The following is a 72,089-nucleotide window of genomic DNA, read 5'->3' as shown; positions in this document are numbered from 1 at the left end:
ATAAGAAAAGAGCTCCAAACCCGCAAAGGTATTATGTTTTTTTTTTGTTCTGGGCTTTGAGCTGTTTGGATACTGAGAATAAGTTTTTCATTTTTTTTTATTATTTTGTTTCTGGGTTGCCTTCAACTAAGAGATTTAGGGAATGGGTTTAGCGTGAATTTAAATTCTGGGATATCCCTTGAGGAAAATCTTGGTCAGATTCTGTTATCTGTTGTCATCAACCATTGAATTGGTTTTGGAGTTTTCGTTTGATCAAAGAGATAGAGTGTTTTTATTGGGTGAAACTTTTATCGGTGAGATTTTTAGTTAGGCTATGTTTTGGGTTTTGGCAAATTTCTAGCGTGTTTATGCATGTGGTTTTTATTATAGACTTGGAAGAAAATGGGATTGAGGGTGAGGGGAAAACGGCAGAGAAAGCATGGAAGAGAGATTTGGGATTAGGGATAGGAAAACAGATGAAAAGAATATGATAGAGGAATGGGTTCAGTTCATTTTCACTATTTTTTTTTACTGATTTGGGATTTTGTTTGGGTTTGAGGCCATCATTGGCGTTAAGACGTTTATTGTCAGACCGTGTGTGTTTTTTGCTAACTTTTATTGGTAATTTTTATGTTGTTCTTACGATTTTGTGTGGTAGGGTTTCTAAATTTTATCGTTGATCATTTGGTTTTTTTTGTGTGTTGGTTTGTTTGTTTTGCAGGTTGTGTTTGTGCTGGGACAACATTTTCCACCTTCTGTTTGCACTGGGATGACTGCATTTTAAAGCTGTTGTGGGTGAGATTTACGTATGGAATCATTCCATTTTTTTTCCCAAATATGTGTATTTAGTTCTCTTTAATTTTAAGTTATAAAAATTTAATTTTTATTTGAGTAATATTTTATTAGTTTATGTTATGTGTTGTGATCAGGAATTCTGTTGGATTGGGGAATTTTTGTTTGATGAGAGAGATGAGGAGTTTTTTTGGTTTGAATTTTTTATTGGACCAATTTGCAATTGGATTGCATTATGCCTTTTTGCATCAATCTTATGCAAGCACTTCATTGTTTTAAATACTATTTGAAGAGAGCTGGGTTGCAGGTTGGATATAAAATGTTAAGGTGAGATAAAATCGAGATACCAAGGGTGGAAGAATGATTTAGAATTGGGGGACGAAAACAGAGGGATAGGGTTGACCTCATTTAGATTATTTTTTTTAATTGATTCAGGACTTACATGTATCATCATCCTACATACTAAAACTCAGTTTTGAGTACTATTGATGACCAGTGGCTGGACCCATTTGTCCATCGCTTTCTCCTCTGTTTCCCTTGCTGTTTTCACATTTGTACAGTCGAATGGTTGTTTTGCCCCTCGCTTTTTTTTTTTATATTTTTTGTCTTTTATGTTTTTCTGTGTTGGCACAAGGTTACACCAGTATTAAACAACTACAGGTCCTCCAAAGGTCAGCTTATTACCATATTTCATCAAGTTCGGTATAAATAGATCTTTATTTTTTACTACAGTTAAATACATGGACATGCCTCCACAAATACAGATTAGTTCTTGGTTTTGTGTTCAGTAAAGTTGACATAGAAAATCTTCCCATTGTCTACCAAAATCCTCCACACATGAAAACATAAATTCTTAATCAAAGCTTATTACCATAACTGTATCTGTTGTTTTTTATTAAATTAACGCACTGTTTTCAATTTTATATCCAACACAAAAGAAAATGCTCTTACACAATGTGGTTACTTACATTTTATAACTTATCTACCACATGTTAATCTGAGTTATATAAACAGGAAAACAACAGTTATCAATCAGACTTGGAGCCCCATGTTTGGTAAACGCATTTAACTAGCCTTACTTTTAATACCGAAATCCAAGTTTTATTCTCTTAAATCTGCCTGTGTTTCCAGACCTTGCAAACGTATTTGAAGTGTTGTTGCCACAACTTCTGCTGTATCCCAATCCCTCTGACCCTTTAAACGGAGAGGCTGCAGCTTTAATGATGCGTTTCCGAGCTACTTATGAACAAGGAGTTAAAGGTATTGATTGCTTTTTAGGTTCGTGTCTCCCTGTCATCATGCATCTGTTTTCTGTAGTTTTTCACTTAAGTTTCGACTTCAGTGTATTCATGTCGCGATTAGTGCTAATTTGAACATGGATTCTTCAACTGCAATCTTTTGAGTAGTGTTAAGCCTTTTGTTACATTATAGTGCTACTCTTACTCCTGCAGATGTCAACTTAAATGTGTTTTGAGAACCTTGCATTCTGTTATGTTTTGAGAAGTAAACTTAAGTAGACAAAAACAGAATGGTTATCAAATGGGACCTTAATTTCTGCATAAAAATGAGTTATAATGTGCATTATCGAATACTAAGTTGTGTATTTTCTTTAATTGTTTCCTCGAGAGCATTCCAATGGATCACTAAACATGATTATGCAAGCAAACATCGTTTTGTATTCTTTTTTCTGTTTCTCAAACATTTTAAATTTGAATTTCATATATCTTTACAAAAAAAGATAAAATATGTATATACAAAGCTAAAGAAAATATTGGCAGCCCTTCAAATAGATTCATAAGCTTTATTCAGCTATTTCACTTCAGTTTCTTTTACAAATGTGTAATCATTTTAAGTTAATAATTATTATTTTTTATCTTAGAATTCTTTTACTCTGTTCTATATATTTATAAATATATGAATTTCAATAATGAATGTATGAACTTCACCAAAAAACTCAAGTACAGATCCCTAAAGCTCTTTGTCCCTGAACATTTACTTTCCACAAGAAGGTTCATCTCTCTCTCTCTCTCTCTCTCACATCTTTTTAAATGCATAAATGTTTTCTAAGCTGAAATACACTTCTCAGACAGATGTGATTATTGGGTTGGATTTTTCTTATTAACCTTCGTAAAATAGTGGCTTTAATTTTTCAGGCAAAAGTTTTTATGCAACCTCATTACTTGCAGAATTTGGTTTGGTCAACCTTTAATGCCTTATCGTCGGAATAAGTTAAAGGTAAGGGTCACCAAATCATACTATTTTCGTTGCTATTTATTTCCTTGCTGAACACGATGAAGCGAACTCTCTTCATTTGCATTCTTGCATTTAAATTTGCATGTCGGTTTATGGTAAATAATATTCAATTTTCGTTGTCTTCGATTCTACTGAGTTGCAGTTTTATCATCTATTTATAAAACCCATTTAGACTCACAATTTTTTTGTGTGGTAAAACTTAAACTGAAGCATTATGTATATCCAAGATTGAAGAAGAAATTTAAGTTAAAATTAGATGGACACCCAATACTAGGGGTGATGTTGCCAAGGTTGTAACCATATCAGTAGTCGATTTTATAAATAAAGTGAAATACAAGACTAACCCAACAGGTATCATAAAATTATGTTGAACTACTTTTTTCTCTCTCTTGGTACTCAAGATATCATTCCTCACTTGGCCAAAAACGATAGATTATCCCTCATGATGTGCTTTCCATGTTTGAATATTTTGTTAATTCAGTTTCAAGTGTTTTCTTTTTGTGTATAAGAATATCTTAGTAACTCATTGTTTTTTCTTTCCTCTAGGTGGTACAATAGTTCTATCCGATGATGGTCGCTATTTTTCAAAGGATGCTGTGGAAATTCAAGATTGAAAACCGCTGGCTTTCCATCTTTTTAAACAAGTTACCTTTGTAAGGTATCAAAACTACAATTTTTCTATAGCAAATAAAATTCTTTCCTTCACTATGATAATTTTGTTTAGATTAATTAATGTTACATTGATACTAACTCAAATTTATACACTGCTAGAAAGTCAATTTGTAATCCCGCAGCAACGCGCGGGCATTACTAGCTAGTCTGTATATTAAAACTCAGTCGGGTGGGTACTGTGGATGACCAGTAGGCGGACGATTTTGCCCCTACCTTTTTCCTCCGGTTGTTCTTCTCTTTGGTTTTTGGGGCAGCGAAATGCCATTTTTGCCCATTGCTTCCACACGTTTGTCATCAATGGATCCTCTATTTGAGGGGATGTAGTCAAACTAATATTTTAAAAGATTTTAATAGTGATATATTTGATAGGATTTAAGAGGATTAAAGACTCCTACAAAATTCATATGGATTTTTAAAGAATTTGAATGGATTGTGGTGGATTGTAGTGGAAGGATTTGAAATCCTAAGGGGTGTGGTTGGATTCTTTTTAGTCTTGATTATATATACTTTTAGCTTTCAAATCCCATAAAATCCACAATTTATTGAAATCATCCAAAATCTTAATTTTTTTAATACTCTTAGATTTGGATGGATTTTAAAATCTTTTAATTGAATACACCTAGATTTTAAATGATTCTAAAATCTTTTAATTGACTACATTTAAATTTGAATGGATTCTAAAAGGGAAATTTTATTTAAACCCATTTAACTTATTTTTACACCCAACTTACTCTTTGCACCCATTTGATTTTGAGTTAATTAGAATTAGATGCCTCATTTTAGATTTTTCTAAATTAAACATCTGTTACTTTTCAACTTTTGATTTAAGTGCTTTTAATTTTAATTAAACTTTATATTCCAGGTATATTCTTAATTTAAGTATTTTATAAATTCTTTTAAATCCATTTCTATGTAAAAAAAATGCACTCAATAATATTCATTAATTTATTGTTATTTTTATGGAATCTCATCCCTTCCTCAATTTAAGGATTCAATTATATCTACTGGGGTTCAAGATTAATTGGATGAAATATAGTTTTTCCAATTTCCAACTCAACATATAAAAAAACAAGAGTTCGTTTATAATTAAAATTGAGATGTAGACTAGACTGCCTAATTTCATGCAACTGAAAATAAATTTGAATTTTTTAACAACTACTTATAGTAGAAACTTGAACTAAGAGTTTTCACATTTTTATTTTTATTTAAAATGAGTCCTTATTCCAATAATTAATTATTTAGAGTTGAAAAAATATTTTTAGTACAATGTTTTAATGTGAAAAGTTATCTTTTTTTTGGGTTACACAACTTACACATAACGTACCATAAGTTTTGTACGTACCAAAATAAGGATAATACAACGTACTAATAACTTGGTACGTACTAAATAAAGAATTGCATAACGTACCAAAAGCAATATTTTATAACGTACCAAAATACTAATGCATACCCAGATTAAATTTATATAACGTACCAATAACGTACAAAATGATTGGTACGTTATATTTAATATATCTGTTTGGTACGTTATATTTAATATATGTGCATGTTATATTTCATAATTGTATGTTAATAGGATGTTTATGTGTTTTTAGAATTTAAAACAACAAATTATTTGAATAAGAAAAATTCATTTTGAACGAATTATGATAAGATAAGATAGGAAGTTTGTGGTGATTTTAGAATATTTGTGATATTATTTTCTGAACTAGTTGGTTAATTAAATACAATAAAAATCATAATTTTTAATTAAAAATTAGTAGAAGTCAAAAGTTTAAAAGTTATAGATGTTTGATTAAAAAATTCAAATTTGAGGCATCTATATCAAAATGCCCCTTTGATTTTTAACTAAATTATTAATATCTCTTTAAATCCAAATTTAATACCTAATATACTCCCATAAACCCAATTCAATATGTGAATTTATTTTTACACCTAATTCAATAGGATGACCTTTGCAGACCGCTAGGGGAGTTCTTGCTATTGCTGATGGTGTTTCTGGGTATGGAACTTATGTTGGCTTGCTTATATACCCTATGACGTTTTACGATTCGAAAAAGAACAAGAAATCCAGGGAAATTTGGTTTAAGAAACTCCAAGTAGTGGACACATAATTCATCTGTTGATTTCGGAAGTTCTGATCTTCTCATTTTTTTGGCTTGGCAGTTGGGCTGAACAGGATGTGGATCCTTCATTGTTCCCCAAAGAAGTGATGGCCAACGCCTCAAATCTTGTGGGAGATGAGGATGTAGTTTCTCTCAAAACCAAGTACCACCTTCACTATTGTTAAGTAGAATTTCGAGCTTGTGTAAATTTCGTGTTTGCTATGAAACCCAAGGCACGTCCCATATAGCTAGGGGTGGTTCGGTATGGGATCTCATACCGAAATCCTAATTCCGATTCCCAAACCGAAATTTTAGGGAATCCCAATTTCAATACCGATCCCAAACCAAATTTTCGGAAATCCCAATTTTCGGGAATCCTGAAATAGTTTCGGAATTTCGGAACAAATCGGGAATCTCGAAATGGTTTTGGGCTTTTGACTAAATTTGACATATCATGCTTTTGGGCTAAAATTCAACATTTTATATTGAAAATTTGGGCTTTTGGGCAGGTTGCCAATCTGCGGCCCAATCTGTTGTTAGACTAAAATATGCAATATGTGCAATCTGTGCAATCTGTTGCGGCCCAATCTATGCAATTTGAAATCTGAATCTATGCACAATAGTCAATAGCTATGCAATCTGAAATCGGAATCTGTGCACAATAGTCAGTAGCTATGTGATCTGATCTACCTATTTAATTTCTACCAATAGCATATGTGATCTACCTATTCAATTTCTACTACACATGCATGCAATAAAAATAAATTAAGTAACAAATCCAAAAGCAAAAAAAAAAAAAATAGTTACAAGCTAAGGTTTTAAAATAAATAAAGTAACAAACTCAAAAGCAAAAAAATTAGTTACGAGCCAAAGTTTCAAAATAATTAAGTTACAAACCAAAAGCAAAAAAGCAAAGCTTAACGTTTATGAAGATTGTTGGCCTCTTCGGCCCTTTGATCTTGTTGATGCTTATGGTTGCTCCCTTCTTGTTGGTACTTGTACTCTTCCAATCACAACCACAACCACAGTTCAGCATATATCCAAATTCCAATCAATAAAGCACAATAGCACATATCCAATTCAAATGCAATAACATTAACATATTCAATATGTGCAAAGTAAGAGAAAACAATTAAAGAGAATTAAAGAGAATTCATATATATTCATAAAGAGGAAACACAATTAAAGAGTCATATGACTCATATCTATTCATAAAGAGAATTCATATTTATTCATATCTAACTAATGTCCATACCACATAAACAACACAAACATGTGAATGCAAAATGAAGATATAGTACTAACCTTAAAAAGCCTCAATTCAAACCAAGGACCGAATACACTTGAGTTGTTATTACAGTGGGTGCAGTACACTCGGATCTGATCCAAAAGAACAGATAATGTTATGCAAATGCTTGAGGATCTAATCAGCTAGTCATTAGAAGTTTCAGAGAGAAAGAAAAGAGCAAAAACAAGTTCTCAATGCTTGCTAAATCGAAAAAGAAGTTTTAGAGAATCTCCAATATGAAACCATTTTTCAAATATGTAATAGTTAACAATCTGTATATGGACAACAAAAGAAAATTGATATATCATGGTAACATTTTAGACTAACTTTTTAATCAACTTCCCTGCAATCAATATGTTTTTAATCCATATTCCGAGTCCAATACTAATCAACACCATTTACAACCCACGGCCCTCATCCCCTCATCCCCTCACCCAAAAGAAATATAAAACAAACAAAGAAAGAAGCGAAATGCCTCGGTCTGTTCGAATGCATATGACCCAGATTTCATATATTTAACACAAACAAGGGAACAACAACAACAGCTTGTACCACAGTCCATTAACTTTCTTTCCAATATAAGCCCATAACTAAACAAAACCTTAACAAACTGTGCCTTGACGTGCAAGCAATTTCCATTTTATAACCCCATCCATTCCAATAAATTTAAATTACAGAATCACACACAGTTAAATATGCTAAGAATAATTATAAAAACTTATTAATTAATCGAGCTTCCATTTTTATAAAATTATGGAACTGGTGCAGCATATATGAATAACCCTAAATCAACTGCAGTGACAAAATTTACGAAAAGAATGAATAGGATACCTGAGTACCTCACTAAAATCCATTTGAAAAATTTACGAAAAGAACGAATGGGGTACCTCAGTACCTCGCCAAAATTTACGAAAAAAGCTCTGATTGCAAAAGGTATTTTAGAAAACATTTAAATCAGGCTCCCTCCCCCCTTTAACCTCTCATATTCCCTATGCAACCTCTCGATTCAAAATCCCTAATTCCAAAAGCCCTAATTCAGAAACCCTAATTTCAGAAATTCCTAATTCAGAAACCCAAATTCAAATTTTCTAATCGAATTTGGAATCAAACAATTTGTATGAACTTTGGTTGAGTTTATTGCAGGAATTTCTTACCTTTTGCAGTGAGGAGAAGTGCGGAATGAGACCGAAAGCTCGATTTAGGAGCCGAATTCGGATGGTAAGGACAGTGGGTAAAGGCGATTCAGGTGAGGAGGGATGACTGAGAGGAATGAGGACTGGTGTGGGCAGATTTGGGATTCAGGCGACGGATGTGGGAGGAGAGACAAATCGGTGAGGAGATACTGAGGTGAGGTTTTAGGTCTGAGGTTGAGAGACCGAGAGAGAGAGAGCGAGAGAGAGTCAGACACGGGTTGGGATTGATAACTTTGATTTACATGCAACGGTTGAGATTAAATCTCAACATAATCCAACGGCTATTAAAATTCTAATTATATATTTAAAAATTAAATAATATATATATATATATATTTTTTTTTGGTTTGGTTTGGGAATACCGAAATCCAAAAAACGTGAGACCGATTTCCGTACCCAAATTTCGGGATAGGTTTGGTATTGGGTACCAAAATTTTCAGGAATTTCGGTTTGAGAATTTTTCGGTTCGGTTTCGGGAATCTTTCAGTTCGGTTTGGTATTTTTGGGATTTGTTTTCAGCCCTACATATAGCAGGTGAACAACAATCCTCATATTCTGATAGGAAAGGTACATGCTTATACCTCCTTGATAGGTTCTGCTACGGTGTAAGTTCATCATTTCGTTTAAGAAATCTTCGCTGTATTTTGCCATATTTGTTCAAGAGATTCTTACTTTAGCTTTCCTTTATCTAAGTAGAATTATAACCAAAATACTCATCTTCTAAACTCTAAAAAATTGAAATCGAACGAACAAAAAATTCATAAATTGAGTCATACCTTGATTGGAGGATTCAAAACTTCAAAATCACCATCCATCAATAGAAAATTTTATTTTTCTCTATGAGGGCTTTTAGGGTTTTAGTCAGAATGAACGTAGGATAAACAAACGATGACCGTATGGTTTAATTATAGTGTTTGGGTTTATTGATAAATTTGAGTTTTATTATTAATTTCATTTTGTACTTAATAGTAATTATGCAATAGAGTAAAACAGACAATTAACATTCAAAATTTTAAGTTGGGTATAAAAAGAGATTGCATGGATTTAAATAAAATTTCCCATTCTAAAATCCTTTAAAATCTTTTAATTGACTACAGTAGTATTTTAAAGTCCTCTCAAATTGGACTGTGTTCTCGATTTTTCTTTTGCTTTTTGTTGCTTTTTCACATCATTCTCACAAATCTCTCTTCTGCTGTTCTCAGGCTTACTAACTCTCGCCTTCGATTCCAACAAGTGCGATCAATCTCGCCCCTCAATTCCCTTCATAATCCTCATTTTCCACATCTTTGCGCTCATTCGCCTGAACGAAAACCCGGATCGATTTCTTCCTCTGAAATTAAACCCTAATTTTGCCCCCAAACGAATTGGAACACAGTCAAATTCGATTTCTAATTCAAGTTGTATTGATTCTAAGGATATAATCTAGTGTTTCCAGGTGAGTTTTGCATGTTTATGAGTGTGTATGATTTGGGTTGATAAATTTCCTTCACTGTCAACCTCTATCTGCTTATTTCATCATTTTTAGTTGGGAATTGAAATATTGAATTGGATAATTGGAAGATTTGGGTTTCTTTGAACTTCGTAGTCTCAATAGCGTTTTCGGTTTAAGTTTGTTAATTGGTTAGGTAAAATGGGGGACCTGTTCTTCAAAGACTTCTTTGAATTGGTGATGTGATGTATAGTATACGGTAATCAGGATTTATGGGTTTCTGGGTAATCAGGGTTTATGGGTTTCTGGGTGCTGTGATACATAGTTAGGGTAATCAGTAGTGTTGATGCACAAAATCAGTGAGGACTTTGGTACAACAGAAAGTGTTAAGTTTGTGACATTCGCTAAATTGCTTCGGTCACTAGTGTGGATAAGTATGTAAATGGATGGAGACAGGGAAGCAAACACAAGATGTACGTGGTTCACCCAGATTGGCTACGTCCACGGAGTAGAGGAGTTCTCATTAATTGTGAAGGTTTTACACAAGTACATAGGTTCAAGCTCTCCTTTAGTGAGTACAAGTGAATGATACAAATGACATTAGGAAATATTGTGAGAGAATGATATCTATTTATAGAAGAGAGTTTCTAGTTTCATTCTGACATTGACACGTGTCGTGTTGTGATTGGCTTCTGATATTGACACGTGTCGTGCTATGATTGGTTTCTTATGTCAACACGTGTTGCGCTGTGATTGGCCTCCTAGTTGGAGGGAAATTCTTCTGGGTCCTTCACTGTATAACGTTGGCCGGTGCTCAGTAGTTTTGGGATTGGTCAAGTATGGTACAAACAATACTCCCTTAAGTTCCTGAGTGAGGGAAGCTTCTCGGTTGGGGACTTGCAAGATCCAAGCCATTAAGTAATCACGAAACTTCTAAGTACCAAAGTGTGGTATCATTTTCACTTGCCTTATCTATCTCATACGTAGCTGTGGCATTTTCTCTGGAAGTACTTTTCCTCCATCCAGGGGTGGTATCTTTAATCGATGAAGATGCACAAGGTAATGTATCAATTTCACTTGAAGCTTACTTATAGTTTTGGGCTTAGTCAAGTGCGATACAAAACCCTATAGTAGGAGTCCCCCAAGTCGCCGAGCTAGGAGATTTGCCGAAAGAGGTAACAGACAAGGTAAGCAATCAGACTTCCAAGCAAGCAACCTGGATCAGAGGGTCGACTTCGGCTTCCGGTTGATTGTTCTCCTTTTCCTTGTGTCGTAAACAGCAACAAGGATAAGGAGAAGCAAATGGAGAAGAGATGATATGAGATACTTTTGCTTTTGAAGAAGTAACTTTCCACAGGCTTATTCTTGAACTGGGGTGGAGGGTTTTCTGGTTCCCTCTAGAGTATAAGGTCGACTCAAAAATTTGAGGGTCAAAACAAGTCCATCAAATCTAGAGTACGTTCGACCTTGATGATATGGGATACTTTTGCTGTTGACAAAGTAATGGATGTATGGGCATGTGTTCTGTTACGCTTGTCTCCACATGCTTCCTTGTATCCTTCTCACTTGCCCTATCTGTTCCTTAGGCAGATGTGGTATCTTCTCTAGAAGCATAAGATGTTGAAGATGAGTACTCGAGAGCAATGCCAGGTAAGTAATCAGGCAAAGGGTTCCAGGCAGTCAGTTCCTGACTAGAAGCTTGATTCCAAGTGCTGACTGATTGTTCTCTTTCTCCTTGTCTTGTAGGTAAGAATAAGGCCAAAGGAAAAGACAGGGAAAAAGCTTGATATGGGATACTCATGCTTTTAACCCTGATGATATGAGATACTCTTGTTCTGGTGTGGCTTGTTTGCAGAGGTATTATCGGGAGGAAAAGAAGCTGAGTATTTGCAGGTTTGCCTGGATGTGGAGGATAGAGGTCGACATATATAGGAGTCTCCCTAACAACAAGTAGTAGTGTTATTCCTTTACCTTTCTTGGTCGTAGCAATGTAGTGGGAGCTGCAAGCTTCACATGTTTTAACTTTGTCAGAGCACTTTGAAAAAATGGTATGTGGTATCTGGAAAGCTGATGTTGCGTGTGAAGATTGCAAACAAGCTTTATCCAAGGAAATCTGGCTATCAAAGTTAAGAGAGTGATGCCTCTTCGATTTTCGAACAAGCAATCCTGTCGGGGATCTGGCTCTCGAGATTCGGAGAGCGGTGCCTCTTCGATTTTTGAGAAAGCAATCCTGTTGGCAATCTGGCTCTTGAGATTTGGAGAGCGGTGCCTCTTTGATTTTTGAGAAAGTAATCCTGTTGGGAGTCTGGCTCTCGAGATTCGGAGGGTGGTGCCTCTTCGATTTTTGAGCTAGTAATAATGTTATTCATTTACCCTTCTTGGTCATAGCAATGTAGTGGGAGCTGCAAGCTTCACATGTTTTAACTTTGTCAGAGCGCTTTGAAAAAGTGGTATGTGGTATCTGGAAAGCTGATGTTGTGTGTGAAGATTGCAGACAAGCTTTATCGAAGGAAATCTAGCTCTTGAAGTTCGGAGAGCGGTGCCTCTTCGATTTTCGAACAAGAAATCCTGTCGAGGATCTGGGTCTCGAGATTTAGAGAACGGTGCATCTTCGATTTTTGAGAAAGCAATCATATTAGGAGTCTGACTCTTGAAATTCGGATAGCAGTGTCTCTTCGATTTTTGAGAAAGTAATCATGTTGGGAGTCTGGCTCTCGAGATTCAGAGAGTGGTTCCTCTTCGATTTTTGAGCAAGCAATCTTGTTGGGAGTGTTTTCTCGAATGTGAGTAAGGGTTGGGCATTTTTGCCAGTCCGCTTTTCCATAGAGCACATAGGTTGACACACATTGGGACTTTCTAGTTATCAAGCAGTGGGGCTGTTCCTTTACCCTTGTGGGTAATAGTAGGGTAGCTGGACCTTCAAAATTTATGTGTCTAAACTTTGTCAGAAATCTTTGGCAAAGTTATTTGTGGTACCCGAGGAGCTGATGTTACTTGTGGAAAGTGGTGCCTCTTCGAAATCCGGAGAGTGGTGCCTCTTCGATTTTTGAACCAACGGTCATGTTGCCTGTTCTTTTATAAAGGCACCAATTGTGTACAAGGAGTACATTCAGAGAGTTATTGCTTGTAGAAATTTTCCCCTTACTTCAGAGATTTATTGCACTTCATTTCTTCTTCATCATTTCTGAGAATGTCTGGCCCATCCGACCGTCGTTTTGACTTGAACTTTAGTGAAGAGGCAGCCATGCCTTCTCAAGACAACATATGGCGTCCCATTATTTTTATCCCCTACTGGTCCTCTTACCGTTGAGGACTCTATGATGAAGAATGATATGACCGCTGTGGTGGTGGCCAAGAACCTTCTCACTCCTAAAGATAACAAACTACTTTCCAAACGGTCTGATGAGTTGGCTGTTAAGGATTCTCTGGCTCTCAATGTTCAGTGTGCAGGTTCTGTGTCTAATATGGTCCAACGCCTATTTGCTCGAACTCGCCAAGTTGAATCATTGGCGGCTAAAGTGATGAGTCTCAAATAGGAGATCAGAGGGCTCAAGCATGAGAATAAACAGTTGCACAGGCTCGCACATGACTATGCTACAAACATGAAGAGGAAGCTTGACCAGCTGCAGGAATCTGATGGTCAGATTTTGCTTGATCTTCAGAGGTTTGTGGGTTTATTCCAAAGGCATTTATTGCCTTCGTCTTCTGGGGCTATACCGCGTAATGAAGTTCCGAATGATCAACCTTCGGTGCCTCCTCTTTCTGAGGTTCTGCCCAGTACTGAGGCTCCGAATGATCACCCTCCAGTGCCTACTCTTTCTGGGGCTCTGCCAACTGCTGAGACTTCTCATGAGCAACCTTTGTGAAAGCTCCCTCTTGTTTGTTTATTTTGATTCATGTATATGTACATATTTATAACTTATCGGAGATATCAATAAACAAGTTTTGTTTCATTTCAACGTATTGTGTTAAATACACCAAGGCCTTCTTCACTAAGTTCTTTGAATTTTTTCTTTTGTTGAAGCTTGTATGTTGAAGCGTTGAGAGTGAAGCATGTATGTTGAGGTTTTGTGAGTGAAGCATGTAGGTTGAGGTAGTGCTCCCTTAATTTCCCGAGTGAGGAAAACTTCTCGTTTGGAGACTTGAAAAATCCAAATCACTGAGTGGTCGTGAGACTTCTGAGTATCAAGGTGCAGTAGCATATGGTAGGAGTCCTCCCAAGTTTCCGGTCGAGGGAGTTGACGAATGAGGCACTTCCTTTCTAAGTGATAGCCCAAAACTCCTTCTTCATATATATTTGTTATGAAAGTTGTTAGGCCCAAAGAAGATGAGGCCTAGGCAATTTCTTTTTTCGAAATTTTTTTTCGAATTCTTTTTTTTTTGAATTTTTGAATTTTTGAATTTTTGAATTTTTGAATTTCCAAATTTTTGAATTTTCGAATTTTCGAATTTTTGAATTTTCGAATTTCCAAAAAATATATATTTTGAAGCTTTGTAGGTGAAGCTTTGAGGTTAAAGCTTTGTAGGTGAAGCTTTGAGGTTGAAGCTTTGTTGGGCACCATGAATTGATTTTGCTTCACACTATCTTGATCAAGATAGTGTGAAGCTTTTGTAGGTGAAGCTTTTGTGTTGAAGCTTGGTAGGTGAAGCTTTTGTGGGTGAAACCTTTGTGGGTGAAGCTTTTGTGGGTCAAGCTTTTGTAGGTGAAGCTTTTGTGGGTGAAGCTTTTGTGGGTCAAGTTTTTGTGGGTCAAGCTTTTGTAGGTGAATCTTTTGTGGGTGAAGCTTTTGTGTTGAAACTTTTGTGGGTGAAGCTTTTGTATTGAAGCTTTTGTAGGTGAAGCTTTGGAGTTGAAGCTTTGTAGGTGAAGCTTTGGAGTTGAAGCTTTGTAGGTGAAGCTTTGAGGTTGAAACTTTGTTGGGCACCATGAATTTATTTTTTGCTTCACACTATCTTGATCAAGATAGTGTGAAGCTTTTGTAGGTGAAGCTTTTGTGGGTCAAGCTTTGGAGTTGAAGCTTTTGTTGGGTACAATGAATTGATTTTGCTTCACACTATCTTGATCAAGATAGTGTGAAGCTTTTGAGAATTTGTAGTTGTCCTCCATTGATGAAGCTTTTGTTGGTGAAGCTTTTATGGGTGGAGCTTTTGTTGGGTACCATGAATTGATTTTGCTTCACACTATCTTGATCAAGATAGTGTGAAGCTTTTGAGAATTTGTAGTTGTCCTTCATTGATGAAGCTTTGGAGTTGAAGCTTTTGTTGAATTTCCCTTTCTTTTTTTTTTTTTTTTTTTTTTTTTTTTTTTTTGGGAAACTAGAAATTTGAAAATGTGGGAAAGACAATATATACAAATTTTGCTTCCACACTGTTGAGCAAGAGATTGTGATGCAAGCCACACCTTGTAGTAGTCAAAGGTTTAGATGAACCATATAAATTGAATTTGCTTCGAACAGTCTTGAATTTGCTTCGAAGGTTTGAGAATTGTAGTTGCCCTCCATTGATGAAGTTTTTGTTGGCACCATAAATTGGTTTTGCTTCACACTGTCTTGATCAAGAGTGTGTGAAGCTTTTGAGAATTGTGGTTGAACTCCTTTGATGAAGCTTTTGTTGGTACCATAAATTGATTTTGCTTCACACTGTCTTGATCAAGAGTGTGTGAAGCTTTTGAGAATTGTGGTTGCCCTCCATTAATGAAGCTCTTGTTGTCACCATAAATTGATTTTGCTTCACACTGTCTTGATCAAGAGTGTGTGAAGCTTTTGAGAATTGTGGTTGCCCTCCATTGATGAAGCTTTTGTTGGCACCATAAATTGATTTTGCTTCACACTGTCTTGATCAAGAGTGTGTGAAGCTTTTGAGAATTGTGGTTACCCTCTATTGATGAAGCTCTTGTTGGCACCATAAATTGGTTTTGTTTCACACTGTCTTGATCAAAAGTGTGTGAAGCTTTTGAGAATTGTGGTTACCCTCCATTGATGAAGCTCTTGTTGGCACCATAAATTGATTTTGCTTCACACTGTCTTGATCAAGAGTGTGTGAAGCTTTATACAAGTTGTAGTGTTTGCATTGTTAGAGTGGGGAAATGTTTGAAGCAGATGCAAGAGGGCTGAATAGCTTGATCTTCGTATGTCATGCACTGAAGTTGTTGTTGGCTTGCAATAAGGCTTTGTTTGTGACTATAACTGTTGTTGGGCATAAGTGCTCCCCTAGTTGAGTTGTCAAGCTTGAGGGTTTTTGATTATTTGTGAATGCTAGGAGTTCACATGTACAAGTTGTACCACTCATCTTCTAGTAGGTGGAATGAATGGTGAGTTGCTTTCATCACTTGGCTGGTGGTACAAAGGTGAGTTCCTTCTTCCCCTGGTTGGTGGCATGAATAGCAAGTTGCCAAATGATATTAGAGTACGGGTTGTACATTTCATCACCTGGTTGGTGGCATAAAGATGGGTTTCTTCTTCACCTGGTTAGTGGCTTGAGTGGCAAGTTGCCAAATGATATTAGAGTACGGGTTGTACATTTCATCACCTGGTTGGTGGCATGAAGGAGAGTACGGGGTGTACATTTCATCACCTAGTTGGTGGCATAAAGATGAGTTCCTTCTTCACCTGGTTGGTGGCATGAGTGGCAAGTTGCCAAATGATATTAGAGTACGGGTTGTACATTTCATCACCTGGTTAGTGGCATGAAGGAGAGTACGAGTTGTACATTTCATCACCTGGTTAGTTGCATGAATGGCAAGTTGCCAAATGATATTAGAGTACGGGTTGTACATTTCATCACCTGGTTGGTGGCATGAAGGAGAGTACGGGTTGTACATTTCATCACCTGGTTGGTGGCATGAAGATGAGTTCTTTTTTCACCTGGTTGGTGGCATGAGTGGCAAGGTGTCTAGGCACATTGTAGTAAATGTCGAATGACACAAAATATGTTGAACCCTTTCAAAGCACAGTTGGCTTATGTATGAATGTGTTGGAATGTATGATTGGACGAATATACTGTGAAGCTGTTCGTTTATTTGTATAGTCTTGTTGACATATACTTAGACTTTGTTTCATGTTGAAGCTTTGAACCCGAGTGTTTCATTGCTAGAAATGTAAAAGGATTAGGATCAAGTTGTCTAAATCACCTCTTTATTGAATTCATGCCAAATAGTCTTCGTTACATAGAATGCCGAACGACTGAAGGTTAACACTTGTACAATATGAGTTTACTTGTAATAATACTTCAAGTGATCAGCGTTCCATGGATGGCCAAGGATCTTGCCATCGGAGCTTCTAAGCTTGTAAGAGCCAGGGCGACTGATGCCAATAACTTCAAACGGTCCATCCCAGTTTGGACTAAGTGTTCCTTCACTCGGGACTCTGTCGCAGAGTAATCTTTTCTTCAATACCCAGTCCCCCACTTTGAAAGAACGAGGTTTGACCCTTGAGTCATAGTAGTTAGAGATGCGCTGCTTGTAGGCGACATTCCTCAAGTGAGCCTGGTTTCTGTGTTCCTCGACTAGATCTAAGTTGAGGGTAAGTTGTTTGTCATTTTCGTTTTGCATGTAGTTCTGGACTCAGAACGTTGCTTGCTCAAGCTCAACTAGGACAACTGCTTCTGTACCAAACGTAAGTGAGAATGGGGTTTCTCCTGTTGATGTTCGATACGAAGTGCGATATGACCAAAGAACTTGGGGTACAAATTCTGGCCAACAACCTTTAGCCTTGTCCAAGCTGGTTTTCAAAGTTCACTTGATTATTTTGTTGATGGCTTCAACTTGTCCATTAGACTGGGGATGAGCTAGGGAGGCAAAACATAAGTTGATGTTGAACTTAGAGCAAAACATCCTGAACTTATTGTTGTCGAACTGTCGCCCATTGTTAGTGACTATCGCATTGGGAATGCCGAATCTGTAAAGGATGTTCTTCCATACAAAGTCTTCTATTTTTGCCTCAGTAATGGTTGTCAAGGGTTCTACTTCGGCCCACTTTGTGAAGTAGTCAACTGCAACGATTGCATAGCGAACCTTGCCCATCCCTGCAAGCATTGGGCCGATCAAATCAAGTCCCCATTCGGCGAAGGGCCAAGGGCTGATCATAGGAGTGAGCGGCTCTGGAGGGGAGTGAGGAATAGTTGCGTAGTGTTGACACTTATCACATGAGCGGGATATTCTGCTGACATCTTAGTGGAGTGTTAGTCAGTAATATCTTTGGTGAAAAGCCTTGTGTGTTAGGGATCGAGATCCAGCATGATCTCCGCAGACTCCTTCATGTATTTCTCGAAGGACAGTTTCCGCCTCTGCGGGCGTAAGGCATCTTAGGTATGGTAGGTTAAAACCCCGCTTGTAGAGTTGGTCATTAATGATCAAGTAACAGGTAGCCTTGTATCGAATCTGCTTAGCTTGGACTTTGTCATTTGGAAGGGTGTCATGAGCAAAGAATCTATAAATCGAGGTAATCCAACTATCTCCTTGTTGTAAGTTGCACATTTCCGCAGCCATGATGCTTGGTGCTGCCAACAATTCAACCTGAATTTTTCTCCCAATCTTGTCTTCTACCACTGAGGCGAGGCGAACCAAAGCATCTGCATGACGGTTTGCCGCTCGAGGAATTTAGGTGATCTGGTAGTGGAAGTGCTTGAGCAACAATTGTGTTTGTGCCAGATATGCTGCCATGGAGCTATCCTTAGCGTCAAAGTTGTTGGTGACCTGGTTAACCACTAATTGGGAGTCACTGAAGATATCAATTCGTTTAACCCCAAGGTGTTTAGCCAAACGTAAGCCTACTAGGAGGGCTTCATATTCGGCCTCATTGTTCGACGCCTTGAATTTGAAACGAAGAGCATACTCAATCGCCACTTTGTTAGAGGCCGTAAAGACTAGTCCTGCTCCACAACCCTGTTGGTTGGACGAGCCATCAACATATAGACTCCATGCTGAGGCTGTTGGTTCTATTTTCTGAGCTTCTAAGGGTAATGAAACCACTTCTTTAGGCGTAGAAATAATGTCAACAGGATATGCGAAGTTGACGATGAAGTCTGCCACTGCTTGGCCCTTCTCAGCTGGCTTTGGTTGGTAGGAGATGTTAAACTCACCCAATGCTATCGCCTATTTGATCATTCGCCCGGAAGTGTCAGGACTTTGGAGTATCTGTCGAAGAGGATGATTGGTAAGCACGATGATGGAGTGTGCTTGGTAAGCAGACATGACCAATGCTAGAGCCAATTTCTCAATGTTGGAGTATCGTGTCTCCGCATCTTGTAAGGCCTTACTAGCGTAGTAGACATGTCGTTCGACATTACCATCCTTTCGAATGAGAACGTAACTTACTGCTTAAGCCGATACCGACAGATAGATAATGAGAGTGTCACCAACCTCAGGTTTGGAGAGCAAATGCGCTTTACTCATGTAGTCTTTGAGGTTCTTGAATGCCTTAGCATATTCATCAGTCCATGTAATGTACTTCTTACTTCCCTTAAGTGATTTGAAGAAAAGAGCACATCTGTCGATGGCCTTAGAGATGAACCTAGTTAAGGCTGCCACCTTGCCAGTAAGGCTCTGGATGTCTTTTGAAGTTACCGGTTCCTTCATGTCGAGGATTGTTTTGATCTTCTCAGGATTAGCCTCAATGCCTCGTTGGCTTATCATGGAGCCTAAGAATTTTCCAGAGCCTACGTCGAGGCACATTTGTTGGGGTTCAACCTCATTCGATACTTCTTCAGAATGGTGAAAGTTTCAGATAGGTTGGTGATATGTTGGTCAGCATGTTTGCTCTTAGCTAGCATATCATCAACCTAAACTTCTATGCTCTTCCCAATCTGTTCGGTGAACATTGAATTAACCAGTCTCTGATAAGTCGCTCCTGCATTCTTTAGGTCGAAGGGCATGACTTTATAGCAATATAGTCCCCTGTCAATAGTGAAGGCTGTGTGTTCTTGGTCCTGAGGGTTCATGAGGATTTGGTTGTATCCTGAGTAAGCATCCATGAAGCTCAGGAGTTCACACCCTGCCGTAAAGTCTATAAGTCTGTCTATGAGAGGAAGAGGAAAACTATCCTTCAGGCATCCTTTGTTTAGGTCAGTGTAATCGACACACATTCTCCACAAGACCTTTTGGAGCAGGAGACTTTCCTTGGTCGGATTCTTCTTAACAAGGACAACATTTGCTACCCACGTTGGATAATTGACTTCGCGGATGAAGCTTATGCCTTTGAGTTTTTCAACTTCTGCCTTCATTGCCTCGTACCGTTCAGCGTCATAAGATCTTCGCTTCTGTCTCACTGGCTTGGTCTTGGGGTCAATACTTAAGCGATGACAGATTATATCGGGAGAGATGCCTGGCATGTCCTCGTATGACCAGGCGAAGATCTCAGTGTTCTCTTGTAAAAAAGAGATCAATGTCAACCGAATGGGTGGTGACAAAGTGGTACCAATCTTCACCATGCAATCCGGATAATCTTTTGAGATAGAGACCTTCTCCAACTCTTCAGCGGGTTGTGCTTGCTGGGTGAAAGAGTCATCTCGAGGATCGTCGGGTTGACTGTTGCCACCGTGAAGATCTAAGTTGGCTTCGTTTGGGCTGGTCTTTATGACTTGGTCATGTATAGAAAGGGTTTCCTTGGGCACAGGCAGGTGTTGTTGCTTGACCGAAGTGTTGTAACATGATCGTGCACTAAGTTGATCTCCTTTGATGTAACCATTGCCATAGGGGGTTGAAAATTTCATCAACAACATATGTGTGGATACCATGGCCTTGAGATCATTGATGCATGTGCGTCTGAAGATGACATTGTATTCCGTTGGGCAATCAACCACCAAGAACTTAGTGGTAATGGTAGCTGTGTAAGGGCCTGTACCAATGGTGAAAGGTAAGTGTATGTTCCCCAAAGGTTGCACGATATCACCGGAGAAGCTTATCAGATGGCAAATCGAACGGTCGAGCAAGTGTTCAGCTACATTAAGTGCCCTGAAAGTTTCAGCAAACATGATATTGATCGAAGCCCCCGTGTCTACCAGGATTCGTCGTACTTCAAAATTGACTATGTAAGCTTCCACGATCAGTGGGTCGTTGTGAGGGTAGATGATACCTCTTTCTTCCTCAGGGTAGAAACATATTGGATCCCAGTTAGGCTTTTGATACTTACCTCCCCTGATGTCTTCCACGTGAAACACTTGGTGGCCAGACCTTAAAGCTCGTTCACTATTTTTCATGGCCCTGTTGGAAGATTTAGATATGGGCGTGCCACCACTTATGGAATATATCACATTTACCTGGCGTTGGTTACGGTTACCCCTTAGAGGGTGAAGGAGGAATTGATCAATTTTTCCTTCACGTGCCAAAGCTTCAATATGATCATGAAGGGTGATACACTTCTCGTCGTCATGGCCGTTATGCTCGTGGTAGCAGCAAAACGTGCCCGTGTTCTTCATGGGCTTGTAATCCAGGTGCCTCGGCTTTGGCTTCGGTATCAAGTGTGTTATGCTGGGGTAAATGGTCACGCATGTGCCGTTCAAATGTGTGTATGCCTCATACCTCAGGGTAGGGACTGTCCTGACACGTGCTTGACCCATTGTGTTGACTGCCTGAGATCGGGGATTATCATGGCGATACCCTTGGTTATCGCGGTAGTGTCCCTTACTCTTTTTACTAAAATGAGACTGGTAAAGATGGAAATCTTTCCTTTTGCCCTGAGATTGATATGTCTGTTGACTTGGCAAAGTATTAAGTAAGGCAGGGGGAGGCACCGCTGCCGTTTGGAAGGTCGAGGTCTTCTCTTTTGGTTGGATCTGGCTTCCATTCCCTACTTGCTGATAAGGGGTGGTTGTGGGAGGTTTCCCTTGATATGTCCTTGCCTCGGTGGAGGCATGGTTGTAAGCCTGTGCCATCACCTCAGAGTAAGTCTTCCAAATGTTGGCATTGATCATGTACTTGAAGAAACAATCACGTAGGCCTACCGTGAAGGCCTTGAGGGCGGTCTTGTCATCTGCCTTAGCGTAACGAGAATACTCATGGCTGAAACGACCAACATACTCTCGTAGTGACTCGTCCTGCTTCTGGCGAATAGTGTACAAGTTATCTGCAGAATGCAAGCGATCGGTCTGGAAGATGTGTTGAGAGACAAACAGTTTCCTCAGTTCCTCAAATGATTCTACTGTCTCAGGTGGAAGACGGCAATACCAATTTAGAGCTCCGCCAGGGAGGGTGGAGGGGAAAAGAAGACATCGCTCTTCGTCGGTGTGCATCCGATATGCCATGGTGGACTCAAAGAGGTTAAGGTGTTCAATTGGGTCCTCCATTCTAGTATAGAGTTGTAAACCAAGCTTTTGTTTTGTCTTTGCTTGAAGGGAGTGTCGAGGATCCTCCTTGTGAGAGGGCCAGGCCTGGGTTGGTTCCAGTCAGGTATCTCGGCCTAACGTTCGGCCTTTAACTTGTTTACTTCCTCAATGAGCTGTAGGACAATGAGGTATTGAGTGGAGTCATGTACCACTGAGATTTTCTTTTGTCAGTCTCTATCGCCTCTTAGAAGTAGGAAATTTTGAGCAAGGGCGTGTGATTTTTCCTTGGACTCGCCGTATTGACTTCTAGGGCGAGTCTGTCGGAATACCCCGAGTCCCCTGTACCTTCATGTTCCTCTAGGACATGTCGTTCCTTCCCTAGATTGGCAGCTGGCCTAGGTCATGGGAAGGGACCAAGTCTTTCAGAAACCCTTGGGTCATTGATCTTCCAGCATATGTGGAGGGGATTCTCTCGACGTTGCTTTAGAAAGTCTCGACAGTCACGATAAATGGTTTTCGATCTTTCCAACCCTTCTGCAATGAGGTGTCTTCCTCCACTTCTCCTGCTTCGGGTCGAAGCAGCTGGGTTGAGAGAAGTCTCATGTTGATCAGTGTTTTGATGATTAGCTCGCTCCTCATCAGGGATACCCATGTCGAAGGCAGGTGACCCTCCGTGTTGGGGGGCACCCAGATGATGGTTGATGTCCGCAGGAGCAACAAGCTCGCGTGTTTGAGTACGCATAGTTTCATGGAACGTCTCAAAGAGCTGCTTATACTGCTCCTGGAGGACCTCATTCTTCATTGCTATCTTGTTATTTGAGCTTCTAGCTCATCGACTTTAGCTTGAAGAGCAACCCTCTTTCATTCCTTCTTTCGTTGCTTCGCACTAGGTGCAAGAGGGGTATCATTCTGTGTGTTGTGGCTTCCTTCGCTCCCCATGTTGGAGAGGGATGCCTGGTCAAAAGAAAGTGTACGAATGGTGGAAACCAGCTTGACAAAGCTGAAGAGAGTGGGAATAAGTGTCGTTCCCACAGACGACGCCAAATGTTGATGCATAAAATCAGTGAGGACTTTGGTACAACAGAAAGTGTTAAGTTTGTGACCTTCGCTAAATTGCTTCAGTCACTAGTGTGGATAAGTATGTAAATGAATGGAGACAGGGAAGCAAACACAAGATGTACGTGGTTCACCCAGATTGGCTACGTCCACGGAGTAGAAAAGTTCTCATTGATTGTGAAGGGTTTACACAAGTACATAAGTTCAAGCTCTCATTTAGTCAGTACAAGTGAATGATTTAGTACAAATGACATTAGAAAATATTGTGAGAGAATGATCTCTATTTATAGAAAAGAGTTTCTAGTTTCATTATGACATTGACACGTGTTGTGTTGTGATTGGCTTCTTATATTGACACGTGTCGTGCTATGATTGGTTTCTGATGTCGACATGTATCGCGCTGTGATTGGCCTCCTGGTTAGAGGGAAACTCTTCTGGGTCCTTGACGGTATAACGTTGACCGGTGCTCAGTAGTTTCGGGATTGGTCAAGTATGGTACAAACAAGTAGTAATATATGTGAAATGGGTTTCTGGGTTTCCATCAAAATATAAAACTGAAGTAGAACACCAGGAATACAAGTAAAGGAATGTTCTTGACTGAATGAAGTTTTGTTTTGGGCTGAGATTACAAGTGGAAAGCAAATGGCTTTCAACCATTTAGGGTTTTATGAACTGACCTAAGGAGTAAAGCTAAATAGTTAAGTTGTCATGCAATTTTTGTTTTTGGGTTCCTTCAAATTTATTAGTATTTTTGTATGAAATATGCTCTTTTCGGCCGGCGGCCATTGTTGTTCCATGTTAAGAACCAAAGGAACGCAACTGTCACTTTTGGACTTCATGTCCCTCCTCTACACCCCATCCCTCTCCTTTGGCTGTTCTTTTCCAAACCCAAAACTCCGTCTCTCCTCAATTTTCCTCTCTGCCTCCTTTCCCCATAAATCATCCCCACCTCATCCTTTGCTCTGATCTGTAGACTTTCGACCGAATATGGTTGCCAACCTTATTTCCCTTCCTCACTGTCCCCCCTAATACGGCTTGCCGGATTTCCATCGAGGCCAAGTGTACTGGGACTTCGGTTAAAGTAAGGGTATTTTACATACCCCCTTAGCCTCAGCTTCTATCCATGTGTTACTATGTTTGTACATATTTTCTGGGATTCGTGAATGGAATTTGGATCTGGTGATTATCTTTTGGTTTTGCATCTTTAGTGTAGAAATATGGATGTGGTGTGCTTCTTGGTGTGGGTTTTGTACTTTTGTGCTGCGATGTTTTGTTCGTTTTCACCACTCGATCATTTTCTCTAGTGTTGCTACTTTGGTAACCGCTGGCAAGACTTTCATGGCGGTGGTGGCGGACGTTGTTTTCTATGGTCGAAAATTAGGATTTGGGTTCCCGTTTTAGTTTATTGATTTGGGCTGGGCTTTTATGTATTGTTTCCCCCAATGTATTTGAGTTATTTTGCATTCCTTTGAGTTGGCTTGTAACCTACTATCAAATTAATGCATTTATCTTTTCAAACCAAAAAAATAAAAAATGAAAACATAATCCAAGCTTCCAAATACTCATCAATAGTAATGTGTGTGTTTTTATTTTTTGGTTAATAAAGTTTATATTAGCACCTCACGTAATATTAAGTACACCCACAAGACATTTTATTATTAAATGAGGTGTTTATTCTAATATGCAATTACTATTTAAGCTGTATATGAATTAAAAAAAACAAATTAGTTTGTAAATACACCCAACTATTTATCTACATGTATTCTAAGATTGGTTTTCTCCAAGCTCTTAACACAGATGATGAAAACAAAAAAAAAAGAAGTTATTTTTGTCGAATGAAATATGAAATCAATGTTTTAGAGGTTGCGATGTCGTCTTAAAGTATATGGTGTTGGAACATATAAAACTTGCGATAAGCGAAAAATGAATGACCCAGACTCAAACGAAATATCACCAGTGTCCGCAATAGGGAGGGTCACACCATTACTAACAACCTTGTCATTAGAACCATACCCAATGATGAGTAGCACCGGTATCCGAATACCATGATGGATCAGAAGAAGAAGCAATATGCATACCAGCAAAAGCATGAGAAATATCATCACCTGAACGAGTAGCTTGAGGACACAACGCAACAATGTGGCCAAATTGGTTGCAGGCCCAACACTGAGCTATACGGTTGACAAGGGTTGGTCCAAGGATACCAGGGCGTTGTTGCACATCACCACGCTAACCATATCGCTCAGCACCACCAGACTGATTAGAGCGTCCACCACCATTACTGCGAGGAGCCCGAACCAGAAGCACTATTAGACAAACCAACAACAGAATTACGGCCAGAAAGTAGTAGGAGTTGAAGCAACAGCCTGATTCATAGCGTGCTTGGATTCAAAGACCATGAGCCGAGTAATCAAATCATTAAACGGCGACGGAGGTGGAAAGTTGGTGAGCATAAACACCCAATTCTTACCGCCAAAAGGCCTCATCTCTAGTCAAATATATACGTACACATTTTGCCATAATATATCTCCTTGTAGTTTTAAGAAAAATATTTTGCTGATCATGTTCACGTACATAGGAGTTTCTGAGATGCGAATTATGAGCCGGAGTTATTTTTATTTATACAAACATCTAGACATAGCTCAAATAAATAATAATCAAGCATAACACTATTTTGCTGATCATCTTCACATACATAGTTGTTTACTTAAAGATCTCCATCACGCAAAGGCTGGCGACAAAACATTCATATTTAATGCCACTAAATCCAGCACCAGTTGCCAAAGTCATGAACTCTTCTCGGCTCCGCTCCTTTCCTCCCCTTTTTTGACTCAGCATAAGCACATCAAGTAGAGAGGTGCTCTTCACGGCGGTGCTAGTCTCTGGCATCACTGGAAGAAGTGCTTCCACAATAATCACTTTTCCATCGTCTGGAATAGCATTGTAACAATTTTCCAACAGCTTTAGGCAGTGTTGGTCACTCCAATTGTGAAGTACCCACTACAAATTTATCGAAAGATACATTGTAACCATTGTTCGTATGACCTCAAACTGAATAGGAAAACAAAATTAATGCTCGGGAAAATGAAAATTAACCTTCAACAAAATGGCATCCCCAGATGGAACACTTGTAAACATGTCTCCTCCAACATGTTCCACCCCTGCAAAAATAAATTAATTCCTATTTTAAGTTGCATGGCTTGTGCATGATAAAATAAGAAGAAAATTAATTCCCGCATGTCGTTTGCTTCTTTTGTATATCTTTGTATATTTATGTCTTTTGATTCTCTGTATGATTTATTTAACCTGAAGTTAAAACATAAGTGTGTAGGGAAAGGAAAATAGTGAGTGTGCGAACATCATGTTCCAACTAACTATTACAAATCAAATTAACTAAAGTGATCTTTACCAGGATATGAAGTGGCATCTTTTATGACATGAGGCAAGTCGTAATTGATACCCTTAATATGGGGATGCTTAGAAGTGATTAGACTAATAGTGACTCCCAAACCACCACCAACATCAACAAGTTGGGTAATTTTCTCAAAACCCTCGTAGACATGAAGAATCTTCTTGGTGACAATAGTGGTGAGGTTAAACATTGCTGTGTTGAAAACTTGACTAAACCTGGAGTCTAAACCTAGGTACTCATAAGACTGCTTGCCATGGACCCTGTGAAATGGAATTCCTCCTTCAACAACTGCATCCTTCAGTTGGGACCTATCAATGTCAATGTGTATCACCCAAGTTAGAGTTAAAAAGATAAATTACTATTTTTTTTTTTTTTGAAACAAGATAATTACTATTAATTAGGCTAATTAGAAAATAAAAGCTAGAGAGACAATTTCTTTTCTACAATGACTGATGTGGCAATTTCTAATTTTCTGTGAATAAATAACTTGTAAGTGATTCCATAATGAAACAAATGAAAAATTGCCAAATCAGTTTATAGTGAGTCGTGCATAATAGAAAAGTTATTTTCAAGTTATATTGGTTTCTTTTTCATAGTAATTTGAAAAAATTGGAGCAATTTTGGCACAATTTGAGCTTTGGTTCCTGAACTAATTTTTTTTTGAGTATTGCTTTCTGAACTTAGTGGGAAAAGGCTTTGTTGTTGTTGTTGTTGTTATTGCTTTCTGAACTTGTCATAATATGAAGCAATAGTTCTTTTGAATAACATTCTTGGTAATTTCGTTTTAGAATAAAAGGTTCAAAGAGGCCAAAAAGGGACGAAGTTTGAATGGAGTCATTAAAAAAAAATTATTGTTTTCCATTGTAACAAGTTTAGAGACTAATATTTAGGGATATTTAATTTAAAGACCAAAGTTCCAATTGAACTAAAATTCAGAACTATTGCTCTAATTATCTCTAATAATTCTACTAAAACAAAATATAGATGAATAAAAAGAGAAAAGGGTCAAGACAATGGTTAATTAGTAGGGGCAAGAGAGTAGTACTAAACAGACCAGGAGTCTAGGACGACCTTGTCTTGCGACAATGCCATCATGGGACCTAAAGAAATACCATCCTCATCAGTCACAAAGTAGTTGGACACAGGACCAATGCTGTAGACCCTCTGAGAATCAGACCCATCTTCTTCATTAGCAACGACAGAGCAGCTGAGAATAGAGTAACTGGCTAGGAGCCTTAGAATACGATCCAACATCATCGGTGCCTCAGAATTCCTGGTGCCGCTGCCGATATGGGCTGCAATCTCTGACGAAGACAGCTTGGCACCAGGACCGGCTTTCGCTATGATGTCGAAAACGCCTAGATCGATTGCTGATTTCATAGACATGGACAACACAGAAGAAAACACCAGCTGCATGGCACAGCCGAAGTTTTCCTCTTCTTCCAGCTGCAGGGCCATTGGACTGTCTATATTTGTATTGTGATACTTAATGCCACCTGAATGTGTTTACTTATCTTCTCTATATATAAAGCCAGAACTTCCTTTTGGTCAATTCCTGCTTTATATTTTAAGTCCTGAAACAAATTTTAGCTTGCGGCACTGATATTTGAATCTATTTTATACGCCCGTCTATTTTACATGACTCGATCGAACTTTCACCTAAATGTACAAGTGCAATTCTACTAGAAGTCTGCATAACTCTATCATCTATGTGGGGTCTGTCGAAACATTCAAACTCAACAAATGTTATAGAATTCCATATTCAATACATGATAATGTATTGAAAGCGGGAGAATTGTCACGAGAATCAATTAAAATTAGTGACTAATTAAGACATTTTTGTTGTTGCTCTACCCTTCAAAGTACTACACTATGGCGGAGGGACGAAGAGACAAGGATTGGCCTAGGGCGCCTATACTGACCTTTTCTTTTCAAACCTCCTCCAATTATCATGCTTCATACATTTACAGTCATGCTCTTATTTGTCAACAATGCAACAAATTTAAAAATATTGTTTCCTAATTCCAAATGCCAACTTCCAAGTTTGATTACATCCCACCACTATTATTATATTTATATGACATCAAATTAATCATCTTTGACATTTGATAAACAACCTTAGCTTTGTTTTTTCTTTAGTAGAACGAATATATTTTACACTAAGGGGAGGGGGAAGTTAGGTTAAGCCATGTAATGACAACCTAGTTTGGTATTGAATTCGTCATCCACAAGATTCGAACCTAAAACCTCTCACTATAAACAACCTTAACATTAAACCTTCACTCATAAATTTTTTTTAAAAAAATCTACATTAAACCTTCACGGTGCAACCCAGAAGCAGGACTCCAAGTTAGGCTTGGCAATTCTAGACACGACCCGATAACCCGACACGACACGACACGAAATTAACAGGTATTCGGGTCAACACGATAAAGAATCGGGTTGTTATCGGGTAACCCGATAAGCACCTGTTAAGATAACGGGTTCGTTCGGGTATACACGTGAGTAACACGATACATGATAAGCAAAATATTAATTTTATAATTTTATAACCCTAAAAAATACTATAATAATTATATATATTAATTTAACAATTTTATACCCCTAAAAACTATAATAATTATATATATATATATATTAAATTAAATATTAAAAATTTGTGACCATTGGATCGGCTTAAGTATACATACCATTCAATTTTTTAAGTGTTATATGTACAAAATCAATAAATTTAAATCTACTTAATATATATATATATATATATATATATATCATTGAACTTGATGGGACACGAATTCTATGAAACTAATTTCAACGATCCAACAAACTTGTTTGTATATGCTTCGAGATTGCATCGGTAAAAAATCGTAAAAAACAAACATTTAGCGATTAAATAATGGAACAAAACTTTTCGACAGTTATCAACGAAAAATCATGATTTAATGGTTATTTTAACTCTGATTTCGATTATTTTTTACAGCTATACTCCTCGACCCTATATGAATACATTGAATGAATTCGATCTTCAATTTAAAATATTTACACTAGTGGATACCACAAAATCTTATGTTATACTTAATGAAAGTATAAATAAACTCTAAGTGTTAGTGAATCTATCGTTTTGATGGGATACACATTCTACGAAACTAATTTCAACGATCGAACCATCAAACTTGTTTGTATATGCTTTAAGATGGCATATGCCAAAAATTAAAAAAAAAACAAACATTTAGAGGTCAAGTAACTGAACAAAACTTTTCTACGGTTATCAACGACAAATCACGATTTAACAGTTATTTTAACTATGATTTTGATGATTTTTACAGCTATACTCCTTGACCCTATATGAATACAATGAATGAATTCGATCTTCCATTTAAAATATTTACACTAGTGGATACCACAAAATCTTATGTTCTACTTAATGAAAGTATGAATAAACTCTTAAGTGTTAGTGAATCTATTGTTTTAATGGGATATGCATTCTACGAAACTAATTTCAACGATCCAACCGTCAAACATGTTTGTATATACTTCGAGATTGCATACGCCAAAAATTGCAAAAAAAAAAAAACAAACAAACATTCAGAGATCAAGTAACAAGACAATACTTTTTTACGGCTATCAATGAAAAATCATGATTTAACGGTTATTTTAACTCCGATTTTGATGATTTTTTACAACTACACTACTTGACCATATAGGAATATAATGAATGAACTCGATCTTCAATTTAAAATATTTACACTAGTGGATACCACAAAATCTTATGTTATACTTAATGAAAGTATACATAAACTCTAAGTGTTAGTGAATCTATCGTTTTGATGGGATACACATTCTACGAAACTAATTTCAACGATCCAACCGTTAAACTTGTTTGTATATGCTTAAAGATGACATATGCCAAAAATTGAAAAAAACAAACATTCAGAAGTCAAGTAACTGGACAAAACTTTTCTACGGTTATCAACGAAAAATCACGATTTAACGGTTATTTAAACTCCGATTTTGATGATTTTTACAGCTACACTCCTTGACCCTATATGAATACAATGAATGAATTCGATCTTCCATTTAAAATATTTACACTAGTGGATACCACAAAATCTTATGTTATACTTAATGAAAGTATGAATAAACTCTTAAGTGTTAGTGAATCTATTGTTTTGATGGGATATGCATTCTACGAAACTAGTTTCAACGATCCAACCGTCAAACATATTTGTATATACTTCGAGATCGCATACGCCAAAAATTGCAAAAAAAGAAAAAAAAACAAACATTCAGAGATCAAGTAACGAGACAATACTTTTTTACGGCTATCAATGAAAAATCATGATTTAGCGGTTATTTTAACTCCGATTTTGATGATTTTTTACAACTACACTACTTGACCATATAGGAATATAATGAATGAACTCGATCTTCAATTTAAAATATTTACACTAGTGGATACCACAAAATCTTATGTTATACTTAATGAAAGTATGAATAGACTCTTAAGTGTTAGTGAATCTATTGTTTTGATGGGATACGCATTCTTCGAACCTAAGACCTCTCACTTACAAGTAAAGAGGAATACTTCCAGACCGTAATAATGAATGACTATAAACAACCTTAACATTAAACATTCACTCATAAATTAAAAATATATATCTACATTAAACCTTCACTTATAAATTTTAAAAAACATCTACTTTGATCTTTCTCTTTCACGGTGCAACCCAGAAGCAGTGACACATCCTGACCAAGGTCAAGGCATGCTGGCCGTTACGTGAGGGTGACGTAGCATTGTGCACAGTGCGGAAGCGATAAAGATAGCAACTATACAAATAATTTAAAACCAGATTACTAGAGTGCATTACTAAACAGAAAGTGATAGGAGTAAGTTACAACAGTAAACACTCCTAATCAGAGCATAAAGTATAAGTGCAGTCCAGTAGGACAAGTATTAGTTATACAGTACCAGGAATGTCCTACTATTATTTTGATAAGTCAGAACAGCCGACAATCCCGAGCCACCAACAGTAAACTTACTTAGAACCTGGAGAGGCGCAAAACAGAAAACGTGAGTGGGTAAAAACAATTATTTTACAAAATCATTTCATTTATCAATATACTAACCCCCCACTGTAAAACATGTATAATTTTCCCAGAATCAAGATATAAGTATATACATATATATATATATGATCATATCAATTCAATTCATGCTTCACATAACCATATTCATATGTATGCCATGCCAAACTAAAACAAAGTAAACAATCCAGGTAAGAATGATTTCATAGAAACATGATATGTTAGCCGGAACCTCTGAGGTAGTTTGTACGGCTGAATTCATAACTCAAAAGTTAATCTGGCCGGAGTCACTACAATGACCTATACGGCAATATACTGCACATAAGTCGGAACCACTAAGAAGGGTCTGTACGATAAGATTGGGTGAAATATCATTATGCTCAACTCTTTTCTCTCATAATAGTCGGGCGATGAATCGCTAGTCACCTACGAGTCGAAACCATAAATAAGGTTTGTATGACAAGGCTGTGCACTTAAGTTGGATCCAATATGAGCATATAATGCGGGAGGTGATGTAATTAAACAGGCTTGTACCTCATATCTCTGGCTAATTCACAATCACCGTAGGTGCAGCTTTATGAGCTCAACATTACTTAATCACATATCACATCATCGATGATTCACACAGCCAAACATAACTTACCTGAACTCACATGTGCCTCCACAGCCTCATATATATATATATATATATATATATATATATATATATATATATGCAACCATGCAATGCATATTCAAAATATAGAAGCATTTGGCATATTATTTCAAAGCATACTTTCCTTAAAATGCATTTCTGGGAAATATATCAAGTATATAAATATATACTGAAAACAAAAGCCCACTCACTGGTATGTCGAAGGGTCGTAGCCCCCGAGTCGCCCATGGATACGCTCGTCCTCGGGATAAGTCTCACCTATATGCGAATTAACTATAAAAATGTTATTTGAAAGCACATAAGCAAAACTAGCTAATAACTTCTCATACATTGCTCAATTTTGGTATTTAAATATACCAACATGACCTACACAACCTCACGAACGTCGTGATATTTTTAGATAAATTTTTCTATGGCTCACGCGCCGGGGAGGACACGGCTTCACTGCGGCCCACGCGCATCATCTTCAACCTCCAGTCGCCGGAACTGTGTCACCAGCACTGGATTCTGGGCAGACTTGCGACTGCCCATTTCTCACTTGTTTTTGCACCATTTTTCACGTATTTTATACCAAAATGAAGCTCTTAACTTGTAGAACACAATCATACCAATTTAAAGCTCTAAAAGTCACGGGATCTCACCGGAGAATTCTAAGAAAATCGGCCAAACTTCGTCCACACGATCTCAACATCCAAAACCTTCAAATGAAGCACTCCGAGCTTCCTTGGGACCTCACTAAGCTTGCTATGAGCTTGGATTGTCCTAAAACATAACCATTTAAAAGTTCATGAATAGTGCTCAACTCGGAGCTTGAATTTTCAACGTGATATCGAACAAGTTCTTACCTGAAATGGGTACCTTTGAACTCGTATGGTCTTCACGAACACAATTGTACTAATTTTGGCCACGATCCGTGAAGTTTCAATGGTCTTGGGTGCTTGTCCATACCATTTCGAAGGATAGAGAATGAAACCGAGAGAGAGAAAAGAGAGAGCAAGGGAGAGTAAGAGAGAGATAGGATGTGTGGTCCAGATTTTAGGGTCACCAATCAAAACAACTCATTTTCCTTACTTCCAATTGGTTCCAAAATAATAGGGACTTAACACATTGGTCCCCAACCACACATAGTCCCACAATGCCACAAATGCTCAAGGGAATTTTAGTCTTTTCACATCAACGATAACAAAATAATGTACATTTCCGGGACGGGTTGTGACAATTTCCCCAACTTATAAAATTTCATCCTCGAAATTGTACATAACAAATACATCCATTAATAATCATAAAACAATCGTGGATACATCTCTCTCATCCGATCATCTGTCTCCTAAGTAGCTTCTTCCACTGAATGATTTCTCCATAACACTTTTACCAGACGAACTGTCTTGTTCCTCAGTTCTTTATCCTTCCAATCCAATAGAGTCATTGGTTCCTCATCATAAGTCAAGTCCGGATTGATTTCCAAAGGTTGAGGAGGAATCACATGTGAAGGATCTGAAACATAATGTCGAAGCATCGAAACATGAAACATATCATGTACCTTGGACAACTCTGGAGGTAACTCAAGCTTGTAAGCAACCTCACCGACTCGCTCGGTGATCATATATGGTCCAAGGGACCTAGGACTCAACTTTCCTTTCTTTCCAAATCGTACAACACCTTTCCAAAGTGATAGCTTCAGAAATACCCAATCGCGTACATCATACTCCGATCAATGGCATGTTTGTCTGCTAAGCTCTTTTGTCGATCTTGGGCCGCTTTCAGGTTAGACTTAATTACTTGAACATTTTGAGTAGTCACATCCACAATCTCAGGGCCCACTAAAACTCTTTCGCCAACCTCTGACTAACATAGAGGTGTACGGCAAGATTTCCCATAAAGTGCCTCAAATTGTGCCATACCAATACTCAAATGATAACTGTTATTGTAGGCGAACTCCATCAAATCCAAACAATCATGCCAACTATCTCCAAACCGTAACACTGAAGATCTTAACATATCCTCTAATGTCTGAATGGTCCTCTCAGATTGTCCATCTGTCTGAGGATGATATGTTGTACTATAAAGCAATCTCATACCAAGATCTTCCTGGAATGCTATCCAGAACTTGGAAGTAAATCTAGGATCCTGATCCAAGATGATATTAACTGGCACACCATGATACTTCACAATCTGCGATATGAATAACTTAGCTAATCAGCTTAACGAATACTTCTCCCTTACTGGAATAAAATGTGCTGACTTCGTAAGCCGATCAACTACCATTCAAATGCCATCATAACCATTCTGTGTGCGAGGAAGCTTGTATACAAAATCCATAGTAATATTTTCCCATTTCCACTGTGGAACGGGAAGTGGTTGCATCAACCCAAACGACTTCTTTCTTTCAGCTTTAACCTGTTGGCAAATGGCACACCTACTCACATATTCGGCAATTTCTCTTTTCATACCTGACCAATAATAAAATGGTCTAATGGTATGATACATCTTAGTGCCTCCTGGATGCATCGCATATGCCGAAATATGTGCTTCATCCAAAATTCTTTCTTTAATTCTGAATTATTCGGCACATACATCCTACTTTCCTGCATAAGCATGCCATCAGTTTCTTGAATCTCAAAATCTTTCTTTTTGCCTTGATTCCTTGCTTGAATTATTTCCTGGGTCTCCTCATCAATCATCTGAGTCTCAAGCACATGATCAATTAAAACTGGCCTAACCTGGAAATTAGCAAGCAAGGCTTCTCCTCGATCTTCCACTCCTAGCTCCACTCCAGTGGACCTTAAATTTGCTAGAAAAGGAACATGACAATCATAAATGGCATTAAGTCTGGCTGGAGTCTTTCTACTCAGTGCATCAGCCACTGTATTTGCACGACCAGGATGATACTCAATCATGCAATCATAGTCACTAAGCAATTCAATCCACCTCCACTGCCAAAGATTAAGGTCTCTCTGGGTAAACAGATATTGGAGACTCTTATGATCTGTGAAGATCTTACATTTCTCACCATAAAGATAATGTTTCCAAATCTTCAAGGCAAAGATGATAGCTGCTAATTCCAAATCATGTGTAAGGTAATTCTTCTCATGAGGCTTTGTCTTGAAGCATAAGCAATTACACTACCATGTTGCATTAATACACAACCCAAACCATTCAAAGAAGCATCACTATAAACCTCATAATTACCGCTATCATCTGGAAGCGCTAGAACAGGAGCATGAGTAAGATAATACTTTAACTGCTGGAAACTTTGCTCACATTTATTATCCCACTCAAACTTAACCTTCTTGCGCGTCAACCTCGTCAATGGCAAAGCGATCACTGAAAAATCCTTAACAAACCGTCTATAATAGTCTGCTAAGCCAAGAAAACTCCGTACCTCAGTGACGGTTCGAGCTTACTCCCAATTCTCCACAGCTGCTACTTTATGAGAATCCATTTGAATGCCTTGAGCAGAAATGACATGTCCCAAAAATGCCACTTGATTAAACCAAAATTCACATTTGCTAAACTTAGCATATAGTTGGTGTTCCCTCAAACTGCTCAACACTAATTTCAAATGTTTAGCATGCTCAGCCTTAGACTTAGAGTATGCCAGGATATCGTCAATGAAGACAATAACAAACTTGTCTAAATATGGCTGGAACACTCGATTCATCAAATCCATAAAAGTTGCTGGTGCATTAGTTAACCCGAATGGCATCACAAGAAACTCATAATGACCATATCGAGTCCTGAATGCGGTTTTAGGGACATCTTCATTTTTAATCTTCAACTGATAGTATCCCGACCTCAAGTCAATCTTAGAAAATACGCAGGCACCTCTGAGTTGATCAAATAAATCATATATACGAGGCAATGGATAACGATTCTTAATGGTTACCCGATTCAATTACCTGTAATCAATGCACAACATCAAAGTTCCATCTTTCTTCCTCACAAATAAGAATGGGCTCCCCAAGGTGAAGTACTAGGCTGAATGAAACCTTTATCCACTAACTCTTGCAACTGCACTTTCAATTCTCTTAATTCAGCAGAAGCCATTCTGTAAGGAGTCAAAGATATAGGATTCGTACCTGGAAGCAAATCAATAACAAACTCCAACTCTCTATCTGGCGGCAATCCAGGCAGATCCTCAGGGAATACATCCGGAAATATCTGACCACACGAACATCCTCCACACTACTAGGAGTATCATCATTCAGCACCACATGAGCCAAATATCCCTGGCAACCTTTCAACAATAGTCTATTTGCTTTCATGGCTGAAATAATACCATGCCTCACCCCACTAGGCTCTCCTACAAATGTAACTTCAGGTAATCTAGGACCATGAAATGTGACTGTCTTCCCATAACAATCTATCTTGGCACGATTATAGTGCAACCAATCAGTGCCCAAAATCACATCAAAATCCATAATATCCAATGGCATAAGATTAGCCGACATAATAATACCCTCTACTATCACTGGACATCCTGGATATACCCGATCCACAAAATAGCTATCCCCTCTAGGCATAGAAAATTCTAAATTATATCCTATAGGTGTAGGATGAGGTCGTGTCACTTGAGCAAATGTATGAGAAATAACAGAATGTGTAGCACCACAATCAATCAACACTCTAGCAAAATTACCAAGAATATTTAACGTACCTATGATTAAATCTGGATTATTCTAGGCATCTTGTAGTGACATGTTGTGGATATGTGCCTGGTTCTGATGTCGTCTACCGCGACTTCTCTTGGCGTGAACACTACGTCCCTGCCTCTGTTGACCCGACTACCTCGAAGATCCTGCACTGCTAGCAGCAATCTCTCCCTGCTGGGGCTGTCCCCCTTGGTACCACTAAGATCCACTGGCTGAATGTGGCTGATAAGACATAGATCATCCCTTATACTAAGGATACCCACTCTGATACTGAGGATCCTGAGAGTACTGCTGCTGACCTGAGGTGTAGAGAGCGGCGTCGCCCTAGTAATGGTAGACACCTCCTTGTCCAGTCTGAGTACAACCACCAGATCCTGAAGCGTGCTGGGTAGGTGCAGGTGGGGGGAATGAAGGCTGCTGGGGTCTCTGCTGACTCTGAGGGCATTGAGCAACCCTATGACCCATATGTCCACAAGTAAAACATACATTGCCACCTCTCATACACTCCCCAAAATGCCGATTATTACACCTGCGGCATAAGGGAGCACCAGATCCACCTGAGCCACCAAAATCTCTCTGTCTCTGGAACCTCGGACCTCCAGTGAATCTACCACCTCTCTTCTGCATGTTAGTACTCAATCCTCCGCTAGAAGAGCTAAAACTGCCACCACTTCTCTTAAAGTTCTGGGTCTTGCGGGGTCCCTAAAATGCTTGCCCTTTTCCTTTGTCATCTCGTCCCTGGCCCCCATTCTTTCCTTCCTCATCCTTACATTCACTAGGCATGTTCTCTGAGGCCTCAATCCTCAGTAGAATCTCGTAGAACTCCTGGTAAGAGGCACAGTGAGTCGATGTCACTATGGAACGCCATTTCTTCTTAGTACCCAAACTGAAACGGCGAAGCATCTCTACCGGATTAGCAGCAACCTCCAGATCATATCTCGACAGATCAGTAAACATCCTGTAATACTCATTAACGGACATCTTTCCTTGCCTCAGATGAGTAAACTCTTGTTTCTTAATATCGATATACGCAGGAGGAATGAACCTTTTCTGAAACCGCTCCTCAAACACTCCCAAGTCCATAATCTCCTCTAGGGTCATCTCGTAAGACTCCTATCTCCACCAAGATGCAGGCTGTTCTCCCAAAAACTAGGTAGTCGTCTCGACCCACCTATCAGGAAGAAAATTCCCCTGACTCTGCATCACCTGAAAGGTCTTCTCCACATGATTCAACCATTATTCCGCCCCCTCATGACCTTTATTTCCCATGAAGTGAGTCAACTTCAGATTATGAACTGTCTCAAGAGGTGTCCTCTGAGGAGTATGAAATGTTGTCTGAATGGCAGAAACTATAGCTTCCCCTAATTGAGCAATATCAGCGAAACTAAATTTAGCTGGTTGACGGGGCTCTCTATGAGACGGCAAAGTTCTGACATGTGCGTAAGCAATTCATGCAAGAAATGGAGTTTGGTTTGGGTCCACATGGGTGAGAAAACCATCAACCGGACCCAACCCAATAAATAATCTCGTTGAAGTCATGTTGAGTTTGTGCAGGTTTTTACTTTATTCTAACCCAATAAATATACACGTACACATTTTGCCATAATATATCTCCTTGTAGTTTTAAGAAAAATATTTTGCTGATCATGTTCACGTACATAGGTGTTTTTGAGATGCGAATTATGAGCTGGAGTTATTTTTATTTATACACACATCTAGACATAGCTCACAGAAATAATAATCAAGCATAACACTATTTTGCTGATCATAGTTGTTTACTTAAAGATCTCCATCACCCAAAGGCTGGCGACAAAACATTCATATTTAATGCCACTAAATCCAGCACCAGTTGCCAAAGTCATGAACTCTTCTCGGCTCCGCTCCTTTCCTCCCCTTTTTTGACTCAGCATAAGCACATCAAGTAGGGAGGTGCTCTTCACGGCGGTGCTAGTCTCTGGCATCACTGGAACAAGTGCTTCCACAATAATCACTTTTCCATCGTCTGGAATAGCGTTGTAACAATTTTCCAACAGCTTTAGGCAGTGTTGGTCACTCCAATTGTGAAGTACCCACTACAAATTTATCGAAAGATACATTGTAACCATTGTTCGTATGACCTCAAACTGAATAGGAAAACAAAATTAATGCTCGGGAAAATGAAAATTAACCTTCAACAAAATGGCATCCCCAGATGGAACACTTGTAAACATGTCTCCTCCAACATGTTCCACCCCTGCAAAAATAAATTAATTCCTAAATTAATTCCTATCTTCTCTATGTATAAAGCCAGAACTTCCTTTTGGTCAATTCCTGCTTTATCTTTTAAGTCCTGAAACAAATTTTAGCTTGCGGCACTGATATTTGAATCTATTTTATACGCCCGTCTATTTTACATGACTCGATCGAACTTTCACCTAAATGTACAAGTGCAATTCTACTAGAAGTCTGCATAACTCTATCATCTATGTGGGGTCTGTCGAAACATTCAAACTCAACAAATGTTACAGAATTCCATATTCAATACATGATAATGTATTGAAAGCAGGAGAATTGTCACGAGAATCAATTAAAATAAGTGACTAATTAAGAAATTTTTGTTGTTGCTCTACCCTTCAAAGTACTACACTATGGCGGAGGGACGAAGAGACAAGGATTGGCCTAGGGCGCCTATACTGACCTTTTCTTTTCAACCCTCCTCCAATTATCATGCTTCATACATTTACAGTCATGCTCTTATTTGTCAACAATGCAACAAATTTAAAAATATTATTTCCTAATTCCAAATGCCAACTTCCAAGTCTGGTTACATCCCACCACTATTATTATATTTATATGACATCAAATTAATAATCTTTGACATTTGATAAACCACCTTAATTAGATGGTGGTCCTCTCCCTAGACTATAAATACATCCACCCTTCACCATAACAAGGGGGGAGATCCATCCAAAGACACATTCACACGGACAGTTTAGGGAGAAGGGAGGAAGACACATTCTGCCGCAAGGCTGAGTCTTTTCTTCTTAACCATTCTACACATTCCCTCAACAAAAACACAATTCCATGCACCTTCATTTCCCTTTCCTTGCCGTGACCTCCATCCAACCTAAACACATTCAGCCATTCCCTCCATATATCCATACGCATCCATCAAACTACACCTTGTGCCGCAACAAAGAGAAGAAGGAGGACCCTTGGACGTGCTTGCTATTCAAGTTGGATTGTTGAAGCTTTTTTAGGTGTTTTCATTCTTTTGTTTTCAATGTCTAAATTTGTTTATCTTTGCTTTGTGAGTATGAGGAACTAAACCCCCCTTAGCTAGGGGGGAATTCGAAACCATGTTCATGCTTGCAATATGATTTGATTACTTTCAGTTGTGATTCATAAGTTGTGAATTCAATTTACTTATCCATTTGAATTAAAACTGATTTGTGTGTGTTGGTTGAGAGTGCACGCTTAATTTTCATGCATAAATCTGATGCTAGGATATAAGGGAGTTTCACCTAATCGTTATGAACTTATATTCACAAGTAGTGAAGGTTGCTCATCACAACCGTGTTAAGTAAATTCTTGGCATAAGTTTTATGCAATTCATAGTTACAAGTGTTTCGTCAATGCTTATGATTTTCATAGAACTTAATGATTCTTGCTTGTATCTTTATTATGCAATTCATGTAGGGAACTTGTGGGGAATGATTTGGGTTGTTGTATGCAATCATCAAATTCAATTAAATTAGGAAAATCTGAGGGTTAATTAGTGCAATTCACAGTTAATCTGGGGCGTTGAGAATTCATGGTTGATTGAAAAGCAACTGGACATCGTTTTGTTTGCAAGTGTGTCATGTGTGGAGAAGAACCTCCTAGCTAACCTATCATCCATAGTTTTACCCAAATTCGTGCAGATTTCATTAGTTCTTTAATTTACTTGTTTTGTTTTCAATTTCGTCAAAACCAAACCCCCCCCCCCTTTACCTTGTTGATTCATATTAGTTAGAAATTGATTTAGTTTTTGTTTTTTAAGTGTTTCGAACCAAGTTAAAACCAAAATTCGTCCAAAAGTGTGTTTAAAATCCAAATCTGCCCAGTTTGTGTTTTTAGGCAGATTGGGGCGTTTTTAGCTTATTTTGAGTCTTTTGAGTTTGTTTTGAGTTCGTTGAGTCTAATTTAGTGTTTTTAACTTTGTTTTTATGTTTTAAAGTCAGTTTAGAGGTTATTAGCAAGCCCTCCTAATCCCCGGTCCAGAACGATCCTTACTTACATTCTTTACTACAATTGTCCAGAACGATCCTTACTTACTTTTCTAGACGTGTCAGTGCCTGTCACATGCACACTCAGTGCATGTCGAAGATTTCTTGTGAAATAGAAGACACGTGAAGTTTACTGTTAAATCATCCAACGGTTGCTAACAAGAGTGAAAGAATAGTACCGGTTATTAATTCCTATAAATGTCAACCTTCACCCTCCATTGCAAGGCAAACATACATAACCTTTCTTCATCTCTAAGAATGTCTTCCCAACGAAGCATTTCGAGTCACTCAGTGTTCCTTATTCCTTGGGATACCTCTGCAAACAACTCATCCAAAGTAAAAGTATTTCATATCATGAAGGTTGAAAGCAAGAGTATCTCATATCATGCTTTCTCCCTGTCCTTCTCCTTGTCGTTGTTTTCATCTGCGGGACAAGGAGAAAGAGAGCAATCAGCCAGCACTTGGTATCAATCTTCCGATCTGAAACCGACTACCTGGAACCCCTTCCTGATTGCTTACCTAGCCTTGCTCTCGAGTACTCATCTTTAACATCTTATGCTTCTTCTTCGTCTACCACATCTGCCTGGGGAACAGATAAGGGAAGTGAAAATGATACCTCGAAACATGTGGAGACAATATGCTAATTCATCCTCAGCTAGGTACAAGGAGAAAGAAATCAAATGGTGGGCACTTGGAAAGATTGAAGAAACAAACAAGCCATCACCTCTACCTCGTGCCTGCTTGCTGTGCAAAAGAAACAAGCAGAGAAGAATACAGACTGCACAATCAAATCAACCCAACAGAATGAGTCTGATTTGAAACCAAGGAACTCTGATATTCCTCGCTCAGAATTCCAAACCAGTTCGAGATCAAAGCTGTGGAAAGTCGCCAAGATCATCTATCTCCAAAACCATATTTGCATTCTTAAACTCTACTCTGTCTGGTTTTTACTTTACCATACTTGTCATGTTTATTCGTTGTTTGTTTGCTTGTTTTTGTGTGAATTTATGCTTGAAACATTGAGGACAATGTTTGATTTAAGTGTAGGGGTAACCAAGTTGTTTTGCATGAAATTCGTAGGAGTTTATCACCCATTACTTCTAGTGTTGTTCCTTGTTGTTTTTAAGTGTTTTTAAGCTGTTTTGGAGTGTTTTAGTGTGTTTTGACATAAAAATCCAAAAATCTCATAAAAAATTGAAAAAAAAATTGTTTTGAAAAACCCAAAAATAGTTGTTTTTATGTGTTTATTTGTGTCTTAGGGCACCTTCCAACACAATGATGAGGATTTGTTTTTTAATTACATGAATGTTAAGGAGAGATAAACATGGATGAAAATTGATTTACTCTTTGGTGTATGCTTGGTTGTGGTTATAATTTATGAATTCACATGCAATCATAAAGGAAAAATCAGTTTTTGTAACATGCTTGAAGGAATGAACTCAAATGAACGCTACAACCTTGTGAGACTTGAGCCTAAACGTTTATTTAGAGAGTTAATAATCTGTGCATCATTGTTTTCTAAAGTCGTTGCATGATCTCATTATTCTTTGTTTGGTTGCTGCTTAGAAGGCGTTTCATCATTTAGTTCCAAATGCTAGAACTCATGCCTATTTCATTCAAAGCTTGCTATTGATTTGCATAACACATATTCAAGATGAAGTTGTGTAGTGACCACCAAAGCCGAATTGCCGTGCCCCTATTTCATTATGTGTTTAAGTTTAACCCCGTTGAGCCTCGTTAAGCCTATGTTCTTTGTTAACCCACACTATCCTTACCTAGCCTAGTTTTAGGATCATCCATACCCTTGTTCTTGAAGCATAGTAAAGCATGACCTAAAATGTACTCCTTTTTTATCAATGTATTGTAGAAAGCAAGTGTGGGGGAAGTGATTTTTGTGTGTGTGTGTGTACCAAAGTCCTTAATAAGGCACGGGTAGAGAAAAGAAAAAAAAAGAGTTCTAAAGTGTTGTTTGTTAAAAAAAGGTCCAAAACATTGAATTCAGCCCTAAGTGTTGCATGAATCTTCCCTTTGTATGTAAAAGTTGATTCTGCATTCTAAAGTGAATTCCAAGGGTCTATTTCATTGCTTTGTTTGCTATCGCTTTAAGAACGTTTGTTATTCCTATCATTTCTTTGTTAGCCATTACCCCTAAGCCCTGTTACAACCCTTGACTTCATTCTTAAGTGTTGTGTGTTTCAATTTGTGGAGTTCGAAATTGGTATGAGCATATGGTGTCACTGGTTCTCGCATCTAAGTAGTAGCATACCATTCATGAGATCATATCTAAACATGCTTAATAATTCCAAAAAATTGCTTCCTTTGTTATAACATATGTGAATCCCAGTCTCTAGTGTCGGGTGTGTAGTCAGAAAATGTGTGTGAAAATAGAGAGTATCTTGTAAGGAATTAAGCAAATTCTCTAAGGCATGTTACTACATTCAAAACATTGTTTTAATTGGTTAATTGTGAACTAGTAAGTAGTGACTGTGATTAAGTTTGTGCTCAAGTGTGAAGATAACCAAAATCTGTGGGAATGATGATTTTTAAGATGTCATGTGCATTGGAAATCCTTGAGGCAAATGTTGGAAGGTTAGGTTGTGTTTTGTATGTTTTGTTTCGTTTTGTTTCTTTTATTTTGCTCGAGGACTAGCAAAAGCTAAGTGTGGGAGAATTTGATAGGAGCATATTTATGCAACTTAGTTAGCTTGTTTCTTGGCATTTACTTAGTTTAATTCCAGTTATTTTAGTACTTTAAGTTATTTTCGTGTGTTTGTAGGTTCAAAGAACAAAGTTGGTAACAAAGTTGGTAACAAAGTGCTATTTGGAGCATTTTGCAGCTTTTTTGGGCCAAGATTGGATAGTGCAAGCATGGAGACATAAGGATGGACGTTTTTGAAGATTAGAAGACTAGAAATCAGCATGTGTGAGTGCAAGTGTGTTGACCTACAACTCCAAACATTCATCCACTACACCCATTACATCCACTCATTACCAAACACTCACCCACTACACCCATTACATCCACATCCACTCATTACCAAACACTCATCCACTACACCCATTACATCCACTCATTACCACTACACCCATTACATCCACTCATTACCAAACATTCATCCACTACACCCATTACATCCACTCATTACCACAACACTCATCCACTACACCCATCCACTCATTACCATAACATACACTACTACCACCTTAATTAGATGATGATCCTTTCCCTAGCCTATAAATACATCCACCCTTCACCATAACAAGGGGGAGATCCATCCAAAGACACATTCACACGGACAGTTTAGGGAGAAGGGAGGAAGACACATTTTACCGCAAGGCTGAGTCTTTTCTTCTTAACCATTCTACACATTCCCACAACAAAAACACAATTACATGCACCTTCATTTCCCTTTCCTTGCCGTGACCTCCATCCAATATAAACACATTCAGCCATTCCCTTCCATATATCCATACGCATCCATCAAACCACACCTTGTGCCGCAACAAAGAGAAAAATGAGGACCTTTGGACGTGCTTGCCATTCAAGTTGGATTGTTGAAGCGTTTTTAGGTGTTTTCATTCTTTTGTTTTCAATGTCTAAATTTGTTTATCTTTGCTTTATGAGTATGAGGAACTAAACCCGCCTTAGCTAGGAGGAATTCGAAACCATGTTCATGCTTGCAATATGATTTGATTACTTTCAATTGTGATTCATAAGTTGTGAATTCAATTTACTTATCCATTTGAATTAAAACTGATTTGTGTGTGTTGGTTGAGAGTGCACACTTAATTTTCATGCATAAATCTGATGCTAGGATATAAGGGAGTTTCACCTAATCGTTATGAACTTATATTCATAAGTAGTGAAGGTTGCTCGTCACAACCGTGTTAAGTAAATTCTTGGCATAAGTTTCATGCAATTCATAGTTACAAGTGTTTCGTCAATGCTTATGATTTTCATAGAACTTAATGATTCTTGCTTGTATCTCTATTATGCAATTCATGTTGGGGACTTGTGGGGAATGATTTGGGTTGTTGTATGCAATCATCCAATTCAATGAAATTAGGAAAATTTGAGGGTTAATTAGTGCAATTCACAGTTAATCTGGGGCGTTGAGAATTCATGGTTGATTGAAAAGCAACTGGACATCGTGTTGTTTGCAAGTGTGTCATGTGTGGAGAAGAACCTCCTAGCTAACCTATCATCCATAGTTTTACCCAAATTCGTGCAGATTTCATTAGTTCTTTAATTTACTTGTTTTGTTTTCAATTTCGTCAAAACCAAACCCCCATTTACCTTATTGAGTCATATTAGTTAGAAATTGATTTAGTTTGTGTTTTTAAGTGTTTCGAATCAAGTTAAAACCAAAATTCGTCCAAAAGTGTGTTTAGAGTCCAAATCTGCCCAGTTTGTGTTTTTAGGCAGATTTGGGCGTTTTTAGCTTGTTTTGAGTCTTTTGAGTTTGTTTTGAGTTCTTTGAGTCTAGTTTAGTGTTTTTAACTTTGTTTTTATGTTTTTAAGTCAGTTTAGAGGTTATTAGCAAGCCTTCCTAATCCCCGGTCCAAAAAGATCCCTACTTACATACTTTACTACAATTGTCAACAAGAGGGTTTAATTTGTGTGCTAAGTTAACTTTCGCATCAAACCTATCATCCATAGTTTTACCCAAATTCGTGCAGATTTCATTAGTTCTTTAATTTACTTGTTTTGTTTTCAATTTCGTCAAAACCAAACCCCCCATTTACCTTATTGAGTCATATTAGTTAGAAATTGATTTAGTTTGTGTTTTTAAGTGTTTCGAACCAAGTTAAAACCAAAATTCGTCCAAAAGTGTGTTTAGAGTCCAAATCTGCCTAGTTTGTGTTTTTAGGCAGATTTGGGCGTTTTTAGCTTGTTTTGAGTCTTTTGAGTTTGTTTTGAGTTCTTTAAGTCTAGTTTAGTGTTTTTAACTTTGTTTTTATGTTTTTAAGTCAGTTTAGAGGTTATTAGCAAGCCTTCCTAATCCCCGGTCCAGAACGATCCCTACTTACATTCTTTACTACAATTGTCAACAAGAAGGTTTAATTTGTGTGCTAAGTTAACTTTCGCATCAAACCTATCATCCATAGTTTTACCCAAATTCGTGCATATTTCATTAGTTCTTTAATTTACTTGTTTTGTTTTCAATTTCGTCAAAACCAAACCCCCCCCCTTTACATTGTTGAGTCATATTAGTTAGAAACTGATTTAGTTTGTGTTTTTAAGTGTTTCAAACTAAGTTAAAACCAAAATTCATCCAAAAGTGTGTTTAGAGTCCAAATCTGCCCAGTTTGTGTTTTTAGGTAGATTTGGGCCTTTTTAGCTTGTTTTGAGTCTTTTGAGTTTATTTTGAGTTCTTTGAGTCTAGTTTAGTGTTTTTAACTTTGTTTTTATGTTTTTAAGTCAGTTTAGAGGTTATTAGCAAGCCCTCATAAGCCCCGGTCCAGAGCGATCCCTACTTACATTCTTTACTACAATTGTCAACAAGAGGGTTTAATTTGTGTGCTAAGTTAACTTTCGCATCAGTAAGAAAATTTTAATTATCCTCATCTTCTTCTTGGATAGTGCTGTCGCGGGTCAGCTGTCGGGGTGGTGCAACACATCAGTTGGCACGGGCCAGGAGTCGGCTCGGCATAGGCCGATGAGGTGTTGTGGCAAAGACCCCTGCTTGGGCTACATGGCTTGGCTAGAGCTAAGGGCAGCTTGTACGGCTGGGGCCGCGGATTAAGGGGCTAGGGCGTAGTGCTAGGTGAGCTGCATGGCTCATGTCCTTTGGGCTCTTGGACCTGGCGCGAGCCAGGCTGGTGATTAAGAGAAATGAGGAGGTCGTGGGCCTTATGAGCTGCTAGAATGCTAGGCATGCAGGCCTCTTGCCTACTGGTCTGAGAGAAAAAATGAAGGAAAAGCCAGTATGGGTTGACCTCCCCTGCTAAGTACCATGAATGGCGTTGGCTGCTTAGTTCTTTTCACAAGGAAAAATGTGTGATGCTCCCGATAAAAGAGGTAAAGAGGATCAAGACGGATGCATCGGTTCGTCTAATTGTTGTCGTAGAGCCTATTATGAATGAAGGTGGAAAGAAGAGATCTTCCCTGCCTGCTTAAAAGATGCCGGTTGAGAAGAAGCTGAAGATTTTCTTCGCTGCTCGTGAAGGTCCGCCTACTGCAAAGAGGACTATGATTGACATGACTTCTTCTAATGGAAGAAAAATGAGGTTGTTAGATCTGAGCCCGTGGCGTCTGTCATGTCAAGAATAGCTAGTGCGATAACTGATAGGATTGCTCAGCGTTAAGGTCCTGTTATGCCCCTAATGCCGAAATTTGTACCAAGGTGTCCGTTGGGAGCTAAGTTCATTTCATCTTTGGAGAGGCTTGCTATTATGAACAGCAATAAGGTGGACTTTGCTGCTAAAATGGCGCTAAGGCCCACTCATTCTGCTGCTGAGATTGATTCGCCTGCTTGGAAAGATGAGACTGCTCGCGTGGGCAGCTGTGAGAAATCCACTAAGCCTGCTTCTGGGGAGGCTGCTGAGATTTATGCGCTTTTGAAACCATATCTGCTTGAAGACATGGATGCTTATGCCAAGTTTGTCGATGACGTTAGAAAGGTTGTTTACCTAAATTCCTTTGCGAAGCATACAGCCGAGTATAGGAAGACTGCTCTACTTGTAATGATGTAGAAGACGACTATTTTGGCAGCTGAGCCTATGTTCCTTGACCAAGAGGATACCAAGGCTGCCAAGGAAGTGGCAAAGGTTGTGGCAGCCGAAGCTTATTCTTCTGCCGATAAGATCAAGAGGTTGGAATCTAAGCTCGTCGCTTTGAAAAGGTCTAATATCTCTACCCCCATTTCTCTGCAACTTGAGACCACTCGCAAGAGATCGTTGACTTGAAGATTAGGCTTGAAGCGATCCAAGTTAAGTATGAAAATGTAGAGAATGAGATCGAATGTTACATACCTCATATTCAAGATCTTGAGCGTGTCGTTTATGAGCTTCATTCTGCTGCTTATGCAAAGGATGAAGAGTTGATTGCTGCTTATAACCGAGTGATCCACTTCAAGAAAGTCGTTGATAGGCTTGAACCTCAAGTGTCGGAACTCCAAGGTCCGTTGAAGATCAACGAAAGTTTGAAGAAAGAAGTGGAAGAAATGTAGCAAGTCCATGTTGGTCTGCTCGAGGAGAACGAGCAGCTGAAAGGTGAGAAGGCTAGGCTTGAGGCTTCTCTTGTTCAGAGTAGGGGTGGGCACTTAAAACCGAAAACCGAAACCGAAACACGAACCAAATCGAACCGCACCGAACGGTTTGGTTTTGCGGTTTTGAAACGGTTTCGGTTTTGAAACCGAACCGCAACATAGAAAACGGTTTGGTTTCGGTTTTGGCTTTTGAAAACCGCACCGAAACCGAACCGCACCGCAAATATTAATAAACATTTAATTAAATGTCCATATTAGATTTCATGTTTTAATTGGTCGTTTGTTAAAATTCATACACTTAGTATGGACTCAACCACACTAGAATATCATCATTCATCACTTTCTTTTGTTCATTAACTTGAAGGACCTTTGTTATTTTATACCATCACACACACATATATGTACAAGGGTGGACTAATCTTGTTATCAAGAGTCGAACAATGATCTACTAAAAGCCACTCATTTGAAGCATGATATCACATATTCTAGTATGAAAATTTCGCTCACGTTTAATGAATTCAAATTTATTCAACTTGTTTTATGAAAAATATTGTAAGGGACACCTTTTTGTTGCACAAACATGTTTTAACATCACAACTACATGCAACATGCTAATTGTTTACATAACAAATGTCATTTTCCTATTACTATTGGGAAATGCTTTTTAATATGTTAAATTGCAAATTGTACATTTTTTCTTAAAAATCAAACCGAAACCGTTTGAAACCGCACCGAACCGAACCAAATGGTTTGGTTTCATTTTGGTTTTGGCTTCAAAACCGCACCGAACCAAACCGCAAAAACTTGCGGTTTTGGTTTTGGTTTCACTCAAAACCGCACCAAACCGAACCGCGCCCACCCCTAGTTCAGAGTCGGGCTAATTTCTAGCTAGGTTATGTAGATCATCTCTTTGGTAGGCCGTCTAACTTCGAGTTTGCTGGGAAAGACTTCGAAACCTTCTCTATTTCTCCAGAAGACTTGTTTGCCTGTTCTTTTTAAGCCTTCACTGGTGAAGTAGTCGGAGATGTTGGTGCCCAAGCTGGAGCAACCGAGGGTGAAGCGCCGGATGGTGCCGCTGTTGAGAATGTCGCGGCTGCTGAAGGTATGGCAACCGAGTAGTCGTGGAGTGTCCAAGCTGTTGAAGAGTAGTATTCTAGGTAGTCTTTAGGATTTTCTTTGTTTCCCTCATTGTTCTTTGCTTTGCTTGAACTCATTCGGTCTTTGCTAGTTGTTTATCAATTTTGATAGAAAATGTAATAAACTTGCTTCATTCGCTTTTCTCCATCTTCGCTTCTTTTGTTCATACCCTAACCTTTAGACTTTATAGACCAATGGCAAGCATGCTACTTTTCTATAAGTAGACATGCCGCGTAGCCTATGCAACCGTTGGTGTTGGTGTAGAATTTTGCAAAGTTGTTAGCCATAGGGTCGGCAATCGGACGCCTTATTTACAGAAGCAGACAAGTCCTTGTGACCACTAGGCTGTTCACTTTGGCTTCATCAATAGGTGTTGGCGTAGCAAGTATCACAACATTTTAGGACTTGGTGTAGGTCGTTCCGCGCTTGGCAAAGGTGAAGCTTATCGATTACGGAGCATGTCGGCAGTGGATAAAGCTTTGTATATGCACACTAGCTTGTTTAACCTTTCACAAGAATGTGTGGTTGTATAAGTCTAGCACGGCTTTACTACTCGAAAGGTAAGCCGTAGGCAGTCTTCCGAAAATCGTAGGTTGTCTTAGTGCACTCGGTAGCAGCTTTAGGGTTCCAGGGCAGTCGTCTATCGGATGTACTGTGTAAGGGCCTGGTTCTCCATGGATTAGGCCAAGAAACCCAAAATCCTTCAATTAGCTAAGCCTTAAAAAAGACTATTGTGGCTACTTCTAGGAATCCCGGTGCAAGTCATCGTGCATCTAGTTATACTAGGGCAGCTCGACTCATCCACATCTGGATATTCAGAGTGTAGAGTTTATTCTCCCGTCATGGAGAGTTGACCCATGTGGTGTCGGGGAATTGGTTTACCCTCTCGCGCTGGAGAGTATGGTGTCCCTCGAGGGGCGCAATTCCTACGATGAGTTCCTAAGAAGGGCGCGATCTTTTTTTTAAGTGCATGAGTGATCAGTTATTGTAAGTATGCAGTCAAGCCAAGTTATGATTACTTCTGAATTCCTCATTGAAAAACGAGTGAAACGAACGAGAACTTAGCTGTAAGGTAGGAACTGCATAACAACTGGATAGTCCTCGGCTTGTGAGGTGGTGCCCGTCGAGCTGCTTGAGTTTTCGGGCTTTGCTGTAGCAGGACGTCACACATGGTACTTCCTCATATTGTAAGTGTTCCATTGCTTTTTGATCTTTTTGTCGTTTCATGATGGTGAGGGTGTAATTACTCTTGCCAACTACTCTGCTAATCTTGTACATACCTTTCCAGATGGGATCCATCTTTTTGGAAGCTTCTTTGCAAGCAGTGATGAAGGCTTTTCTTAGGACTAGATCTCCGGGCTGGAACTGCCGGATCTTGTCCTTTTTGTTGTAGCTAGAGAATAGCTGCTGCTGGTAGGCTGCGCACAAACTTGAAGTGCAAATTCAGAATCATACACTTGCAATCAAAGATTGAAAGCACAAGTGAATTCCGACAGAAGGAAATGAAACCAAACATTTATTGAGAGCTTGAGAGTTGTTCTAAATAAGCACACATACAAGAACAATTGCCTTGTTTTGGCAAAACACATTCTGGACATCTCAAAAAAAAGAAATACATACGACCTACGATTGCAGCAGGGGTTCTCAATAATTACTGCACAAGACGACGACGTTTATATATGAACCCCTTATTGAAAAAGGGAATAGAAATTTATAAATCAACACTGAAAAACTCTTTTATCTTCTCATGGGATTACAGATAGACCTCAATACAATCCCCCTTCCAAAATCCATGTATCAAAGAATTAACGAACACTTTGCAAAACAAATTCATGTGTCAGATCCAGTCCCTTTGTATCTACACGCAACCAACCGCCCACGATTGCTCTAACCGTGAAGATTTATCCTTGAGAACAGAAACTGTTTGAAACAACTTTACCTTCCTTCGGTCGCGCACTTGGAACTTGGATCATGTCTTGCTTTCTGTCCAAACAGCTTTTCTACACAACTCACTGTATAGCGTGCGTACCTCAGTTACAATCCAGCCCGCAAACTTCTAGTACAATGCCACCTTTGTTCACAAATGGGTTGATTCGGACCCATAGCAGGGAGAATATGGATGCCAGAAGAATTGACCACACCACAATGATGGTGGGAAGTCTCTCTTGTCTTCCCACCAAACCTTTTAGGAACGGGTAAAGATGGACGATGACCCAAATGGCAAAGAACAGCCTACCAAAGAGAGGACCCCATGTTTCGTAACCATTGTTGATGGCATCCGAAACTCCAACTACGACTCCAATTATGTTTATGATCAATAAGCTCATGGGCGGGATCAAAAGTGACGTCCACTTGAAGAGGTATAGGTCGGAAAACTCTCCGTCATCTGCTGCTTTGGATGTGACAGTGAAGTTTGTGTTAACACCACCCAAAACCTTCAGCAGACCCTGGATGAGTGCGAAGAAGTGTGATGACGCACCACCAATCACCCAGAACTGTTCGTTCCTCCACCAGTCGTGGATGCCAACATGTCCCCACTGCATCTCGAGTATGCTCGTTGCAGCAATGGACAAGAAGAGAGCCATAAAAAGGATACTGGCATAGTTGCTAATCTGTTAATCAGAGAAAGCCAATATTAGCTGAAATCTAAAAGTTTTGATACATATGTACATATAGAAAGAGGAAATTACCTCAGGGACAATAAATTTCCCAGTAAGCAGACAGACAGCCGGCAAGGAACAGTAGGCAAGCAAGGGGATGGATGTCAAAGGATAAACAACCGAGTTTATATAAGAAAAGCGCTCCAACCATTTCAAACCACATCCGTATCCATACCAAATAGGGCAATGCCTGCTCAACAAAATTTCAACAGATCCCAAAGCCCACCGAAGCACCTGGTGAAGCCGATCTGAAAGATTAATAGGAGCAGAACCCTTGAATGCAGGTCTCTTGGGCATGCAATACACAGATCGCCAGCCATGGCAATGCATCTTGAAGCCCGTTAGGATATCCTCTGTAACAGAACCATAGATCCACCCAACCTGGAAAATAATTAAGATTTAGAAAACGGAAAAGTGCCAAACATCAAATCTTAAGCACCTGAGAGTCAATCATTAGTCTAGTTTCTGAGATGGTACAGCATACCTCTTTTCCCCATTCTGATTTATCTTCATAGCCACAGCTAATGACATGGATGGCTTCCTTCAAGAGTGATGCAGAACTTGTTCCCTTTGGAACTCCACCGTCTTCCATAAGTGTTGAAGCAATGAAAACTGGCGACTGTCCAAACTTTTTCTCAAATTTTATTTGGGGAATCAGGGATGACTTTTCATTATCTATTCCTGCAAAAAGTTATAGTAGCAATGTAAATATCTGAGTTAAAGACAACCAACAGCATACAAAAATCAAAGTAATAATCCACATTCGCAAGTATATTGAGCAAAGGAAATTAAAGATTAATCTGTAACAAGAAAACAAACAACGGTTAGTCATGCAAACAACTTTTTACCTTCAATTCCCTCCTGAATATTTTCTAGTGCATGTATCTGCTTTGAGGTATCCTTGGTCTTCTTCTTTTTATCATTTGACTTGGATTTCTTGTTCTTCTTTCTAGATCCACAACACATGCAGCACCATTTTGGCCAACAATTGCAAGTCTTCCCTGGTGGTTTTTTCTTGGTAGGAGCATCATATCCGTAGAGTGCCTGCCTTCGGAAGACACACCCGGTTCCGACATAAATGGGCCCTTGGATCCCATCTAAACCTTTCATATTGATCTGCATTCAAATTATGAAAAAAAATTAGCTTCCACCAGAAAGAATCATGTTTTTGAAACTGACTCTCACACACCTACTTTTAGAATAAAATAAACAAAGAAAAAGGCCCTTACATCAAAGAATACAACGTTGCGATTTGAGTATCTATCATGAAGATCAATCCCATCAAATCTTTGAGGAAATTGTACATAACAGATCTTCTTTCCTGATTGGGGGTCCATCATGAAACACATTGCTTCACGAAGAGCTTTGCTGTTGTTGATGTAGTGATCACAATCAACATTCAGTATGTAAGGAGCATTTGAGATGATTGCTGATACCCGCACCTAGATTTTGCCAACAAGTAAATAACAATTAGACAAATGAAAACATAAGAAAGCTCAGAGAGAGAGAGTTCTGAGAGAGTTCTGAGAGAGTTCCGAGAGAGAGAGAGAGAGCTACCAAAGAATTCATAGCTCCAGCTTTCTTGTGGTGATCAAAACCCGGTCTCTTCTCACGAGACACATAAACAAGACGTGGTAATTCATTTCCTTCTACATCACGAACACCATTTTGACCAAGGAAAACCTGCAAAAAAAAAAAATTGATTAATCTTAGGAATACTCAATTATAATGTGTAGAAGGGCCTGCAAAACATTTGGATTTGCTCTTCAACATGAATCTATTAATGAACAGCCCCTCACCTGAATCATCCCTGGATGATCCCTGACATTATTTCCAGGCCATGGAGTCCCGTCCTGCATTGTCCAACCCTCCTCAGGAACTTTCTGTGCTGTTGCAACCAACAAATTTATCCGAACTTTGAACTCTTCATACTCCCTCTGTACCAAAAAAATGACAACACCCGATCAGAGACGTCATCATCCAGCACTTAACCAAAAGTCTCACTATAATGATGCAAAGAAAAATTATGAAAAATCTTTTTCTTTTTTGGGTATCGAAAGCTCAGAAAAATGGTTGTCTTTCATACAAACAGTTGGTGACACCTATCCTTTTTCATTTTGGATTACTTATCCAAGAAACTACATGCCAGGCAAGAAACTTATCAAACAGTACCACAGACAGATGAAGGAGGTTGTTAACCTTAATGGCTCGACGTTCCCTGACAAATGTCGGATCAACTTTGTCTCTCAGATAGTCAACTTTTTGAGCAAAATACCACTCTGGGGCACGGGGTTCAATGCTGAACTTCTTGCAGAATGGAACCCACTTTCGTGCAAACTCAGATGTCTCTGAGAGGGCTTCAAAAGTGAGCATTGCAGCACCATCATCTGATACATAACATGCAACTTTGTCAACCGGATAATCTACGGCAAGGATGGACAGGACCGTGTTTGCTGTGATAAGTGGAGGTTCCTTCATAGGATCAACAGTACTAACAAACACATCTAGATCAGCCAACTCAGATGGCTTCCCTTCTTTCTCATACCTGAACAAATTTTTTCACACTAGATTAGAACAGATATTTCAAAAAGCTGCATCCAATGAGAAACGAGAGAGGGGGACAGAGAGAGAGAGAGAGAGAGAGGTGGCTACCTCAATGATAATCGATCAAGGTACGTTTCTCTCTCAATTGGATACCACTTAGGAAACTGATCCAATATCCATGACATGGCAAACCAAATCTCACATATTATAGAAGTTAACCACAGTCCATAGGCATTGTTGACCGGGTGGAGAATTCTATAGTGAAAAAAGAGGCCAAGAACTGTAAGACGGAGTAAGATGACCATCCTATAAGGATTTATCTTGCTAGAAGAAATAGGCAACTTCCTCGAAAGCGGCTGCCTGCCTTCATCCATCCTGTAAAAAAGGAAAGTAAAATCATCAGCTCTCTTTGGTTGAAACACAATTATAACACTTTAAGTAGTGACGTAGCTAAGTTTTAACCTTATGTCAAAAAAGACAATAAATATTGCACCATTTGGATTCTCCACTCACATGCATGGCAGTAAGTTGTTTACATCGAAAACTTATTTCCAACACCTAACCATTATCCGTTTTGATTCATATCAAGTAACAACATATTCTTCTCTCCATAATTGATGTAAAGACGAAAAATACACAAACAGTAAACTAATATAACACGTAACCAATCTCTAACACCTAACACCTAACACCTAAAGAACACAATTTCACACAATAAGATAACAGGATAGTCACAGGAATATCAACATATTCTAAAGGAACACCTACTTTGGTAAATCGGGATCATCTGGTTCTCCATTATTGTCTCCACCATTATTTCCTCCTTGGTGCTTCACCACTTGAAGTTTCTCATTTTGCTTCTTCTTCCAGTCCTCCATTCTCTCCTTCCATGCAACAGTTCCATAACCATACACGGCTAAGTCTTTCTTAGGATCCATTGGCCTCGGTGGAACTGCATCATCAAGGCAACAATCAATCACACTCTTAAGAACGATTAAAGCCGACTCAGTAGCCACAAAATTGTTCTGACTTTATTGCACTTACAGGACATAGAGGAATCAGAAGATGGCATTGGATGAACCCGTTTTCCGCGACTCATAAATGGGGGAACAATAAGAGCATGCTTATCAGAGGCAATTCCAACATCCTTCACCAGATAAAAAAAAACAACAAAATTTTCAACTTATCAGCCACGGATCAATTATTGCAATCGCTGACAAAGAGAACATCAAGCAGTTAAACCAATTCACCTCTTGGCCATAGGTCAGCAGAGGGATCTCGGAGGCAATGGAGGCAGAGTCAAACTCTGCTGGTGTGCTAATCCCCGAACCGTTGACATGCGAACCCCTTCCAATGTTAAGGCGAGCAGCCAGCACTGCCTCAGCAATGCTGTGAGGATCTCTCCTCTCACTGCTAGCAATATCAAACTCATTCTCCAAATCATCAATGTCATCCTCTTCTTCGTCGCCTTCAACTCTTGGACTCCCTATGAAAAAGATGAATCTTCAGTACTCTTTTTCGAGAATCACCGTGAATGCTCGGCACTAAATTTGTGAAGACGGAGAGAGACTCACCTTTGATGCGCTTGTATCGGGTTTTGCATTGCGGGCAAGCTTGATTGCCCTCGCGCCTTTCATACTCATAGCAAGATCTGCAAACGGGGAATGCACATTCATTGCAAGCAACAAATGGCTCCCCATCCACTGTAATCTCAATCTCATCTCCACAGATCTGGCAAATCTGCCCACTCAGTTCTTTAACAGATGTTACCTGCAAATTCGTAAAGTGCCAAAACGTTATCAATCTCTGTCAGATCAGGAAGATTAAACAATTAACAAAACAACAAAAACCAAGAGGGCAAAAATCCCCCATCTGCTAGCTGATTTCCTACAAAATCAACTGTTGCAGAAACACAGTTGCAAGCTCTATAGAATGAAAATCCATTTAATCCCTTAAAACCCTCAAAACTTTTGTAATTGCAGCTTGTAAATCTGAGAACTAGCAAGAGGTGGAAAATGCCATAAACCCAACAGAAGAAATAGAAGGAAAAATCCAATGTATTAATTTCAGGATCTAACAAATGCTAGAGAGAGATAGAAAGGGAGAGAAAGTATGAGCAAATGGGTATCTGCAAAATGTAGAAAATGTACAGATTTGGAAGGCTGTTAACATTTTGCAGTAGCAGAAATTGAAAGGTTGCGAGAGAGAGAGAGGACTTACTCTTGAAACCTCATCAGCATTGATGAGAACAAACTCATTCCTGTTGTGAGAACCTGCAATAAGTCTTCCTTTGGTATCCATAGCTGATATCCCTCAGTCACCCTACACAATCTGAGAGCCTTCAATCTCTACCCAAATAGATAGAGAGAGAAAGAGAGGAGAGAGAGAGACCCACTTCACAGCACCGCTTCCTCTGCCTTTCTCATCACTCAAAACCCCCCAAAAACAGAGCTTTACCACCTCCTCCTTCCTCTATCCCTCTCTATGTATGTTCTCTATCTTCTCAGGCACCCATTACAAGAAACAAAAACCCCACATTACACAATGAATAAAATACACAGCTTTGCAGACAGAGAGGTAGAGAGAGAGAGAGAGGGAGGCAGAAATAAAGAATGAGTGAATATAAAAAAGGATGAAATTAAAGAAATTAGAATAAATAAAGAAAATTAAATTAGAAAAAGGGGTTCTGTTTGTGAGCAATGAATGATTCTTTTCTTGAGAGAGAGAGAGAGAGAGAGAAATGTAGAGAGAGAGACCGAGTCCTCTAAGAAATTTGCTGTCTTGAAAAGAACACTCGGTGGCTTTCGATCTGTGACACGGTTTGCTGCCAAATTATAGAGAGGAGAGAGTAAAAAGATAAAAACTTTTTTTCACTTCTAGAGAGAGAAAGAGGGAGAGAAGAGAGAGAATCTGAAAGTGAAAGTGGGGAGTTGAAAATTCAACACTCAAAACACAGAAGGGACGAGATAGGGACAGAAATGAGAGAGAGAGAGAGAGAGAGAGAGAGAGTACATTGATGATTATTTAACTGGATCTACTCCCTCCTAAATTCCTAATTAATTAACCAGCAAAAACTAATTCTCCAAAAAGTAAATAAATAAATGGGTTTTAGAGTGGACCCAGATTTAGATTACGGAGGACAAGGCAGCAGTTGTGGTGGTCGGGCCAAGGGCGGGGGTGCCCCACCGGAGTGTCGGTGGCGCAGTGGAATGTGGAGGAGAGTGGGAGAAGGGGTAGTTCTGTAAAATAACACGCAGAAAAACAAGAAAAGAGTTGTTGGGTTTTTTGTGTGTACGTACGTAATTTGTCGGTGGCTTCGGTGGATGTCGTCCGATTCGGTTCGATACTTTCTCTCTCTTCTCACTCGCTCACTCTCTGTCGGTCACGGTCGATGTGCTGTCAAATGAGAGAGAAAGAGAGAGAGAGAGTTCGGAAGTTGTTCTTCGCAGGAGGAGAGGGAAAGAGAGAGAAGGAGGAGATGGAAGAAGCAGCAGATCCGTCTCCTCTTCCGTTTCACAGGACACGGTAGTACTTGGGTGAGTGCAGCGGGTGCCCGAAATACGGAAAAGTCCGGTAAAATATCGCGATAAATTTGATGAGATTCTGCTCGGCTGTGTATGAAGGGTTTACAAAGTGGTGGCCAACTATTTCATAGCTGTCTGTCTACCTTCCTTGAATTATTTTTTATTTATCAAAAACATTAAAAAATATTTGGTTTATGTTTTTTTTCTATGCTTGGTTAAGGTCATTTAGGAAAAAAAAACATACCTAAATAAGATTAAATTTTATTTTGTGTTTATGTGAATTGAACTCGAGGACATTTTCGGCAAGATAAAGACTTGACCAAATTAATATTAACAAAACGAGAGAGCCAGTCTATTAGGCTCATAGTTAGAAAGTAAATTGACAATTAAACATAACGCGTCAAATTAACAGACTAAGCATTCTAAATGTAAGTTCAATTGGCTTTTATATCAACGCTTGCAAGGAGCGTTATGAATTAATTTGCCCATCTGGTATAGAATGCGGAGTTGGCGAGCTACTCCCTAGTGAAAGCCAACCTTGTAGCACCATGGGGGGTCGAGAGTACGAGTATGAACATTTATGTATTAATGTGTAGTATTTATGTTAGATCGGATGAATTGAAGAAAATCAACGAACTGAAATTAATAAAAGATGTGTGAGAAGAAAATTTGGGTGTATGGATAACATATTCCATATGTTAATGTATATGTATAACAGTATATATACACATCTATTGTTTCAAGTGACAAAGTTGGCTTGCATCAATTGTTTAGTCATTTTCCAAGTATCATTCATGCAAAATCAACAAAGTCAAAATTGTTTTCGTCATTTGATTACATCATTATCATTTTGTTTCAGTGTTTTTATTTTATATGTTAACTCTTGAATTTTGAGCAAAGTCACACTCTCTAAAACAATAAACCATGTAAGAAATAGAATTAAAAAAAATTAAAAAGCAGAAAAATGTTTTTACATGCACCCTAACAAAATAAATAACAAATGATGAGTTGATTGGCGTTCACGTACGGATAAAATTCAAGAATTTATTCCGAATGAGAGTATTATTTTATGTTTATTCATTTAGGGTGATGGTGGAGAGACTAAAATTTTAAATTATTTTTTGTAAATTACATGATGTGACGATTAAATTCAGCTGTACACTTTTTTAAGTAAAAAATTTACCAGTATAAAGAGATAAATGTACCCATTGGTTCCTAGTTGCTTAAAGAATGAATAAGGTAGTTAGTAGATTAATTGAGTTGTATACTTATCCATTTACCTAATATGATGGGCCATTTACAAACAAATCACTCAATATTCTATTTTATTGTTAAAATTAAACATGAGTGCTGCTATGCATACTCACTTGTTATATTTTTACTTACTTTACAACTAAAATATAGATGATAAATTAGTATATCGTGATGAAAAAAAAAAAGACAGGTGAATGGACACGGACACACTTTTAGTCACTTAAACAAATGTTTTGAAGTAGAAGAAAAGTTGAGCCCGACTCATTGTTACTACAATATAAATGCTGAGTTTTGTTCTTTTATATAATTTGAATTTTTAGTGTTTTTCATTGACTTCCGTTCAGTATTCTTCGAAGTGCATGTTGTATAAATATATATTAGGGAATGGCCTTACAATAACGTGTGTAAAATTTTGTGCAAAAAAACAAATATCTCTATATTTCTTTTAACTAGCTATACATGTACGGATAAAATATTATTATTGGCACTATAAAATTCTTATTGCGCACTCTAAAATTTCTATATCTAAAATGAAATATATACTTGCAAGGAGTGCACAATAAAAATTTTGAAATACTAATAATAGTTTCCTAAATATATTGTCCTTTGTATTATGTATATTGTCACAGCCCGTCCCGGAATTATAAACTCCGAGGACGTGAAATTACAGAAACGCCCTTAAACGAGATTAAGGTGCGTAAATTTGGTATTTGTTTTACCTAAAAACATCCTAAACTAGGGTTAGATTTATTATTTTATGTGTTAATATTTTGTATTTGGACTTTAGGTAGGGTCCTACCTCCTGAATTCCTTCCCCAAAACCCGTAGGTTGTCTCTCTTCCTCAACTCTCCTTAGTCACTCTCTCTCTCTTTCTTCATTTCAGACTCTCTCATTCTCTCTCTTACTCTCGAACTCACTCGAACTCACGGCAAACACCAAGAACAACCACAATTCTACACCAACGTCCAATCTAAGATCACCATTGTGATCTTGGGAACTTCACGAGCACGGGGGTATAAGTTTCAGGTGAGTTTCACTTCGAGAAACCCTAGTTTTTAAAGCCCCGTGATTTTGTACTGTTCACAAACTTAAATATGGTTGTGTTTTAGGTTAAACAAAGATCACCACGAGTCTAAGGAAGTCCCAAGGAGGCTCGGAATGCCTCGTTTGAACAAAATGGACGTCGGGATCGTCGGGTTCGAGTTTGGCCGAAATTGAGGAATTTTGGAAGGTATGATCTCGTAGTTTTTAGGCCTTAAAACCCTTCCAACGTGTTAGTACATGTTAAATGCTTCATTTTGGTGTAAAATTCGAAGAAATTGGACGAAAAACGAAGGAGAAAAGTCAATTTGAAATTTTCCAGAAACCGGCGAACAGTCGCCGACGACCGGCGACTCGCCGGAGAAGACAGGGAATCTTCCGTCAAAACTGACGGAATATTCTGACGCCGTTAGTTAACTTTAACAAAAACCGTTAGTTTTTAACGGAATATTCCGAGAATATTCCTAACGCCGTTCACTGTAGCCGTCAGTGTGCCTGACACGTGGCTGCCCGTGGGCCGCGCGTAGGTCCGTGCCACGTCAGGCGCGTGGGGGCGCGTGAGACCTCCAAAAATTATTTTAAAAATATGGGGATGATCCTGAGGTTGTGTAGGTCACGATGGTATATTCATATACCCAATTTGAGCATCGTATGAAGAATTTATTACCTAGTTTGGTTTAGGTGCGTTAAATGTGCGTTAAATGATTGTTTTAAGTTATTTCACTTCTAGGTGGATCTTATATCGAGGACGAACACATCCAGGGGCGTCAAGGGGGTTACGACCCGGCGACATATCAGTGAGTGGGCATTGCTTTCTATATATATATACCTATATACTCGATTTCCCCAGAAATCAAATTTAAATTAAAAGTATAGTGAAATGAAATGAAATATGATTTGATTGCCATGCATAGAATGTTATGAATATTATGAACTGTCGTATGATGCATATATGTAAGGTGGTGCTGTGGACGCACAGGTAAGTATTTAATTACTGTTATGTTGATGATGAGATATATTGAGCTCATATCCTGCACCATGGTTTAGTGCTTATAGTATTCACCGCATCGCACGCTCGGCTTGGATCCAAGTAGATGCTGGTCGTACAGTCCACGCGGAGTGGGTACGACGGGCCAGTCGTAGAGTGTTAGTGAGATTATGACTGGTGGGTGACCTTAGGTTATTGTATACAGATGATTGATGAGAGAAGCACTAGAGCGAATATTACCATGAGTCATTCAGACTACATTAGGTGGTTCCGACTTATGTGCAGAAGGCCGGACAGGTCACGCGGAGTGACTCCGGCAGAGTGAGATTGATAGATGTTGAGCTCTAGGTTCAATCGTTCAGGGTCATTAGAGGACCTCCGATTGATTATTTCTTTTACCTGATTTATATTATGTCAATGCATTCATACTAAACTGTTGAAATTGACATGGTACATTCTTATTGAATCTGTTATAAGATTGATGATCGAGACAGTTGAGATATATATGCTATATACTATTTTTCTGGGAAAGTATACAGGTTTTCCAAAAAGGGGTTATAATTGTGGATTTATGAAATGATTTGGAAAAGCTTTATTTTCGCCCACTCACGTTTTCTGTTTTTCGCCCCTCCAGGTTCTAGTTGATAGTTGAGGCGTTGGTGGCCTACGAGGACTGCTTCGGCGTTCTGACAGACTAAATAAATGTAGGATTTCACCCGAGGGTGTTGTAAATTAGTTATGATCCTACTTGACTGCACCTAGACGCTTATGCTCTGTTTATGTTTGTTTCGTACACTCTTAAGCACATAGAATGCTAGGTTGTAAATAACTGCATTTAGTGGTTTTCGTTGACTCGTATTTTTTTATTAAATTGTTTCCGCTTGCGTTATGGCTACGTCACGCTCACGTGACGGCCAGCACGTCCTAGTCTTCGGGTTAGGGTGTGTCATATATAGTATAGTTTTAATGAGTAATTATTAATAACTAGTTGACAGCCGCACATGGCAAGAGACAAAGAGGACCGATGTTAAGTTGAAGTAGTTAGTCAACCACTACGAGATGGCACAGTGGTTGGAGACAAATTTCAGGTATGTATTTCACACGGTACTTCTTGGATTCGTTTCCTGACGTTAGTGAATTGCACAATGGTGGTTAGGGAGGCTGAAATACTTCTATAAGTCTTCCCAGCCCATAGCAGAATAGACTGACATGACAAAGCCACTAACTGATCATTTAAAAAAACAAAATTGTAGTAGTTAGGAATTTGATCAAATTGTATAATTTATATTAAGTATATATTTGACGTGATATCTATTGGTATTGGGTCACAGTCATAACAGAAAATTCCAATTACCAAATCGGAAGAAAGAAATATAAGTAGCCACATCCTTTGTCTCTTTACGCCTCTTTTTGTTTAATTGTTGGTGTGCCATTAATTTATACAAAGTAATTTTTTGCAAGTATATCTCTAACAGATGGAATTTTATGTATTTGCCTAGTTGGTTGGCCCTTTTTCTTCTGTAAATTCCATTCTCGAACTTTTTCCTTTGTAACAGTAGGTTAATAAAGAAAAACAAGTTCACATACCATAGCAATTTTTTTTATATATTTATCTTATATAAAAAGTGAATGTCCCATAAAAGAAAAACAAGATATCCCATAAAAAGACCAATAAAAACGGTAACCCTATTCTTGAATGAGGGTATGAGGGAAATAACCTCAGAATTTGGACAAAAGTTCAAAATTTATTAATTGACATGAACCAATTCACTTGTTTAGATTCATAAATATAGAAATTTAGAATATTTTGTAACTAATGGATCAGATTTTGACCTAGATATGATCCGAATATGATGTAATTAATAGAATATGAATCGCGACTTCCAATCCGATTATCTGAATAAGATTTGAATTTGATAGTCTGATACAAATGGATCCTGATATGGATCAAGGTTGACCGATCAGACTTAGTATAACATATTATTTAATTTTTATAGAGGTGTGATATCAATACACCATTTTTTACTTCTCACACATCCTTCTAATTTTCGGCCGTCGGATTTGATGAATTGAAGAAGATCAACGGACATAAATTAACAAAAGGTGTGTAAGAAGTAAAAAGGGGTGTGTGGATAGCACACCCCTTTTTGTATTGTTTATACTTTTGTGTAAGAGTAGTTTAAGTTTTTTATGAAATAAAAATACACTTATATCCTATTTTCTTATTATTCAACATTAAACTTTTAAATAAAAAAAAAAAGAAATGATATAACACAAGAATGAGGTTATTAATGATATTGTGATCTTTTCTAGGTCTTAAATTAAATCTGATAATAATCCAATTCGATCTGGATCGACAAGTCAAATCCGATGATCCGAATAGATTTCAAATATGTTAATTTGAATATAAATGGATCCGATTATGGATCAAGGTTGATCCAATCCATATACAACAGTAGCTGTAATGACGTCTAAGGAGGACGTCATATAGTGATAGTATTAAGTCCTGTATCCAAATTCAAAATTAGATGATTTTTTTTGGGGTCAACTAGATCGATCTTCTGCAACTAACGGGACTTTGCCGATTGAGTTGCGCAATATTGTGATGTTCCAACAGCTAATACTAATAATGATAAACATGAATAATATTATAACATTTGTTTTTCCTTCCACACTTTTGCAACATCTTAATCATGAATCTTCATATTTTAACCCGTCGAATGTCTTATACTTAACAATGCAGGATTCCATGAAAAAGATTAAGGAACAAATTAATATGTGCTTCTAATTCCATGATATTAACTAAGTTAAACAAAATGGGTCGAATGAAATAAGACGAAATGTCATTGAAACAACCCTAGATACTATAGCGATATTAATTGCTCGTTTGGAATTGATTCTTTAGAAAACATTTATGTTTATAAGTATCTTTCTTGAAAGTTCTTCTATTAGAAGTACATTGCATTTTTTTAATAAACATGTAAGTTGCCCACTATCAAAGAACATCTAAATTTTTTTGTGAAACATGATCAGAAGTGCTTTTGATGATCTAAAACTGCTTTTAGTTATTTTAAAAACATTTTCATACAGTACACTACAACTAATTATTTGGTCCAAAAATGGTTGAGTTGCCTATACATACTAGGAGTGTCACTCATCACAATACTTTATACCAAGAATAATATTACATCATCAAACACTAGATCATGGGAAATGATTTTTGTATATATATATATATATATTTTTTTTTTTTTTGTTCTTCTGTATATTTCTGTTTAAACCCTTTTTTTTTTTTTTTTTTGCTTTATTCTATACAAATGTCAAAAATAAACTAAAATGTACATGAAATAAAATAAAAAAATAAATGTGAAAATCACTTTCATCGATCACAAAGAGAGAGAGTATGCCCAGGCAGGCAAGAATGCATGTGTGTAAATTAGAATCCATGGCACGACAAATTGGCAATAGGGAATTAAATTTACAGAGATATGTATGTTTCCAAAGCATATCCATGTGTATGATGAAGGGTGTCACATGTGCATACTGTTTCTTCAAGAGGCTGACTGCATATTGCGATATGCATGCTTTGCTCCAAATGAATAAAACAATTAGGTCAAGTGGGTTATTTGGATGCTTCTCTTACAGCTACCGCATTTATTTGCCAACTTATTGTTTGATATCCGATATCCTTAACAGAAACAGAACCTTTTAAGATCTTGAAAGTAGAAAGTGAAAGGCTCGAACTGAACCATGCATGTCTCTCATGGACTCAAATATTGAAGATATATATCCAGCTGATGCTCCACAAAAAAAGTTGGATTAATTAAAATTTTATTTACTCAGCTACTTAATATTACGGGTCTAGTGGTATTCCTCTTCACTTGTAACTGAGAAGTTATAAGTTTGATTGTCATCAAAGGTGAATTTGAACCACATTATTGCTAGCCAAATGTGAGGCTAAGCACATCCCCTCCCCTTTAGTGTATACAATATCGTTTGTTCAAAAGAATTTTAATTTATTCAAATATTTTGATCAAAGTTCAACATTTAAATGTTGCACCATCTAGGGAATTTAACTCCCGCATTTATGAATTATATAACTCACATATTATGAAATTTAAACGAATTCAAATAGTATTTTGAAATATAATAATTATTTAAAAATCAATAATAGAGTATTATTGTTCTTCACATAGTTGTAGTAAAAAAAATAATGTACCCACGTAATTGTTCATATTTAAAAAATAATAATTATTGATATATTTTAAACATAAAAATAAATACATGTATTAATATGGGTACATTCATAAAAAAAGAATATGGGTACATATCAAAATTTAAATTATGGGTACAAATCCAAATTAAAAAAAAAATTATATGGGCATAAAAATTAGAAACATACGGGTGCGAATTAAAAACTAAAAGAATATCGGTAGAAATTTAAAATGTGGGTACAAAAAAAAGTACCTAGGTATATTTCATGATTAAAATTATAGGTAACTTAATTTTCTTAAAAAAGATGGGTACAAAAAGTGTCACATCCCGGCCCGAGCCCCCATCACATCCTGGGCTCGACTCCATCGTAGCACGATATTGTCCGCTTTGGGCCCCGACCACGCCCTCATTGTTTTGTTTCTGGAAACTCACACGAGAACTTCCCAATAGATCACCCATCATGGGATTGCTCTCGTGCGAACTCGCTTAACTTCGGAGTTCCGATGGAACCTGAAGCCAGTGAGCTCCAAAAAGGTCTCGTGCTAGGTAAATATGAGAATATACATATAAGGCTTACATGATTCACTCTTCTGGGCGATGTAGGATGTAACAATAAGAATTGAAAATATACAAATTAAAAATAGAAATATGTGAAAAATTCTAAAAGAATTATTTATAATTGATTCAATAAGTTTTTCAATTTTAAAATTAATTTAATATTCAAATAATTATGTAGACAAAGATAAAAAAAATGTTGATAAAAATAAATAAAATACTGTTTCCATTAATAAAAATAAAAATGAGAACCTAATTTATCTTTATAATTATTATTTTTATTAATAATCACTAAATGGCTATGTTGACCATTGGAGTTGCCGACACTCGGGAGTACTCGTTGCTAATTATAATTTAATATGTGCAATCAGTGGACCAAATGCTTTGCATTTAGCTAGGAGTGTAAATATTTTAATCTATAAAATTATATATACTTGTGGTTAGTTAAAACGTCGCACATCCAAATCATGGGAATACATGCGAGAGCGATATATAGATTTGTATTTACTGAATAATGATACCTAGATGTGGACGACCGTATTGAATACGATATTAAAAAAAGTATATATATATATATATATATATATATATGATATATGATATATGGTGTATATACACACACTTTACACTTTTTTTTACATTTGTGAAAACTTATATGACTTTATTTTTGTCAAAAAAACAAAAACAAAATGATTGTTTCTTTCTTGAAAACGACAACTTTGGTTTTGATAGCACAATGTCGTTCTTGAGCACGAGTACACGATGATGATAAGGACGACGGTAGTGCATTTTTTGGTTTGGTCCATGAGGTCTGCCATGGCTTTGCCTTTTTTTGGGTACAATTAGCTTACTTGGCTTTTTTTTTTTTTTTTTTTTTTTTAGCTTTTTAGTCAAAATGGTTTTTGAGGTTTGCATAACACACGATTTTGATCTCTGTAACATCCCACATCGATCAATGGAAAGGGGGTGATGTGTCTTATATGTATATGCCCAAAGCGAACAATACAATATTGTATTGTCCGCTTTGGGCCTCGGTCACGCCCTCGCGGTTTTGTTTCTGAGCATTCACACGAGAACTTCCTAGTAGGTCACCCATCCTGGGAATGCTCTCACCCGAACTCGCTTAATTTCGGAGTTCCAATGGAATCCGAAGCCAGTGAATTCCAAAAATGTCTCGTGCTATATGGAGATGAGCATGTACATATAAGACACATCACTCCTTTTCCGTTAGTTGATGTGGGATGTTACAATCCCTGAGATTTAAAATCAATAGAAGTGGTACCTGAGATTTAAAATCAATAGAAGTGGTCCCTGAGATTGTCCACCATCAATTATTTTAGTCATTCCGTTAAAAAACTCTGTTAAGTAGATGGTATAACACATAACTTTGGTCCTTGAGATTTGCAAAACACATAATTTTGGTCCTTGAAATTTGCATAACACATAACTTTGGTCCCTGAAATTGTCAACCATCCATCATTTTGGTCATTTCATTAAAAAGCTTAGGGACCACTTAATGGAGTTTTTTAAAAGAATGACCGAAATAATGGATGGTGAACAATCTCAAAGACCACTTCTATTGATTTTAAATCTCATTGACCAAAATTATGTGTTATGAAAATCTCAGGGACCATTTTAGATAATTTTTTTTTAAAGTAAAAGTACCTTTTATATAGAGACCTCAATACGTGTAGATGAAGGCCTTCCCTCTTTGTCTTGATGCCTTTCAATTTGGCGTTAAGCATCACCTATTGCATGTGTTGTCAAACACCACGACGACCAACGAACATAATCAAGGCCAAAACCCAAGGGTCGGTTCAGTGACCACGAGCAACTTCAATTGGAGTTCGAATTCTTATGGATGCATTTTGTGGGTCATCGACTTTGTTTTGCTTTGCTGTTTAATTTAAAGGTCAAATGTACGTTGTTGTCTATTAATGCACAAAATCAGTCAGAACTTTGATACAACAGAAAATGTTAAGTTTGTGACCTTCGCTAGATTCCTCCGGTCACTAGTGTGGATAAGTATGCAAATGGATAGAGACAAGGAAGCAAACACAAGATGTACATGGTTCACCCAGATTGGCTACGTCCACGGAGTAGAAGAGTTCTCATTAATTGTGAAGGGTTTACACAAGTACATAGGTTCAAGCTCTCCTTTAGTGAGTACTAGTGAATGATTTAGTACAAATGACATTAGGAAATATTGTGAGAGAATGATCTCTATTAATAGAAGAGAGTTTCATTTTGACATTGACACGTGTCGTGTTGTGATTAGCTTCTGATGTTGACACGTGTCGCACTATGATTGGCTTCTGATGTCTACGCGTGTCGCGCTGTGATTGGCCTCCTGGTTGGAGGGAAACTCTTCTGGGTCCTTAACGGTATAACGTTGACTGGTGCTCAGTACTTTCGGGATTGATCAAGTATGGTACAAACAGTGCTCCCCTAAGTTCCTGAGTGAGGCTCTCGAGAATTGGAGAGCGGTGCCTCTTCGATTTTTGAGCAATCAATCTTATTGGGATTGTTTTCTCGAATATGAGTAAAGGTTGGGCATTTTTGCCAATCTGCCTTGCCACGGAACACAGAGATTGACACACATATGGACTTTCCAGTTATCAAGCAGTGGTGTTGTTGCTTTACCCTTGTGGGTAATAATAGGGTAACTAGACATTCAAAATTTATGTGTTTAAATTTTGTCAGAGATCTTTGGCAAAGTTATCTGTTGTACCCGAGTAGTTGATGTTGAGTGTGGAAAGTGGTGCCTCTTCGAAATTCGGAGAGTGGTGATGTTCCTTTACCTTTATGGGTAATAGTAGGGTAGCTGAACCTTTAAAATTTATGTGTCTAAACTTTGTCAGAAATCTTTGGTAAAGTTATCTGTGGTACTTGAGGAGCTGATGTTGCGTGTGGAAAGTGGTGCCTCTTCGAAATTCGGAGAGTGGTGCCTCTTCAATTTTTGAACCAACGACCATGTTGCTCTTTCTTTTATAAGGGCACCAATTGTGTGCAAGAAGTACATTTAGAGAGTTATTGCTTGTAAGAATTTTCCCCTTATTTTTGTACTTCAGAGATTTATTGGACCTTATTTCTCCTTTATCATTTCTGAAAATGTCTGGCCCATCCAACCGTCGTTTTGACTTGAACTTTGGTGAAGAAGCAGCTATGTCTCCTTAAGACAACATATGGCGCCCATCCTTCTTATCCCTTACTGGTCCTCTTACCGTTAGAGACTCTGTGATGAAGAATGATATGACTGTTGCGGTGGTGGCCAAGAACCTTCTCACTCCCAAAGATAACATGCTACTTTCCAAACGGTCTGATGAGTTGGCTATTAAGGATTCCTTGGCTTTCAGTGTCAGTGTGCAGGTTTTGTGTCTAATATGGCCCAACGTCTATTTGCTCGAACCCGCCAAGTTGAATCATTGGCAGCTGAAGTGATAAGTCTCAAACAAAATATTAGAGGGCTCAAGCATGAGAATAAACAGTTGCACAGGCTCACACATGACTATGCTCCAAACATGAAGAAGAAGTTTGACCAGATGCAGGAATCTGATGGTTAGATTTTAATTGATCATCAGAGGTTTATGGGTTTGTTCCAAATGCATTTATTGCCTTCGTCTTCTGGGGCTGTACCGCATAATGAAGCTCTAAATGATCAACTTCTAATGCCTCCTCCTTCTGGGGTTCTGTCCAGTACTGAGACTCTGAATGATCACCCTCTGGTGCCTTTTCTTTCTGGGGCTCTACCGACTACTGAGACTTCTCCTAAGCAACCTTTGTGAAGGCTCCCTCTTGTTTGTTTATTTTGACTCATGTATATGTACATATTTTTAACTTATCGGAGATATCAATAAATAATTTTTGCTTTATTTTAACGTATTATGTTAAATACACCAAAGCCTTCTTCACCAAATTCTTTGAATTTTTTCTTTTGTTGAAGCGTGTATGTTGAAGATTTGTGAATGAAACATGTAGGTTGAGGTAGTGTTCCCTTAATTTCCCGAGTGAGGAAAACTTGTCGGTTGGAGACTTGAAAAATCCAAGTCACTGAGTTGTCGTGAGACTTCCGAGCATCAAGGTGCAGTAGCATATGCTAGGAGTCCCCCAAGTCTCCGGACGAGGGAGTTGACGAATGAGGCATTTCCTTTCTAAGTGGTAGCCCAAAACTCCTCCTTCATATATATTTGTTATGAAAGTTGTTAGGCCCAAAGAAGATGAGGCTTAGGCAATTTTTTTTTTCGAAATTTTTTTTTTCAAATTTTTGAATTTTTGAATGTTTGAATTTCTAAAAAAAAAAAATATATATATATATATATATAAAGCTTTGTAAGTGAAGCTTTGGTGTTGAAGCTTTGTAGGTGAAACTTTGAGGTTGAAGCTTTGTTGGGCACCATGAATTAATTTTGCTTCACACTATCTTGATCAAGATACTGTGAAGCTTTTGTGTTGAAGCTTTGTAGGTGAAGCTTTTGTGGGTAAAGCTTTAATGGCTGAAGCTTTTGTAGGTGAAGTTTTTGTGGGTCAAGCTTTTGTGGGTGAAACTTTTATAGGTCAAGCTTTTGTGGGTAAAGCTTTTGTAGGTGAAACTTTTATGAGTCAAGCTTTTGTGGGTCAAGCTTTTGTAGGTCAAGCTTTTGTGGGTCAAGCTTTTGTGGGTCAAGCTTTTGTAGGTCAAGCTTTTGTGGGTCAAGCTTTTGTGGGTCAAGTTTTTGTAGGTCAAGCTTTTGTGGGTGAAGCTTTTGTGGGTGAAGCTCTTTTGTAGGTGAAGCTTTGGAGTTGAAGCTTTTGTTGGGTACCATGAATTGATTTTGCTTCACACTATCTTGATCAAGATAGTGTGAAGCTTTTGAGAATTTATAATTGTCCTCCATTGATGAAGCTTTTATTGAATTTCCCATTTTCCTTTTTTTTTTTGGGAAAATTAGAAATTTGAAAATGTAGAAGAGACAACATATACAAATTTTGCTTTCACACTGTTGAGTAAGAGATTGTGATGCAAGCCATAACTTATAGTAGTCGAAGTGTGTGCCATCACCTCAGAGTAAGTCTTCCAAGTGTTGGCATTGATCATATACTTGAAGAAACAATCACGTAGGCCTGTTGTGAAGGCCTTGATGACGATCTTGTCATCTACCTCAACGCAGCGAGAATACTCATGGCTGAAGCGATCGGCATACTCTCGTAGTGACTCGTCCTGCTTCTGGCGAACAGTGTACAAGTCATTTGCAGAATACAAACGATCGGTCTGGAAGATGTGTTGAGAGGCAAACAGTTTCCTCAGTTACTTAAATGAGTCTACTGTCTCAGGTGGAAGACGGCAATACCAGTTTAGAGCTCTGCCAGAAAGGGTGGAGGGGAAGAGAAGACATCGCTCTTCGTCGGTGTGCATCCGATATGCCAAGGTGGACTAAAAAAGGTTAAGGTGTTCAATTGGGTCCTCTCTTCCAGTATAGAGTTGTAAACCAAGCTTTTGATTTGTTTTCGCTTGAAGGGGATGTTGAAGATCCTTCTTGTGAGAGGGCCAGGTCTGGGTTGGTTCCAATAAGGTATATCGGCCTGACGTTCGACCTTCAACTTGTTTACTTCCTCAATGAGCTGTAGGACAAGGGGGTCCTGAGTGGAGTTCCACTGGAATTTTCTTTCGTAAGTTTTCATCGCCTCTTGGAAGTAGGAAAGTTTGAGCAAAGACGTGTGGTTTTTTCTTGGACTCGTCGTACTGACTTCTAGGGCGAGTCTGTCGGAATACCTCGGAGTTTTATGTACCTTCATGTTCCTTTGGGACCTGTCGTTTCTTCCCTAGATTGGTAGTTGGCCTGGGTCGTGGGAGGGGACCGAGTCTTTCAGAAACCCTTGGGTCATTGATCTTCGAGCCTATATGGA

General features: G+C 38.2%; 3 protein-coding genes and 1 long non-coding RNA gene across 4 annotated transcripts in view; 1 reads left to right on the top strand and 3 right to left on the bottom strand.

The window, feature by feature from the left end:
- LOC108171880 (uncharacterized) overlaps nt 1-3,738 on the top strand; it is a 3,888-nt gene extending 150 nt beyond the window's left edge. Inside the window, exons 2-6 of the mRNA XM_070806081.1 lie at nt 1-28; nt 701-785; nt 1,786-1,826; nt 1,903-3,006; nt 3,571-3,738. The exon at nt 1-28 is cut by the window's left edge and continues 23 nt beyond it. Coding sequence (XP_070662182.1) covers nt 1-28; nt 701-785; nt 1,786-1,826; nt 1,903-2,144 — 396 coding nt within the window. The 3' untranslated portion in view covers nt 2,145-3,006; nt 3,571-3,738. The remainder of the gene's footprint in view (nt 29-700; nt 786-1,785; nt 1,827-1,902; nt 3,007-3,570) is intronic.
- Nucleotides 3,739-25,536: 21,798 nt separating this feature from the next.
- On the bottom strand, nt 25,537-27,949 carry LOC103422036 (anthranilate N-methyltransferase-like). The gene is made up of 4 exons (XM_008360075.4): nt 27,492-27,949; nt 26,435-26,745; nt 26,122-26,186; nt 25,537-26,025 (listed from the first exon to the last, which is right to left on the bottom strand). Exons 1-4 carry the CDS (start codon nt 27,893-27,895, stop codon nt 25,729-25,731), a joined length of 1,077 nt encoding a protein of 358 aa, XP_008358297.2. The 5' UTR covers nt 27,896-27,949; the 3' UTR covers nt 25,537-25,728.
- A 10,475-nt stretch (nt 27,950-38,424) lies between these two features.
- LOC114827246 (uncharacterized) lies at nt 38,425-39,081 on the bottom strand. Its single transcript, XR_011572174.1, has 2 exons — nt 38,998-39,081; nt 38,425-38,901 (listed from the first exon to the last, which is right to left on the bottom strand). It is a non-coding gene; the product is annotated as an uncharacterized lncRNA (long non-coding RNA).
- An 11,830-nt stretch (nt 39,082-50,911) lies between these two features.
- On the bottom strand, nt 50,912-58,251 carry LOC103422035 (cellulose synthase A catalytic subunit 2 [UDP-forming]-like). The gene is made up of 14 exons (XM_008360074.4): nt 56,849-58,251; nt 56,203-56,398; nt 55,879-56,114; nt 55,673-55,775; nt 55,397-55,580; nt 54,737-55,003; nt 54,284-54,629; nt 53,884-54,021; nt 53,642-53,767; nt 53,314-53,526; nt 52,933-53,200; nt 52,569-52,765; nt 52,115-52,465; nt 50,912-52,036 (listed from the first exon to the last, which is right to left on the bottom strand). Exons 1-14 carry the CDS (start codon nt 56,927-56,929, stop codon nt 51,455-51,457), a joined length of 3,288 nt encoding a protein of 1,095 aa, XP_008358296.2. The 5' UTR covers nt 56,930-58,251; the 3' UTR covers nt 50,912-51,454.
- Nucleotides 58,252-72,089: the final 13,838 nt, after the last annotated feature.

The sequence above is a fragment of the Malus domestica genome, chromosome 10, assembly GCF_042453785.1.
Source record: "Malus domestica chromosome 10, GDT2T_hap1".
Taxonomy (NCBI): domain Eukaryota; kingdom Viridiplantae; phylum Streptophyta; class Magnoliopsida; order Rosales; family Rosaceae; genus Malus; species Malus domestica.
This window is presented reverse-complemented; position numbering and strand designations above follow the sequence as displayed.

Coding starts and splice junctions, on each gene's coding strand:
- LOC103422036 (XM_008360075.4), bottom strand. CDS start 27,895: ATGGCCCTGCAGCTGGAAGAAGAGGAAAACTTCGGCTGTGCCATGCAG. Junction 26,187..26,434: donor AGATGCCACTTCATATCCTG/GTAAAGATCACT, acceptor TTATTTTTGCAG/GGGTGGAACATGTTGGAGGA. Junction 26,026..26,121: donor GGGATGCCATTTTGTTGAAG/GTTAATTTTCAT, acceptor ATAAATTTGTAG/TGGGTACTTCACAATTGGAG.
- LOC103422035 (XM_008360074.4), bottom strand. CDS start 56,929: ATGGATACCAAAGGAAGACTTATTGCAGGTTCTCACAACAGGAATGAG. Junction 54,630..54,736: donor CTTGATCGATTATCATTGAG/GTAGCCACCTCT, acceptor AAATTTGTTCAG/GTATGAGAAAGAAGGGAAGC. Junction 52,766..52,932: donor TATTCAGGAGGGAATTGAAG/GTAAAAAGTTGT, acceptor AACTTTTTGCAG/GAATAGATAATGAAAAGTCA.